This window comes from Phoca vitulina, unplaced genomic scaffold (genome assembly GCF_004348235.1).
Source record: "Phoca vitulina isolate PV1807 unplaced genomic scaffold, GSC_HSeal_1.0 scaffold12, whole genome shotgun sequence".
In the NCBI taxonomy this organism is placed as follows: domain Eukaryota; kingdom Metazoa; phylum Chordata; class Mammalia; order Carnivora; family Phocidae; genus Phoca; species Phoca vitulina.
In genome coordinates, this window is record NW_022589715.1 from 12,441,707 (window position 1) to 12,513,795 (window position 72,089).

The 72,089-nt window shown below is 45.6% G+C and overlaps 1 protein-coding gene across 1 annotated transcript; it reads right to left on the reverse strand.

Moving 5' to 3' along the window:
* Nucleotides 1–6,047: 6,047 nt before the first annotated feature.
* LOC116636420 (60S ribosomal protein L7a-like) lies at nt 6,048–50,831 on the reverse strand. The gene is given in 2 exon segments (XM_032411187.1): nt 6,048–6,652; nt 50,670–50,831. Coding segments are annotated over 2 exon segments (708 nt in total). The 3' UTR covers nt 6,048–6,106.
* Between the last annotated feature and the right edge of the window lie 21,258 nt (nt 50,832–72,089).

Sequence of the window (72,089 nt, forward strand, 5' to 3'; positions counted from 1 at the left end):
ATTTATTTGTCAGAGAGCACAAGCAGGAGGGAGAGGCGGAGAGAGAGAGCGGGAGAAGCAGGCTCCCTCTGAGCAGGGAGCCCCATGCGGGGCTCGATCCTAGGACCCTGGGATCATGACCTGAGCCGAAGGCAGATGCTTAACCGACTGAGCCACCCAGGTGTCCCTTCATGAGTGATTCTAATGCATGTCCTGGATAAGATGGGATGCTTTACAAGGCTTCCCAGGAGTGGTTTAAGCGTTCCTGCCCTCAAAGATGCCAAGTGGAACTTCAGCTAGAAGCAGAGACTTACACCTGCTGTCACATCTCATTTGAAGGTTGAGAAAAAGAGGCCCAGAGAAGTCAGCAGCATCATCCCCAGCTCACACAACATCCTAGTGTCAAAGCCAGGGCCTCAACTTAGGTCTCTGAATGAATGGGACAGAAGGAAAGCAGCATTTATCGTGGCACAATGATTCCCTCATCAGAGAGATCGAACTTCTAACAATAAGGAACGTTCCGAAGGGGAAAAGGGAGGAAACAAATATGGATATTTTGAAGGAAGAACAGGACTGGGGAAGGTCAGTGAGGGGCAAGGGCAACACCCATTCTCACCCTTTAGCCCCCACCATACCCCCTCCCCCACCTCTGCAACTATGATGGATTTTCCCAATGAAGGTAAACTCTATCTGGCAGGGTTGCTGGAAGAATGGGAAGGTAACATCTGGTGAGGGATAAAAATAGAAAGTATTATTGGGCTTTTGAGGCTGCTCACTTGAAAGAGGAGAATAAATCATTCCTTCGCCCAGAGCCCTTATCTGTTCTTTATGCCTCTAACTGTGGGTGTGTAGCAGGTGGGGATAGAGAAGGTGAGGAAATTTTTCCTCAGTGGAAATCCCCTCTTGGTCAGGCATCCATTTGAGGGAGATGGGCGTTGTACCCATAGTATCTGTATGGGGAGGAACATCTCCACAGAATAATGGAGAAACAGACATGAATGAGACACCGGGAGAGGGTAAAGACAAGAGGGACACTGACTGATACAATGATAGAAACAGGAAGGTCCTATAGGGACGGGGGAGGTAGGAAAAAGAAGAAAAGAATGGGATGGGGCCTATTATACTCCAAGTCCAATTTATATGCCTCTCTGATGTTTTTTGTGGCTCTCTGGTTTTCTAGACACATCTCTCGCACATTGCTTCCATATCTCCTGGGGCTTAGCTCTTTTTGGTGTCCAGTACTTATGATGAAGTTTCTCCCAGGGTTGAGAATTTGGTTAGGGATTGAAAGGTGGGGCCAGGGGACCTCTGGCAGTCCCTTGGTTGTCTACTCATAATCAGCGAGGACCCCAAAGATGCTCCTATGCCTTGACTTCTCCCCCAGGCTAGAAACCTGGCATTCTTATTCACCTTTGACTTCCAGCCCTATCCCCCTGCAAGCAGGCGGGCTGAGGAGATTTTCTTTTAATGTGCATCCCCTCTTAGTCAGCACAAAGGCCTCTATTCTGTTCAACCGATATCCTGCTCCTCTCCCTACAGTCAACATTTCTTTAGCCTTAATCCCTTAAAACCCCCTTAAACAACTCAAAAGCAATAAAGAGATAGTTCTTGGTTACATTTCTCCCTTTTGCTTTGTTCTTCCTAAACCTGTTCTCAGATTGCAGGCCAGAAGGTCTTTGTGTGAATGTTGACTCATCTCATTCTAATGAGATCACCGACAGCATAAACTGGGCGGCTGGCTGCTCCTGGGCTGGGTGTTGGGTAACAGAGCTGTCTGGCTATGGGACGAGCTTCCTGGAGCAGAAAAGGAGGGAAACCTTCTGTGCCTGGGACTTTGCAACATCAGTTACTCCCAGGGGCCTAAACTTGTGATCTTTGGATACTGCAGGACTGCGCATCTGCAAGTGACTGGATCTCTTCTGTCCAACCCTACAGTCCCTAAACACCTACAGCCTGTAATGAGGCTGGTAATCTGTCTTCCATCTTACTCCTGGGGTTTGTATTATAGCCACAAGTGGAAATACGCATTGTACTCATTAAACTGTTAACTTTAATTTGGTTTCTTAGCACGAAGGTGTTTGATTGAAATTAGCTAGGAAAGATAGATTTTTTTTAACATTTTATTTATTTATTTGAGAGAGAGAGAGACCACAAGTGGGGGGGGGGCAGAGAGCTAAGGAGACTCCCTGCTGAGCGGGGAGCCGGAGGCGGGGCTTGATCCCAGGACCTCAAGATCATGATCCGAGCTGAGGTCAGCCGCTTAACCAACTGAGCCATCCAGGTGCCCCAGAAAGATAGATTGTAATGAAGAAAATAAGTAAGTCTTTGGACTATAACTGAGGAGGACAAGCCTTGGCCAGGTGAAGAAATAGAAAATCCAGAATGCAGTCTATGGGAACCCGGGGAAGGTTCCCAGCAGACGGTAAATTTGGACAAAGGCCATCGCCTCTTGGAAGCTCATCTGTAAAACAAGGAAAATATAATATTGCTAATTATTTGATATGGGCAAGTATAGACAAACAACAAGTAAATAGAACGGATCAATATGTTGACTATTTTTTTTTTTTTTTAAAGATTTTATTTATTTATTTGACAGAGAGAGACACAGCGAGAGAGGGAACACAAGCAGGGGGAGTGGGAGAGGGAGAAGCAGGCTTCCCACCAAGCAGGGAGCCCGATGTGGGGCTCGATCCCAGGACCCTGAGATCATGACCTGAGCTGAAGGCAGACGCTTAATGGCTGAGCCACCCAGGCGCCCCCGGATCAATATGTTGACTATTAAGCAGTAATTGGTAGGCCAGATCAGGAAGCAAACTATGAAGGGAGTGGATGCTGTGTGTGTCCATGCATGAGTGCACACAATTAAACTAACTGTAATCATTCGGCATAGAGATAAGCAGTGTGGGGACAGGGCGGGAGGCAGGAGTGAGGTGGTGGTGAAGGGGAAAGGCAAAATTCTACCCAAACCAAGCAATTAAAGGTAATAAATGTTATTAATATATAATGTAATATAACACACATATTTACATACACATTTACAGGCACATACATATGTTCATATGTATGTGTGTATATATATATTTATATTTATCTATGGAAGGAGGTGAGTGGATAAAGGGATTAGGTGAAGGTGATGCATGAAAAGATGTGGGCTTGAAAAAAAATTCTCCAAAATAAGATGAGGCTTTGTGTATTAACCTGTGTCTCAGGTAGCATCAATCTGAACATTGATCTTCCAGTCTACAAACATAATACATCTCTCCACTGACTTAGGTCTTCTTTAATTTATTTTTGCAAGGTTCTATAGTCTTCAGTGTACAGAGCTTGCACATCGCCATTAAGTTTATTTCTTGAGTATTTTATTTTTTTGACTGCAATTTAGATGGTGTCATTTAATGGAGTTAAGTTCATTTTCTAAGTGTTCCTTGCTACAAGACAAAAATGCAAGGGATTTTTGTATATTCACGTAGTACTGTAAAGTCTTGCTAAGTTATTAGTTTTCCTAGCCTATATGTAGATGCCTTAGGAATTTTTAATTTATTTTTAAGTTTAATTCCCACCCCAGGGAATATTTGGCAATGTCTAGAGACATTTTAGTTGTTACAACTAGAGGGGTACAACTGGCATCTAGCAGGTAGATCCAAGGATGCTGCTAAGCACAGAATAGCCATGCACAACAAATTTTCCAGCCTAAGATAGAGAAGCCCTGATGTAAAAGTATGTTGTTTTTTTTTTTAAGTATGTTGTTTCATTTCCCCAAATAGGGTTTTTTTTTTTTTTCCCTAGTTATTTGATTGTTACTGATTTCTAAGTTAATTCCATTGTGGTCAGAGGAAGTACTTGATATGATTTAATTTTTAAAATTTGTTGAGAGGTGTTGTATGGCCCAACGTGTGGTCTATTCTGGTGAATATACCATATGCACTTGAGAAGAATGTATGTTCTGACTTGGTGGGTGTAATGTTTTATTGATATCAGTTAGGTTAAGGTGGTTGATAGTGTTGCTCATTTTGTCTGTGTGTTTGCTGATTTTATTTTATCTGATCTATCCATTGCTGAGAGAGAGGTCTTAACACCTCTAAATATGATAATGGGATTGTTTTATTCTCTCTTTAATTTTGGCAAATTTTACTTCATGTGTTTTGAAGCTCTGTAATTAGGTCTACACACATTTATGAGCATTAAGTCTTCCTAATGAATTGATCTTTTTGCTATTATGAAATGTTCCTCTTCATCTCCTGTAGTACTTTCTGTCTTCAAATATCTTTTATTTGATATGACTATAACCACTTCAGCTTTATTCTACTTACTGTTTGAATGGTATAAACTTCCTCATCCATTTATTTTCAGCCTCTGTGTGTCTTCTAAAGAAAGCATGTAGTTGTTGTCTTAGTCAGCTTGGGCTGTCTATATAACCAAACACCATACACTGGATGGCTTAAACAACAGACATTTACTTTCTCATTGTTCTGGAGGCCGAGGATCCCGAGATCAAGGTTCTGGCCAGTTAGTTGCTAGTGAGGACTCTTTTCCTGTCTTGTAGGTGGCCACCCTCTTGCTGTGTTCTCACACAATGGAGAAGAAAGAGAGCAAATTCTCGGGTCTTCTCTGATGAGAACACTAATCTTTTCAGATCAGGGTTCCACCCTTATGACCTATTTAACCTTGATTAATTTCTTATTCCAAGTATAACCACACACTCTATGTGGGGTTAGGGCTTCAATTTATGAATTTTGGGGGGACACAGCTTAGTCCACAGCAGTTGGGTCTTACTTTTTTTATCCATTTTGATAATTTCTGCCCTTTAAGAAGTTTCAGTTTATTAACCTTTAATGTAATTGTTGATATATTTGAGCTTGGGCTTATCATTTTATAATTTGTTTTCTATATCTCTCTATTTTTTATTTTTCTTTTCCTCCTTTCTTGTTCCTCTTTTTTTTTTTCATTACTTGAATATATTTTAGAATTCCAGTTTAATTTTTTTCTTTTTTTTTTTAAGATTTTATTTATTTATTTGACAGAGAGATAGAGAGAGCAAGAGAGCACAAGCAGGATGAATGGCAGAGGGAGAGGGAGAAGCAGCCTCCCTGCTCAGGAGCCCAGTGCGGGGCTCAATCCCAGGACCCTGGGATCATGACCTGAGCCAAAGGCAGACGCTTAATGGACTGAGCCACCCAGGTGTCCCTTTTTCTTGTTTTTTAAGTTATATTTCTCTGCACTGCTTTTAGTGGTTGTTCTGGGATTATAATATACATTTTTATCTTTTCACCATCCACTTATAGCTATTGATTTTTTTTACTTCCTGAAAAATATAGAAACCTTGTAACCATATATGTCTCTTACCTCCTTCCTTTATATTATAACTATATGTCTTATATCACACAGGTTATAAATCCCACAAAAAATGTTATCACTTTTGCTTTTGGCAGTCATGTGTATAAAGACATTAAGAGAAAGCCAAAAAAAAAAAAAAATCAGTCTTTTAATTTACCCAGATATGTACCTTTTCCAATGCTCTCTATTCGTTTGTTTATATCTGGTAATATTTTCATTCAGCATAAAGAAATTCCTTACTATTTTTGCAGTGAGGGTTTACTGGTGAAGAAGTCTGTATTTTACCTGCATTCTTGAAGGATATTTTTGCTGGATATAAAATTCTGGTTTGGTAGTTTTTCCTTTAAGTACTTTAAGATGTTTTTCACTCTCTTCTGGTCTTCATAGTTTCTGATGATGAGTCATCTTTAATCATTGTTCCACTATATATATAATTTGTCTTTTTTTTTACTTCTTTCAAAACTGGCTATGAACATATATTGCCTTACTTCATTAAGGATAGTAATAATAGCTGCTTTAAAATTCTTAACATGCCCCTATAAGGGAACAACTAGTAACAAATGAACAACGGAAGTCATGTATGATACTCTAGTTCCCTTGCCTCTTGAAGGCATGAGTGTGAGTGAGGCATATGTTTGACTTTGGCTCCCAAAGTTCTTACAGGGTCCTAAGTTTTAGCTGCCTTCAATGGTCGTTAGCCTTTACACCCCTTTATTTATTTATTTTTTATTTTATTTTTTTTGAAAGACAGCGTTTTATTACTTTTATGTACAGAAAATTCAACAGCATCCACTCAGCCCAGTTTGGTGGCCAGTTCTTTAGCCTTTGCCTTTTCCAGCTTGGCAATGCGAGCCACAGACTTCGGACCCAGGACGTTGCCTCCCCAGTGGCGGCGGATCTCATCGTATCTGTCATTGTAATTGGTCCTGATGGCTTCCACCAGCTTTGCCAGAGCTCCTTTGTCTTCCGAGTTGACCTGTGTGAAGGCGACAGTGGTGCAGGTCTTCCTGTGGACCAGACGCCCCAGCCTGGCCTTCCCCTTGATAATGCAGTAGGGAACCCCCATCTTACGACACAGGGCAGGCAGGAAAACCACCAGCTCAATGGGATCCACATCATGTGCAATCACTACCAGCTGAGCCTTCTTGTTTTACACCAAGGTGGTGACAGTGTTAACCCCAGTTCGAAAGACGGGTGGCCTTTTAGTGGGGACATCCCCTTTGCCCGCAGCTTTCTTCTCGGCCCGGGCCAACAATCTCTGCTTCTTCTCCTGCTTTGTCTCTGGTCTGTACTTGTGGGCCAGCTTAAACAGTTGAGTAGCTGTCTGGCGGTCCAAGGCCTGGGTTTACACCCCTTTATTAAACTGTCTTCTTGACCCTGTTTCATTGCCTCACTCCCCAACTGGTGTTTCCTTCACCAATAAAGCAAACTATTGGCTCTTGAATCTTTATCTTGGGGTCTACATCTAGGGGAACTCAAACTAAGACAGAAGTTGTAGTCGAAGAACATTGTCTATAATTCTTGCTACACAAAGTACAGTCTACAGACCAGCAGCATCAGACATCACTTAGGGACTTAATAAAAAAGCAGAATCTCAGGCATCATCACCAGAATTGTAATCTCCATTATAACAAGATCTTTGGGGATGCCTGGGTGGCTCAGTCGGTTAAGCATCTGCCTTCAGCTCAGGTCATGATCCCAGGGTCCTGGGATTGAGTCCTGTATTGGGTTCCTTGCTCAGCAGGGAGTCTGCTTCTCCCTCTGCCTGCCGCTCCCCCTGCTTGCTCGCTCGCTCTCTCTCTCTGACAAATAAATAAATAAATCTTAAAAAAAAAACCCAAAACACCAAGATTGTTGGGTGATTTGTGTACCTATTAGTTCGAAAAGCAGTGGTCTATATGATACCTATTCTTTGACATTTGCTGAGTCTTGCTTCATGACTACATAACACATTTTCCTTTTTAAGATTTTATTTATTTATTTCAGAGAGGGAGAGAGAGTACAAGCTAGTGCAAGCATGAGCAGGCACGAGCACAAGTGAGGGGAGAGGCAGAGGGAGAAGCCCACACTCTGCTGAGCAGGGAGCCCGTTGCAGGGCTCGATCCCAGGACTCTGGGAGCATGACCTGAGCTGAAGGCAGACATTTAGCCAACTGAGCCACCCAGGTGCTCCATTCCTTTCTTTTCTTTTAAAAAAAGATTTTATTGGGGCGCCTGGGTGGCTCAGTTGGTTAAGCGACTGCCTTCGGCTCAGGTCATAATCTCAGGGTCCTGGGATTGAGCCCCGCATCGGGTTCCCTGCTCAGCAGGAAGCCTGCTTCTCTCTTTCCCACTCCCCCTGCTTGTGTTCCCTCTCTTGCTGTCTCTCTCTCTGTCAAATAAATAAATAAAATCTTTAAAAAAATAAAAAAATAAAAACAAAAAAAGATTTTATTTATTTATTATTTGAGAGAGAGAGCATAAGCAGGGAGAGGAGCAGAGGGAGAGGGACAAGCAGACTCCATGCTGAGTGTGGAGCTCAATGTGGGGCTTGATCTCACGACCCTAAGATCATGACCTGAGCCAAAACCAACTCATGACGCTTAACCAACTGAGCCACCGAGGCGCCCCACATCCATTCCTCTCAAGATTGCTCGTCCTGTTTGTTCATCTTGATCTTTCTGTTTCATATTGTTGGCCACTAACAAGTCTCTGGTGATCCTTGGTTGTCTGTTCATATTTCTAAATGAAAGACTCTTGCCAAGTGTTTGTAGCTATGACAAATTCCTCTGCCATTATTCAGGTCTGTTTCCCCAGTAGACCTCACCCTTGAATGGGAGGCTGAGTAGACGGCACCTACAGGGCACGTGCGTGGGCAACAGCAGGCTGGCAGGCAGCTCGGAGCCCTCACAGCTGTCAAAGAGGAAGGCTTTACTTGGCAGGAGAAACACTTTGGTGTATTTCATTTTGGGGGAAGAACTGAATATCTCTCAGCTTCTGCTCATCCATCATGGATGTGCAGAGTTACTAGGCTTTGCTCTGCTTCTTCTGGCTCTAATACCATGTCCCAGAGCTTCCCTCAGCAGATCCTTCAGTTCATTCAAGAGCTGTTCTCAGGGGTTTACCTGAGGATGATGCCCTCATTGGCTGCTCTGAGCAGGAGAGGGGGCTGCACAGGTGATCTTTAACTGGTTATCCCAGTGATCACCCCTGGACAGCCCACCTGATCTCTGCACTTTGAGATGAAGAGTTGGAGTTTCCTTAGGGACCTTCTAAAGGAACATTCCTCACTGTATCTGCCTCAGATGTGCTTTCTCCATAAACCTAATCACATCTATTTTCCAGTTTCCACCAATCTCTTAAAATTTTTGTGCTATTGATGGCACCATGTCTTTCCAGACCTGTTCTAAATTTATTATTTGAAAATTATGCAACCCATTATTTCACTTAAATGCATATGCTTAACCCATCATGTTGAACTAGATGTTTTATTACTTTCTAAGTTTAGATTTGTAGATTTCAACTGAATTTACTCTTACAGGAAATTGTTCATTCCATTTCTCTGCCTCAACAAAATATAGCTCTTTATTTAAAGAACTATTTTGATAACCCTATCAAATTATTTTAATAACCCTAGTTAAAAAGAACTTTCCTTTAGAACAACAGAAGAAAAAATAAGCATCCAGGTTCCCATATTAACTAACTGGAATAATTATTCCTATTAACAGACTTGATTTTGAATATTCTGTTGTAATTCAATTAGTCATATGTCCTTTCTTATCTTCCAGTATTTTACTATATGAATTGTAACTATTCTTTTTTTTCTTTTCTCATTTAATAAGAATAAATACTTTAGTTGCCTGTTCCATCCCTTTCTCTACCTTATGACACCTGTGAAACCTTACAAATTTTCCTAAATTACAATGTCCCTGATAACTTAGCTTTGTAGAAGAGATACCAATCTGTCTTTTGTATTCCATTGTCAGAGTTAATGAAAATTGACATTTATATCTAATAACTATAAATTTTATCAGTTAATCAATACTTAGGAAATTTTCTTTAAAAACTTCAATTCGGGGGGCGCCTGGGTGACTCAGTCATTAAGTGTCTGCCTTCGGCTCTGGTCATGATCCCGGGGTCCCAGGATCAAGCCCCGCATCGGGCTCCCTGCTCGGCGGGAAGCCTGCTTCTCCTTCACCCTCTCCCCCTGCTTGTGTTCCCTCTCTCACTGTGTCTCTGTCAAATAAATAAATAAAATCTTTAAAAATAAATAAATAAAAACTTCAATCGGGGCACCTGGGTGGCTCAGTGGGTTAAGCGTCTGCCTTTGGCTTAGGCCATGATCCCGGGGTCCTCGGACTGAGCCTGTTTCTCCCTCTCCCTCTGCTGCTCCCCCTGCTTGTACTCTCTCGCGTGCTCTCTCTCTTTCAAATAAATAAATAAAATCTTTTTAAAAAACCTTCAATTCACCAGCTTATGTCTGCATTCTGTTAAAAGATCACATTCTTCTAGCTAGAACACAAACGTTGAGGGAAAAGAAATCTACCCGTTTTAATAGAAAACTTGAGTTTTGCAGAAAGACACTTCAGTGTAGACCGGTAGAAACATACAGGTTTCTCAAGGCACACATGGCACCCCGGGTTGCCCACGATGAGTCACCTTCAGAACCAGAACCTGGTGATTGTGGGCTCTAAGGCTGGGTTTCCTGGGGAGCTATTCATGTTAGTTCCTTCCTCCACACAGGAAACTCTGCTGTCTGTGCCACACAACACAGGACATTTATTATCTGGATTATTTCCATCAGATTCTTCGGTGTCCTTTCATAAGATGCTATAAGGCAGAGCAAGACCTATTCCACTTTTTCTCTTGGTCTGGGGTATGGATCTATGTGTTCAGGGAGGGAGAGAGAGAGAGAGAGGGAGAGAGAGATTATCTTCTCAGACTCTCAGGAGAGGGGAGGGGTAGTGTGGATGCCTGTCACAAGCCTCCTTTTCTTCTTACTGTAAAGTAATAAAAACAAACAGCATCCTAACCTCTCTCTGCCGGGGGAATGGGGCCGCTGTTTACAGATAAACAGAGACCTGCTGCCTGTTAGGATCCCAGGAACAAAATTCAGTCAGAAGACTGAAAACACAATTGTGTTTACAGATCAGCAGCGACATGCCAATGTCATGTTGGTGGCAGAAGGCAAAGGTCATGTTTACTGCAAGCAGAGGTGCCCGGAGCTGCCACGGGGGCTGCCGGCGGGGGATCTTGAGGAGGAGCGCGGCTGCAGCTGTGAATCCGGGCTTCTGTGAATCCGCGCTCGCCTGACGCAGACAGCCTCAAACCTCAAACCACCCGGTGAGGGATGGCAGAGGTGAGGTCCCCCGACGGTCGTGCGGCACAGCATCGAGGCCCCTCGGCGGCTGGAATGGCTACCTTGGCCCTGTGCGCGCGCTCTGCTTTTTCCAGTCCTCCGAAAATTTGCTTTCTCCTGGGGAAAGCCCTCTTCCAAAAAAAGGAAGCGAAGCCGCAGCAGCCTAGGGTCACAAATGCCATTAGAAAAGCGTCTGCCCTATGTGCATATTACTGTGTCGGCGGCAAGACAAGAGCACCCTCCCCTAAAGACAGGTGGTGACGGTCCGCTGGGTCAGTCCCTTTAAAGGCCAACGGCTCAATGGTTCCGAGTGCCTGTTCCGCGGTCAGAGACACCTGACACTCTTCTGGCTCTGCCACCAACTTTCAGTGTGACCTTGAGCAATTATTGAAGCTCTCATTGCCAGAGTTTCATCATCTATATAATAAAAATAAAATTGCTTGTCTCTCAGGATTAGGAAGAGGATTAACAAATAATAGAGGAGACTGTTTTCCACATTTCCTGGGGTAAGCACTCGATAAAGGGGAGCCGTTGTTGTAACAAGGAAATTTGGGGGAAGAGCCTTGCATCTAGGAGAATTAGGGATAAATCGCTGATTCATAAGGAGTTCTAATAGCTCAGGAAAATAGTCCAGCGGATCTGTGCTTTGTCTTCTCAGCTGGAGGGCTCCACAAAACCGCATCATCAAGGTAGGAAGGGAAGGTAACCAGCTCACCCCCATTTGCCTTGGTTCTGTGATCTCCTGTCCTGGGAAACTCCTTGATCCCAGGCAAACGTGGATGGTTGGTCACTCTAGAGGCCAACCAGAATCTGACTAGGGAATGATTAGAAGTAGAGTGCCTCGTGGAGTATTTGCTCCTAGGCTGACCCACTGTGTCTTAAAGCCCAGACTTTTGGCGAAAGGGGCCTAACAAGGGATAACGGTCCTTGGCTTCATTTCTCATTAATGGCTTTAATTGGAGCTGGGGTTATCTGGCAGGGTAACTTCCACCCAGCCTGCTGGGCAAATCCCCTCCCCACTGGGCCCAGTCATCAGGCAGATTTGTGTGGGGTGGCAGGGACACAGTTTTCCCTTGCTCTTCTCCAGGGAGAATCCACGCAGGATGTTTATGTGATGCTGCCGACCATCTGCATTCTGGGGCAGACCCGTAGGGTGAAGCAGGGTCTCCACCGACCCTGATCCTCCTGGATAGGGGGCAGCTGTTGCACTCCTCCCTGGCGCCCACATCTGTGGCCCCTTTGGAACTTGTCCTCAGCATCAGGAAGAAGCTAGAATCGAGACTTCCAGAAATCAGCTAGCCTAATGCATCCAGGCCAAGTGCTACAGCTTGTGATTTCCAACTTGCTGTCGGACATTTGGGGGTAGTACCACAGCCTGTCCTGATTTATAGGAGCCACAGATCAGCATCCCCAGGATCCTTCAGTCCTTCCAGCTTCCTCCCCTGAGCTCTAGGCAGGAGTAAAGAGTGCTGATTAGTATCAGTATTTGGGGAGCATTCAATATCCATGTTTTAATTGAAAGACGTGGTTTAGGAGTTATAATACTTAATTTCAGGCTATTGATTTACACGAACATACTATTTCTACAGTACACATTGCATAACAGTACACAAGCTTGCAGTTCAAAGAGGCAAATGTTGTCTGAGTGTGCAAATGTGTCAGTTTCCTATTGCTGCTGTAACAAATTACCACAAACTTAGTGCCTTTAAACAACACAGATTTATTAGCTCACAGTTCTGGAAGTTAGAAGTCCAAAATAGGTCACTCACCTTTTTCCTTCCCTCCAACCCTTGACAACCACTAATATGTTTTCTGCCCCTATGGATTTACCTCTTCTGGACATTGCATGTAAATGGAATCATACAATATGTGGCCTTTAGTAAATGGCTCCTTTCACCTAGCATAATGTTTCCATAGTTCACCCATGTTGTAGCATGAATGAGCCCTTCATTCCTTTTTGTAGCTGAATAATATTCCACTGTATGGCTATACCATATTTTGTTTATCCAGTCATCAGTTGATGAACATTTAGGTTGCTTCCACTTTTTGGCTGTTATGAACAATGCTACCATGAACATTTTGTGTGCAAATTGTGTGTGAACATAATTTTCCTTCCCCCTGGATATCTATCTAGGAGTGGAATTGCTGGTCATAAGGTAAGTCTATGTTTAACATTTTAGGAACTGCTAAAATGTTTTCCAAAGTGATTCTACCATTTTGAAATTTTACCAGGAAGGAATGAGAGTTCCTCTTTCTCTGCATCTTTGATAGAAATTTATATTTTCAGATCTATGGATTTTAGAGACTCTAAGAGATATATAGTAGCATCTTTTTTGCTTTAATTTGCATTTCCCTAATGACAATGATGTTGATATCTTTTCTTATGCTTATTTTCCATCTGCAAATCTTTTTCTTTTTTTTTTTAAGTAGGCTCCACACCCAGCATGGAGCCCAACGTGGGACCTGAACTCATGACCCAGAGATCAAGACCTGAGCTGAATCAAGCATCAAGAATCAGATGCTCGGGGCGCCTGGGTGGCTCAGTCATTAAGCGTCTGCCTTCGGCTCAGGTCATGATCCCAGGGTCCTGGGATCGAGCCCCGCATCGGGCTCCCTGCTCTGCAGGAAACCTGCTTCTCTCTCTCCCACTCCCCCTGCTTGTGTTCCATCTCTCGCTGTGTCTCTCTCTGTCAAATAAATAAATAAAATCTTAAAAAAAAAAAAGAATCAGATGCTCAACCAACTGAGCCACCCAGGTGCCCCTGCACATCTTTTTTAATGAAGTGTTTGTTCAGATCTCTTGCTCCTTTTTAATTGGGGTGTTCATTTTTTTTTATTGTTGAGTTTTAAGGGTTCTTTGTATATTGTGTATGCAAGTCTTTATCGGATATGTGATATCCCATATCCCATTTGGCCCAACCCCAAAATGTGATATCCCATGTCCCATTTGGCCCAACCCCAAAATGATAATTTAAATATTTTATTTTTAAGTACTCTCTATACCCAGTGCAGGGCTTGAACTCAACCCTGAGATCGAGAGTCACATGCTCCACCGTGTGAGCCAGCCAGGTGCCCCTAACCAAGTGATAATTTAAAAAAACAAAATTGAAAAAGCATGTAAGCCAAGAGAGGAAAGTAAAAAAGGTGGGGAGGGCATGGTCTCTGGAGCTGGTAATCCTGAATTCAGCTTCTGGTTCTGCTCTTTGTTAGTGGTATGACCTCCTGGAGTCTCAGTTTTTCCCTCTAAAGATTAAATAATATCTATCTCTGAGAGTGTTTAAATAAGATGATTACTGGAAATTGCTGGTGCTTAGTAAACGTTCACTAAATAGTAGTTTTAATTGACTTACCTTATCTAGGTTCACTTGGTCAGCAAGGTGTGGAACCAGAATGCAATATAGGGGTTTCTGGTTATAAAACCTGTGCCTTTCCCGTACTGCCCACGAGAGGGCAGCATTCGAAGCCCGGCAGCCCTGGGCACCAATTTTACCTGTGCTGCCCGCTAGCTGGGTGACATTGGAAAAGTGACTTCTCTCTGAGCCTCAGTTTTCTCATCTGTGAGGTTAGATGAACGAACGTATTTTTAAAAAGAGTCTAGTACTGTCTCAGGAACATAGTAGATGGTATAAATTTCATTTATATACATTGTGAAAAGATACACCATAGTGCATTGGGAAGACACCGAACTAAGGGTCAGAAGTCCTAGGCTCTTGTTCTATCTTGGCCTCACCTTGCTGTGTGACCTTGGGCAAGTCTTGACCTCTCGGGACTTTCAAGGCTTCATCTCAATTAAAGCATTAGAACGACAAGGGGGAAGAGGAGCTTTTAAAATGCCAATAAAAATTATGAAATAGATACGTGAATGATAGACACCAAAAATCCAGATAGCAGATGCTTCTGGAGAGGAAAAGAAGGGAATGAGAATGAAGAAGGACACACAGAGGTTCAATTGTGTTTATGACACTTTATTTCTTAAAGAAAATTTGACATAAATATGGCACAAAGTGTTTGACTTTCATAAATCTACCTGGTAGAATATGGTGGACATTATTCTCTATGCTTTTTAAAGGGAGAGAAGAGTTTGGTGAAAAGGAGATATGGTTAATCTTTTACTGAGCCTCATTTATACATTAAACTTTTTCATAGTATGTATGCACAGGAAAAAACATAGTATATATAGGGTTCAGTACTATCTGCGGTTTCAGGCATCAGGGTCTTGGAACATATCCTCTTAGCTCTAAGACTGTTGAACTGGGCAGCTGACCTCTTATTAACCGGAAGATAATACATGTGTATTGTTTAGGCCACCATGTTTGTGATAAATTGTTGTAGCAGCAATAGAAAGCGAACAACCCCTCCCACATGAAGGGGCGGGGAGGAGAAGAGGAAGCAGCTGAGGGGATGGAGAAGCAGCCAGGGGGTAAGAGGAAAACAAAGAACAGGGTGTCCTGGGAGCCAAGGAGGAGGCCGCAGTAGACTGGTTCGTATTGCTCACAGGTCACATAGGATGAGGACGGAGATTCCACCATTGGACTTAGGAATGTGGGGGGGTAATTCTCTGAAGAGTTTTTCTGCCAAGAGGGACAAAGAAATGGGATGGTCCTTAAGGGATGTTTGCAGTCATTGTGGCTGTTTTAAAACGGGAGAAGTAACAGTGTGTTTGTAAACTGATAGGAGTAATCTGGAGAAAGGGAGAAATGCAGAGGGCAGAGACCAGCTGCGGGAGCAGGACAGCAGTGAGTGCAGTTAGAATCAGCTTTCCAGGACAGGGAATGGCGACTGGCGGGAAAGCAGGGCACGTGGCTGGTAGCTGGGTGGCTATGGCAGCCCGAGTCTTTGACCTTCTCTTCTGCTTGTCCTGTTTTCTCGGTGAGGCAGAAAGATGGGGCAGGGGACGAGGAGGTTTGCAGAGAAAGATGTAGAATGATCTTCTAGGAGAGTGGGAACATGAATGGACCCGGGAAGCCCCGTATGATTGCCAGGCAGCGTTCAAGACCCACTTTGGCGTCTAGTATTTCCAAAGGGCAAGCAAGGAAATAGAAGTCGTAACCAAAAGTCGATTTGCCAAGTGCAGGTTTCTCATGATGCTAGCCATCTAATTCCCAGCCCACATTTGCCTGAAACAGAGGCTCTCAGCACTGGGTCTTGGACTCTCTATTAGCAATTTTTTGGCCTCTCATCTATGAGGCCTCTGGGCTCTGTGTTGTTGCCTGCCTCCCCGGAGCTAGTCTGATGAATATCCTGTTCTGTTCAAGGCCAGATGAAACGAATTTTTCTGTTTCCAGCTGCACCACACCCTTTAGCGACCTCCCACTGAGGTCTGGTTTCTGGTCTAGACAAGACACTTGGTTTTTTGGCTCATTTGCATAGCAGAGATTATTGACATCAGCCAGATCCCAATGAGTGCACAAACCTGTCTCAGCCCAGGTTCTCAGCCCCAGCCCTGCTCCAGTCTCCTCTCCCAGGTGGCATCTCTCCTTTCTCCTTCCTGTGGAGAAGTGTATCTGGCAAAAGTCCCATGCGTACGTAACAGTGATACACATCCTATAGAAATAAATGATAGTGATCCCTGTGAGCTGTTCTTTCACAGACCTTGAGCACTCAGGGGGAAAGTGAGCACCAGCAAGGAGGGAGAGGGAGGGGGGCACCAGCTGATTTAAAAGGTGAGGCCAAAGACAAAACTTCCTTATCCAATTTGGTCACATTCTGGCTATCAATAGGACTGAAGGGTTGAAGCTATTAAAGAAGGAAAAGACGTAGAACAGGTCACCATCTAATTAGGAAGAGATTTTTACATGCATATGAAATAGTCTGCATTTTCCATGAAGATTCCAGGATTCCCTGCTTTGAGCCCCTGCTCCACTGGGAGTCAACTATTTGCTGTTTTAACTGTAGGACAGCTCCTTTCCAACCTCCAGAATCCCATTTACCCATTCCCTCTACCTAGAATGCCTCCTCCCCTAATCTCCAACAACCAAAATCTTTTTGGTGTCAAGTCCTTCTTCAAAATTTACCTCCTATATCAAGACCTCCTCGATTTCTTCAGCCAAAAGTTGTCTAAGTTTCTCCTTGAACTCTTAAAGCAGTATCTCACAAGCTTCTTCTTCTTTTTCTTCTTTTTTTTTTTCATTATTACCCTACTAGGGAGACCTTTTTTAGATTCCACACACCCTCCCACCCCTGCCCTGAGTAACCTTCTGAAATTGTAATACTCCAGGGTAAGGGTGTCTAGAAGAAGGCTTGTCTGCAGGACTTTAAAGCCATGGTAATAAGAAGGAAGCAATACAAGTCACATGGCTAAAGAACGGGCACAGCTGATTTCCTCTACTGGTTTGAGTAAGGCTCTGCCCACAGGATTCCAGGTTCTTTGATTTCTTCTTTGACCAGAAGACCAGTCACTGACACAGACACCAAAAACCTGGCTCAGACATTCCATGTAAAGCACAATAGAACAAGAAGGAACACACAAAATGTAGAAGGGCTCCATTTCAGAAAATGATTATGAATATCTTAAATTTGAATCAGATAAACTATGGATAGATTACAAGATATTTGCACTACTGAGGTGCCTTAGAGCGTGCCTTTAGGTAGTAGTATTGTGTGGGGCAATGCAAATAGAATTGGACTTGCAAAAAAAAATACAGAAATTTGGGGGAACATATATATTGTACCAAGCATGGTGTACTAACATAGCATCTATCTGAATACAAAATATTGTATGAATAGGGAGGCCTCAGGGGAGGGAGAGAGACGGACAAGGGAATAGTCAGAACACACATGTGTATTGATTAAGTTCACCATCTTATATAAGTGTGGTTTGCGGTGCCCCAAAATAATTACAATAACAACATCAAAGATCACTGATCACAGGGGTGCCTGGGTGGCGCAGTAGGTTAAGTGCCCAACTCGGTTTCAGCTCAGGTCATGGTCTCAGGGTCGTGAGATCAAGCCCTGAGTTGGGTTCCATGCTGAGTGTGGAGTCTGCTTGAGACCCTCTCTCCCTCTCCCTCTGCCCCTCCCACTTGTGCTCTTTCTCGCCCTCTCTAAAATAAATAAATCTTTAAAAAAAGGTAAAAAAAAATCACTGATCACAGATCACCATAACAAATATGATAATAATGAAAAAGTTTGAAATATTGCTAAAATTACCAAAATGTGATCCAGGGACATGAAGTGAGCAAATGCTGTTGGAAAAATGGTGTCAACAGATTTGCTCAACACAGAGTTGCCACAAACTTCAATTTGTAAGGAAAAAACAAAACAAAACCACCATATCTGTGAAGCATAAGAAAGTGAAGAATAATACAATGAGGTACGCTTGTATAAAATTAATGCTTTAATCATTGAGGAAAAGTTGGAGGATACCGAAAAACATAAAAACCAAAATGAAGTAATCCCAACTATCTAGAGCAAGCCACTGGCAATATTTTGATGAGCATCCTTTCCGTCTTTTTGCTATCCACCCATTTATCTATTTATCTATCATACCCATCTCCCTTATCTTGTAGCACCACGGCTTTCTTGATTTTCCTTCCTCTTTTCTCTAGCCATTTTTCTTCATGGGTTTCTTTTTCTCTTTTCATTCTGACGACACTGTTTGTCTCTTACTGGTGGAGATTAACAGACACTGTAAAGTATCTCAGTGTCCTCAGTCCTCGAATATAAGCATTCAGTGAATGTGTGCAGAATGACTGAACTTTCTTAGGCAAGATCGAGATTTCCTTTCACCTAAAACTATGCGTTCTCTGGTAAACACAGTGACTATTCACATATGTTTGGTCCTCTTTTCCTTTAGAGTAGATTATACTTCTCTGCCTGTTGAATTCAAGTGGGTCAGCGTGACTTGCTTTGGGCAATAAAATGTGAGCAGAATAGATGCATCATGCGGGGGCAGAAGCTTTCAGAACCAATACACATTTTGCCCGTTTCTTTCCCTCTGCTTAGGTGATTAGTCATGTACCATTTAGAGGCTCCTCCATTGAGCTGGGTTGTAGATTAAGAATGATTGTCCTATGAAGCAGAGCCCCCACTTACCCACGACGGACACGGAACACAAGCATGAAATAAACCTTTGTTGTTTCACACCATGGGTTGGTAAACTATGCCTAAGGGCGGACTGTAAATAAAGTTTTATTGCAACACAGTCATGGCCACTGAGTCATGTAATGGCTGTTTTCATGCTAGAAAGGCAGAGTTGAGTAGTTGTTACGTAGACCTTAGGGCCTGCGGTCCTAACTGATACACATTCCAAATATCCACATGAGTATCAGGAACAGGCTGGAGGGAGAAGAAAACCACAGCAAAGCCAGATACACTGACCCTAGAAGACCACAGTAGCTATATCTGCTTTTCTTAACCTTTTAAAACCCATCACAGACCTTTTTCATATCTTCCTTAAAACTCAAACATTCTTAATGTTTAAAATATAAGTCATTTGTTCTTTAGTAAGAATAAGTCAAAACTGTGGTCATTTCTGAAGAAAGTTTTACTTTGATCTTGAAAGAGGCACTTTTTGTTTGTTTTGTTTTGTTTGGCGGGGTATCAGGGCAAACAGCAAGTCTGGAAGAAGAGTAGAACACAGCGGGGAACTTATTCTCTGCTTTGTCATCAGGGCTATGCCTCCTCCCAGAGTCTCAGAGCCACCACCCGGCCCCTCTGAAGGATGGTGACTATGGGACCGACAACATCCCCAGAGACGGGAAAAACTCGAGGGGAGATGCCAGGAGGGTTTTGTGCAGGCTTCCAGCAGACATGTAGTCCTCTCAGCCAGAGTCCACAGGGGAGGCCGCACGGGAACAGGAGGATGGAAGGATTGAGAGTCAGAAGGACAGAACCTGGGGCTGAGGGTTCTGAGACGTGAAGGATCTGCGGGCTAAAGGGGAGGGATGACAGGGAGTGCCTGGAAGGCTTTGCTCATACTTTATACCTGAGCCAAACTACCTGAACAAGGAGAGACTGTTCTTCTGAGGACCCTTGCTGATCTGTAGCTGCTGGGGACACACGTGGCTTCCGTGCCCTCTGGGGCCCAGCCCAGCTCCTTTGCTCTCTCCTCTCTTCTCCCAGGACTCCTCCTCTATTTCTAGCCACAGCCTACTCTACTTCCTAGGATTCCTGAGATTGACATTCCCACCCTCTGGCACTCCCCACTCTCTCCCCGCCCCGCCCCCCTCCCCCCTCCCCGGAAAGGAGCACAAGAGCTGTTTACATTTCCCTGGAGTGCAACTACCCCGGACCCACTGTGATGCCCCAACTCCAGGTTCTAGCTCCACCTTGACCAGTGCCTAATGGGGCCATCTTGGGTCACGAGTCCATTTGCCTCACCGAGTTCACCTGTAAAATTAGGAGTTTGATGATATAATCTGTAAAATCACTTTTAACTCTCAAGGTGTTTCTGCAAATCACTACAGGGAAATAGAGATCACCAAAAACAAACAAACAAATAAAGGAACGTTACAGGCTTCTAGGAAACCTCAACATAGCCTCATAAAAGTTTTGTCTGAGTTATGTGAAATGAAAATGGGGTCAATCCTTTCTCCAGTGCCCTTTCTTGACAGAGGGAAATCTCCTAGGATACAGGAAACTCATTTGTATGTCAAAAGGTGGGACTCACAGGAAGGTTTCCTGTTGTTTCCAGAAGTAAGAAGTCAGCCTGGCAATTTGGATCCCAGATAACAATTTGTCTGAGATATGTTCATTACTAAGTATACCAGCACAAACTCTTGGACATGAGGATGGGCCTGAAATCTTTGGAACATTTAGCCACTAAATAGTCTCTTATTCTATTCCCTGAGAAGAACTTATTGCTTCATTCAAAGCCAATGAAGCTCATCCAGCCCCCTCCTCCCTGGAAACCCTGGCTTCTAGATCTCACCTGCCCATGGAGGCTAAGCCAGTCTTTAAAGAGCCAGATAATAGAGGAGTTCAAGTGAGACTCCAGAGTCAGCCAGCTTGAGTTTGGATCTCCTCCCACCACTTACCTGAATGGCTAAGGGCAAATACATAACTCTTTCTAAGCCTCAGTTTCCTCATCTGTACAATGGGTACCTATTTTATAGAGCAACAGTTTAATTGAGAGAAAGCCAGTCATGACCTGAGTGAGTGCTAACAGATACCAGCAATTGCTATTATACTGAATCTTGGTAGACTAGATAAATCTTATGGCAGAAGACCCTCCCCTCCCCCCAGGCCCCTGTCTACCACCTGCTCTTCTCCCCACAGCCCGTTTTTATAGGATTCACCATTCCTTGATACCCTATAGCCAAGCTGGCCTCAGGACTTGTGTGTTGAGCCCCAGGCAGAGTGGTAGAGCAGCTTACCGGCATTTTGATCCAGAACTCCTCCCTTTTCACCCTTGGTTGGTGGGCAGGGGGCAAAGTGAAAACACCAGGTCCAATGGGAGCTTCCCTTCTGGGGCAAGGGATGAATGAAGAGCTTTCAAAGCCCTGCTCTGCCAGTGACTTGGGCCAGCACTTGGTACATGGTGAGACTCGAGATCTATTTGCTTCTTGATTCCATCCATGGCCCCCGAAGCCATGAGAAAAGGGGCCAAGTCCCGTGCCAACCCTCCTCTTCTCCCTCCCCTAAAGAAAGTTCCTTATTAGAGTTTACCTGGAGCTTCCCCCTGACCCAGACACCCCACCACCCCTGAGCCACCTGGGGAAGAGTCTCACCAAAGGCGCTTGGGGCCCTTTCCAGGTGCAAAGCTGGTACTGGGGCCGGCCTGGGGGCAGGTGCGGCTGCGGATTGGCAGGCAGGGTGGCGAGCAGCCCCGAGCCCAAACTTGGTGGGCGCCGCGGGCCGAGAGGGGAGCGGGGCGGGGGGGGCTCGATGCAACATCAAAGGCTGGTGGGGGTGGTGGCGCGGGGCCGGAGCCCACCTGCGAAAGCCCGGCCGACCCGCAGGTTTGGGCTTTTCTCAGGAGAAGAGAAAATTCCTGGGTTAAGGACGGCGATCGCTTTCGTCTTCCCCGACAGCCGCCGTCCTGCCTAACTCCGCCGCTCGGAGGAGGCCGCAGGGCATCTGGGGGCGACCTGGCCGCGCGGTCCGCACAGCGCAGCTCGGCGCCCGGCCCGATGGCTCAGATCTCTCCGAATACAGGAGGTTGAAGGGAAACAGGACGAGGCGGCGCGGGATGCGGATCTCCGGCCGGCGCAAAGGCTTCTTTCTCCAAGGAAGCCCGGGCTCCGAGGACCCGAGGTTCCGGGACTGGACAGAGGGGCGACATTTGCCCCTGGCAGGGTCAGCAGGCGGAGCGGCGGCTGGACTCCCCTCTGCCTCGGCTGGGCGTCGGAAAGGGGGCAGTTTAAGGGTGCCGGGCGGATGATGGGGAGAGGGCCGCGTGGCGCTGCCGCAGCGGACCTCCAGAAAATAGGTAACTGAGAAAAGTGAGGATGGGGGTTAAAAAAAAAAAAAATGGCTAAGAAAAAAAAAGATGAGAAAAACGCAAAGAGGGAAAGGACGGTGGGAAAAGAAGGGTGCAATCAACGGGAACAGTCAGTTGCTGGGTCGGTGCCAGGATGGTAAGTTCCCAAATAAAAAGTGGACGTGAAAAAGTAGTTCTCGAAGTGCTTCCCAAGACCGCATCAGCATCACCCGTGGAACTCGTTAGAAATACAAACCTACTGCTCAGAAACTTCCACCCAGCAATCTGCATTTCACCAGGTCCTCTGTCTGGGTGATTCTGCTGCCGGCTCAAGGTTCAAGAACCACTGGTACCAAGGAAGGGCACGGCCTGGGGGCTGGGAAACTGGGCCTCTCGATTTTGCCATCAGTAGAAAGGAGGGTTGGACTAGATGGGGGGAGGCTGGTGGATGGAGCCAGGCAGGTCACACAGAGTAAGGTGGGCCAGGTTGGGAATGTCACCACCCAGAGGGCCTGTGCCCTGTGCCAGCCGGTTTTTGCCTGGCTTGAATGAGGGACAGGTGTTGCGATATTACTGGGTTTTGCAAGAGTAGCTGGAAACCTGGATTTTTTAAATGTGAAATCTCTTGGGTTTCTTTTTTTTTTTTTTTTGACGTTGGCAACTAATTAAACATTTTTAAAAAAATACTTGTTTTTATTTATTTGACAGAGAAAGACACAGCGAGAGAGAGAGAGCACAAGCAGGGGGAGGGGGAGAGGGAGAAGCAGGCTTCCCGCCAAGCAGGGAGCCTGATGCAGGGCTCCATCCCAGGACCCTGGGATCATGACCTGAGCCAAAGGCAGATGCTTAACAACCAGGCCACCCAGGTGCCCCAGCTAATTAAACATTTTAAAAACATTGTTTGGGTCTTCGCTGACGGCCAAGCAAGACAAATCTGCAGCCTGGATTTGCCCTATGGGTCCCAGCTTATATTCTTTAGACTCCAAGATCTCACCTTATTCTGAAAGGGTCTGTGAGACTGATGGAAAGTGCGGCTGTTGCCCTGAAATGGAAAAGTCCGACCTCCTGAACTTCTAGAAACTATTATTAGGAGAAAGGTTTTTGAGCACCTCACAGTCACATGAAACTATGATTGTTCCTTGAACTCCCTCCTGGCTGTTACCGCTCATCCTCTTAACCAGGGAACATCACTGTTCTCATAATTTAGACCTAAAAACAGAAACAGTAAGCAACCTGCTCAGAGGCACCTGCCAGAGCCAGCCTGCAAAGTACCACCTCCTGGACGGCAGCTTCCTTGTTAAGACCCACTCTAAAAAACACCCAGTGTTTATCAAATGTTTTTCCTCCGTGCCAAAGATGGTTCTAAGTACCTTACACGAATTAATTCTTTTAATCCTACAACAACTCTATGAAATAGGTATGGTTATTGTCTCGTATTTTATAGATGAGGAGACAGAGGCCCAGAGAGGTTAAGTGACTTGCCCAAGGTCACCCAGCTTGTATGCAGCGAGTGGCAGAGTTGGGATTTGAACCCAGGCGCCCTGGCTGGCTCCAGAGCCCACTCCACTTTACTGCCTCCCGTGCTGTCAGTGATAAGCCTCATCCTGTCCCACCCCGATGGGACCCCTAGGAATGTGGCCGTTCAGAAGGACATAAAGGGCCTGTGCCGCTGGAGCTGGGCAGGCCCAGCACACATGGAGCTGTGACCCAAGCAGGTGGGCCCCTCAGCAGCATGCCCGCTAATGTAGCCAGTCGGGCTTAAGGTGTCACGGAGTTTGACAGCTTTAACAAAGGAGGTGTCATCCGGAGGAGATGAAAGAGCAGAGCTGTTTATTTGAGGATTAGAGCCTTAAGAAATGTCTATAACTCTGCAGGCTGCATTTCTGCATCTTATCCTCCTTGTTCTTGACAGAGTGTTCTCAGGGTTTTAGAGGTAAGAATGCTCCATAATCTAGTTTAATGTTACAAGGCTTTCTAGGCAGAGGAACCGTCTCCCTACCACACAGCATGTGTTCTGAAGGGCTCCAGGTGGAAAGAGCACCGAAAAAGGAGTCAGGAGACGTGGGTCCTAGCCCTCGCCTTAAACCTAATTGACTGTGAGGCCTGGGGAAACCATTTTACCTTTCTGGGTTCCAGATGCTTCCTTTCCTGTGTTGTCTGCTCAAGTAGCTGCTCACCACATGAGGCTAAATTAAAAATTCAGTTTCTGACCTGCACCAGCTGCGTTTTCTGTGCTCAAGAGCTCCATGTGGCTAGTGGCGGTCACACTGGCTGGTGCAGATGTAGAATATCTCTATTATGGCAGCAAGTTCTATTGTGTGGTGCTGCTTGTGATTGAATTAGATCATCCTAAAGCCCTCTGAACAATTAAATTCTATGTTTTGTTTGTTTCTGCTACACGAGCATCACTACTCACACCTGTGAGACATGCCCTGGGGTTGGCTAATCTCTGCCAGCAAGATGGGTACAGGGAACTGGTCCATTCTCAGCTTTGCGGCCAAGAGCAGCTACTAGAGAGACATCTGGTCAGAAATAGGGATGCAGCTTTTGACCACGAACATTCCTATCAGCTCACAAAGGAAGGGATCTTGGATCGGATCTAATCATTTGGGGTAAAAGTAAAAATATTGTTGTGACTTTACGAACTCTAATAGTCTGCCCCTGTCCTGGTTTGGGGATGAAAACAGTGGAAGGGCACCACCAAATACTAGTGAAAGCCAACATTTATCTAGCGCTTGGCATGTGCCAGGCATTGTCGTAAGCACTTAACAAATTTTAACCTATTTAATCCTAATAGCAGTACTAGGAGGTGAGTACTACTATTGCCCCATTTTGCAGAGGGGGAAACTGAGGTACAGGGAGGCTCAGCAGTGCCCACTGTCCGATGGCTAGTAAGTGCTGGAGCTGGGATTAGCATTGCCAGATAAAATACAGCACTGAAATTCAGTTTTTACTGGATGTCCTGTATTTTTGTTGGCTCAATCGGCAACCCTACCTGAGATCCAAGTTCAGGCTTTCTGGCTCCAGAGTCTGTACTCTTCATGCCTTTATTTACTGCCTCTTACAAGAGAAAGGTAATTCTGGATACTCTGTTGTAAAACACAAGGAAGCACCTCTTTGGAACTACGCAGCTCCCCTCCTCCGTGTACCCCCAAGGCCTCATACGCAAATGCGTGAACATCAGCCGGGAATCTTGGGAGTACACATGGTCTACACACTGACAAATTACAGATGCCCAGTCAGAGAATCCAGCTCTTCTTTCCTAAAGCGTAAGCCCAGCTTCACACCTAGACAAGTAGACACCATTATCCCCACAGTTCCATGAGCAAACCACCTCCCCCACCGGCCCAGGGAAGTCCTCTCAATACTGTAGCTTTAACACCAGACACAAAAGTCAGGTTGCTGCATGAGAATACCTGGGGCTTATATTTCAAAATGGCTACATAACTGACTGCAGATCTGCTGGAATTGAATCCCCAGGGGTAGGGCTAGGGACATCTACAGTGGGTTTTTTTTAAGATTTTATCTATCTATCTATTTATTTATTTAGAGAATGTGAGAGCAGGGGGAGGGGCAGAGGGAGACAGAGAATCTCAAGCAGACTCCCCGCTGAGCACAGAGCCCAACGTGGGGCTAGATCTCATACTCCTGAGATCATGACCTGAGCTGAAATCAAGTCTGTCCCTTAACTGACTGAGCCACCCAGGCTCCCCATGGGCACCTATAATTTTAATAAGCTCCCCAGGTAGTTATGTGGGATCCCTAGGTGCTGCCTGGAGCCCCTGCCCACTCTCAGGAACTTCCCCTTCCTCTGAAGGACCTAACCTACATCACATTCCACACACCCCAGCTCCTGGTGCCTACCGCCTGCCACGTTACCTTGCATCCTTTCTAGTCTCTTCCACCACTGCTTATTTCCTCCATTCATCTCTTGTTGATTCTTTCTACCCAGAGCTGGAGCTTCCCAGGCTTTCTCTCCTAGTGTTGTTTTGCACCCTATGTAGTCAAATTTCTGGCCTATCACTATATCCAGAGTCTCATGACTCAGTCTTGTACCACCTACACTGTCACGGAGTCTTAGTAGGTTGGATGTGTGGACAAGACCACAAAGAAAAAAAATCCTCATTTTACAGTTGGAAAAAAACAAAAAAAGCTTAAAGATATGAAGTAACCTTCCCAAGACGCAGAGAGAGCTTGAGGAGAATCTGTCTAGAGAATCTGGCCTCCGGAGACCTGGGCATGTGCACATAGGATATCTCATATTTACAGGGACAAATGTCTGTTATTTCCGAGCTAGATCGGATCTCAAACAAAAGATGTTTGCTACATTTTCACCCCTGCTGCAGGAATGGTTTTAACAACTGGAAGTCTACTGATGAGTGATCAGCCCAAATCAACTAGCCACAGCCTAGGAATTCTAGGAGTCTCCAAAATGTGAGATAAGCAGGCCTGTCAACCATTTAATTAACTATGTGTACTTTGCAGAAACTATGACTCCACTACCAACAATCTGAGCTGACAGGTGGGCAGGGGGGTGGGCAAGCTGGGTGTCCTCCGTAGCTTCCAGCTCAGAGACTAGACAAGCCCCCTTATTTTCCTTTAAAAAACTACCCTAGAGCTGCCATCTATTAGTAATTCAGTCTAATTTGGCAAGGACTTTTTGAGTATCCACTGTATCCCCAGAACTTGTTAGCTCCATAGTGTATGAGAAAACGAGCATGTGCCATCTTATTAGACAGACAAGACGGTGAGAGATGAAATGGTTAGTGTAAGCTTCCCACCGGTGCCCAAATCTGTGGGGAGCAACTCTAAGCACTAAGATACCTGCAAACAGAAGGCCCTCGGAACCCTTCAACACATTCACAAAAATGCATTGAGGGCCTCCTGTGTGTTGAACACAGGCCTGAGTGCTGAAGATGGGGATGGAGGCAGATTGGACGTGGGCCCTGCCCTTCCCTGCAGGCTCTTACTGGGAATGACAACTGCGGGGCCTCTGGCTGCCAGGGGACCTCACTATGGCTGGGAGGGTTAAGTGACAAGAAGACCTGCGGGCTTGGGGCGGGGAGGGGCATCTGTGGTCCACCTGCTTCCGGGGGTGACTTGAAACGAACAGGGGGTTCATTTTTCTGTGCATTACCATACATGTGAACATACAACCTTCATTATCACTCATGTTAGTGTGTGTTAGGCATGTATCACACATGGGCAAGCTCCTTAATCTCCTCTGCTTCCATTTCTTTTTTTTTTTTTTTTAAGATTTTATTTATTTATTTGACAGAGACAGAGATAGCGAGAGCAGGAACACAAGCAGCGGGAGTGGGAGAAGGAGAAGCAGGCTTCCCGCTGAGCAGGGAGCCCGATGTGGGGCTCGATCCCAGGACCCTGGGATCATGACCTGAGCCGAAGGCAGACGCTTAACGACTGAGCCACCCAGGCGCCCTGCTTCCATTTCTTAATTGCTGAAATACAGAGAGTTCTATCTACTTTGCTGGATGGTCATGACGGTTTAATTAAATTAGATATAACAAATTAAACTGCCTTCTTAAAGTGCCTGACTCCTGGACATGATATGAAGAGGGTCCCTCGCCACCAGTCAATTCTACCGTTTAAAATAAAAACCGGTCCTACTATTTATTTGGTTTGGAATTCGATAGAGCAAACGCTGAGGGTTGATGTTATCACCAAATCACCAGAATGACAGGGTCATATGGCCCTGTGGCAAAGCATAGCCAAAGAAGGAGAGAAGGAAAGAGAAACAAGAGCAGAGAAAAGGCAGAAAGAGAAAGAAACGGTGAGGGAACTGGGAGAGAGAATGCAGAGACATAATAAGAGCCAGGTGGAGAGATATTTTATGTTCGCTTTGGATGAACCATTCATAGCCCACACAAAAGAAAGCAATGCGATAGTAGATAATTATTTAGATAGTATCTACTTAATCAGTCCCAAATAGTACTCAATTACTACAGAATTAGAAATCCTTAATTATTGGTGTGGAATTTCAAAAGAAGAGCCTAGGAAGGATGCAAATGCTCCCGCCGGGTGCCCAGGTGGGACCCAGGCGTGCCAGGCTGGTGCCATCACTCACCTGGGAGAGGGGCTGGGCTGATGTTTTCAGAAAGCAGCTGGGACAATTACAGGTCTGTGGAGAATAGCTGGAGAGCCAGGAGAAGCAAGTGGAAGCTAAGCTGTGCCTGAAGCTATATTTGAATAATTGTGTTTTATCTGTGGCTTTTTTACTTAAAAAGAAAAGAAAAAGCACAGCTACGATGCACCCTGAATGAATGAATGACTGAATGAGCTTGAGAAGCTTTTATTACTTTAATACATATTCTCTCTCTCATGCTGGCTCCATTCACAAAACAGAAAAAATTACTTTTGTCTAAAAGAGGGAACGCTGATTATAATAAAGTGACACATGGTGCTATATTATTTTAAGTACTTTGCATAATTAATATAATCCCCAATCACTACGCTCTAAGGTAGGTACTATTATTATTCTCATTTTAGAGATAAGGGGCCTGAGGAATAAAGGTCAAGTAACTCGCTCAAGATCAGGCAGCTGAGTGGTGGGGCTGAGACTCGCACGGAGCTGTCTGGCTGCAGAGTTTGTGTGTTTCTAGCCACTAGGCCCACGTCCTCTCCATTCAGGGCCTGAACGGCAGCCTCAGACACCGGGGCAGCGAGGCTGAAGGGACTGGTAAGGAAGGCGGAGTGCATTTTCCTGCAGAGCCCACGCAGAGGACACACCCTCCGACGCCGCCCGTGGGGCCTGTCTCCATTGGCTGACTGTGGTGTGGGCGTTGGACCTCTCCTTTTTGTCCCAGCCTGCCCTTGGGCCTCTCCTGCTCAACTCCTTCAAGGGGGGTGATACTCAACACATCGCTTCTCTGGAGTCGTGAAAGGACTCTGTGTGTCCATTTTGATGATGCCTACCTAGTGAGCAGCACTCTCCCTGCTTCGCCCCAAAAGAATTCCAGGAAGACCTCGCTCCAAGTCCAAGGGGTCCTATTAGCACTTTGGATGTGTCAGAGATCTCTGTGTGGTCATATGAAAGCTATGTCAGTGGGTTACCTCTTGACTGACCAGATGGAACCTTCCCTAGAAATCAGAAGTTCTCCTGTGATAGGAGATTAAGGATCTATTGCTGGAAGAAGGCCCTATGTAGGCTCAGAGGGAAGCAGGAGAGGCTGAGGAGGCTTGTGGGGCATTCCCTGGGGCCCTCTCGCCACCTTGCAGAAGCTCGCCCACCCCGAGTTAGGCTCTGCTCTCCTGTCTGATTTTCCAGCTGTGTGTACGTGCACGTGTGTGTGGGCACATGACTTCGCCCTGACAGACAGCTTGGTGGACAGTGGCTTGGACTGTGAGCCGGGAGAACGGAGCAGTGCTGACTCTGCCCCCATGAGATGTGCGACTCGGGTTGGCCGGCTCCCTTCTCTGGGCCTCACGGAGCTGACTTAAAAGGCAGAAGAGCCAGAGATGTCCTAACCTGGGCGCTAAGGTCTCCCCCTCTGCAGTCCCTAGGAAGCAGCTCCTCCCAGACCCCAGGTCCCAGTCCTCCCTTCCTGCCCTCGTGGCCACCCCGACGCAGCCACCCATGAGAACCGCCTCAGCCTCCCTGTTGATATTTCAACACTTCCCCCCCCTCCGCCCCCTCCCCCCGCGTCTTGCTGTGGGGGCCAAAGCCACAAGCAAGTAGGCATGTCCAAACCTCGGTTCTCACAGCACCGCCAAGCAGGCTGTTCTCAGAGGTGAGCCCCATCCTGACCCAGACTTCCAGCCCAGCTCGCTTATCTGCAGACGCTCTGTTCCTCCAGGCCCAGCACGAGACTCAGTTTCAACACAGCCCAGCAGATCCCAATCTTCCCAGCCCACCCCATCCTCAGGCGCTGCCTCCAGCCCCGTGCTCACCGCTTTCGGAGACTTGGCTCTTTGTCTCCAGGGATGCAGGCACCCACGCGCTCCCTCCCCAGTCTCCCTGGGTCCCAGGCAGGAGTGGTGACAGTAACAAGGGGCGGGGGGAATTGCATAAACCTCCCCTGGACGGGCAGTGAGAGCATCTATTTATTATTTTTCTGCTGATTTATTGGGCTAGCGGAGTCCTGCCTTTGGTGAGAAAGCCTTGGGAGCTCGCTGATGGCTGTGTTCCGGAAATCCGAAAGATGGTGGCAGTCACGGCGGCAGCAATAGGAGAGCGCCAAGTCTTAAGAGACGACCCCACATCACGTGGGACCGGGTGAACTCCAAGCACTCAGCTCCTCCTCGGGACACTCTACCTCTGGTCCTCAGAGGAGAAGCCACTAGGCGGGGGGTGGGAGAGAGGCTGTCCCAGGCAAGCTCCACAGATTCTCCTGTTCCGAGGACCATGTCCGGGCACTTCCCCTCTTCTGTAGGGAACAGGTGGAAGTCGGTCCTACATCGAAGCCACTGGAGTTTGCGCTTTGCCAATGGTTGACTTTCACTGATGGCCTGAGTTCAGTTAATTATGGGCTTTAATAGAAACCAAAATAAACTAGAAGTAGCAAATGTACCGGTCGGGGCTCCCTGGACATTTAACACCTTGATCCTTCTAGAAGATTCATGCTCAATCATTCCTATTCCTTCTCGCTAAGTTGTTACCATCTTCCAAGTCCCTGAGCAAGTCTCCCCTGACCATCCCAGGCCTCATAATCACACCCTTTCTGAGCAGCGACTGCATGCAGAGCCGCCCACATAATTTGGCCCCCGATTGTGCAATATTGTCTATTGTTCACTAACTCCTTCTTATCTGCGTTATCTCCCTAAAGAATCTCAACAACTAGGAGGCCTATTTTTTATTTCTTTTGGAGCCTGTCTTCCATTATTTTCTGGCACAGTCCTGATCGCAGAGTTGGGGCTTAATAAAGGCTTGCTTGATTGAGAAAGAGAACACGTCGTCGATAGATGAAAGAAGCCAGAGATAAGGCACAATTGTTCCAATCCCAAGGAAGAGACAGTTGCACTTACCAACTGTTGTCCAAGCCCCCCTTCATTCTCTAATCACCCTCTTGGGGGTCATGGGACTAGTTCTGGCCAATGGATTGTGAGTAGCAATGCCAAGGTCACTTTCCATCCGAGGGACGTCAAGGCATTGTGAGCTCTCTGCAGTGTTCTCTGTCCTCTGCCCCTCACCGGTTGATACGGCTGTGTTATCAGGGAGTGGCGTCTCCATCGGCTTGGGTCTCCAAGGGACCATATGGAACAGACCTCCCAATGTGCAAGTCATGTGGTCTAACCAGAAATAAACTTTCTGTAAAACCCCTCAGGTGTGAGAATGTGTTTGTTACTGCAGCAGAACTTCACCTGGAGAATATGACATCTAGCCCACTTATTTTCAGAAATAGGATGATCTTCACATTGGAAAGGGAAACACCTTGGAAAGGGAAGACCAAGAGAAATCATTTTTAGCCCAGGCTAGGCCAAAAGAGGGCATCACGCCCTCGTTGTTTGTTTTGCTTCTTCGCCATCTTGTTGTTTTTTAAAATGTGGTCAAGGGGCATGTGCATTAAAAGTACCTGAGACACTGGTTAAAAATGCAGATTCCTTGAAGGCCCCACTCTAGAGCGACTGAGTCAGACTCTCTAGTGGCAACAGTTGTGTGTCTGCATTTTCAACGAGCTCCTAGGTAGGTTTTACCCACAGTCAAGTTTGAGAGACTCTGATCTCACCCCTTTAGATGGGATATTCTTCAGTCTGTGGCTCAAAACCTTGGCTGCACATTAGAATCATCCAGGAAGCTTTTAAAAATGCTGATTCTCTGCCTCACTCCTACCGACGACCCTTTTTAATTAGTCTGGAGAATGGCTTAGATATAACTTTATAGTTGTTGTTGTATAAAGTTCTCTCTGTTGGTTTTAATATGAACCGTTGACCTAGATTAATTGTTTAAAAGCATTTTCAGTTCATATTTCAGAGGGCCAACTAAGAAAGAATTGTTTCAAGATTAAGACATGAGCTGAGATGAATGTAACCGGCATGGGGTCCTGACTTAAACATCCATGACCTTCAACAGCAACAGCAAGATTCTCACTCCTCCGTGGCTCATCCCCATTCCGGTGGCACCACCGACACACGCTATCTTTGGAACCCGTGTGCGTGGCTGGCCTTATCCAGACGAAAGGACATTCTCTGGCACCAGAGACTTCATTTTCCAAAAAGAGGGCTCCCTTTAAAATGTCCAGCTTTCATGACAAAGTATTTCTTGTCACCCAGTTTTGCTTCAACTATTTTCCTTATCTGTAAAGTAGGTGTAACAGTTCCTACCTTATAGGGTTTTTGTGGTTTTTTTTTAACTTTTAGTCTGATAAGCTTGCTGCCTGCCAACACAACATTTCAGAATCAGTCTTTCAACAGTGATCATCAGGAATTGATGTAGGTTCACTGAAAATAAGCCCTGCCAATTAAAAGCCTCTTCCTAATAAGATTGGTTATTGACCTGGCAAATTGGTAGATGTAATGTATCTTGACATAAATGTCAAGCAAGGCATTTGGCAAGTTTTTTTTTTAACTGTTATGAATAATTTAAAAGCATGTGTTTTTAGTTGAATTCTTTGAGTTTATCTAAAAAATATTCAGTTGATGGCTTTGTGAGCTTTCTGTAATATTATGTACTCTCAACTATACCTTAATTTGGAGTCATTCAGAAAGCCCAGGGAAGCATCTCACTCACTGTGAAAACACCATAAATATTCATTAAAGGCGTGCTTGAAAGGGATCGAATTCTAGTTAACTTCCCCTCATGGCTCTTTGTGGCTCCCTTGTGTTTGATATATTGACTTACAGCTTAGATAACAATGATCAGCCATGAGGTCAAGGCTCCCAATGTTCTCTGCATGAAATCAATGGGGAATAAGATGACCTCTGTTTTGCTTAATGAACAAGGACATGAATGCAGTTGGGGAGATCTGGCTTAGCAGCGTTCATGTAAAATCAGTGTTCACGTGACAACAAAGTTCATTTGAGCCAGTAATGTTCTTGGCAACTGAAATATTTAAAAATCTTAGCATTTATTAAGTCATGAGGTCATCGAAGCGATGGTCTCATTGGGGTCGGCACCAGTGAGACCTCATTGGTTCTCACTGTAATGGGCTAAATGGTACCCCCACCCCCACCCCCAAAAGACTCAGAATCTGGAAAAGGTTCTTTGCAGATATTATCAAGTTAAGGTGAATTAAGTTAAGGGAGATCATCTGGATTTAGGGTGGGTCTTAGGCCCAGGGACAGATGTCCTTATAAAAAGAGGGGAAGGCAGTGTGAGGAGGGAAGCAGGGCCCGGCGTGGTGCAGCGACAAGGCAAGGACTCTGAGGATTGCCAGGAGCCCCCAGAGCCCGTAAGAGACAACAAAGGCTTGGATTGGTCCCTTGGAACCTTTGGAGGACGTGCAGCTCTGCCAACACCTTGATTTTGCACTTCCGGCCTCCAGAACTGTGAGAGAGTCCATTTCTGTTGTGTTCAGCCCCCCAGTTCGTGGCAGTTTGCTGTGGCAGCCGCGGGCAACGGTTCTGCCGCTGTCACAGTTAAGCAGCGCTGTGGTGAATGGCTGGGGAAGTAGGATTGATGTCTCACGATTTAAGGGGCTGCCCGGGAAGGGAGGGAAAGAAAACGAGCTGGATTTGAGTACTGCTGCGCGTGTTTTGTCCCTTCCGTGCCTCACAGCACTTCCGTCCAGGCGCTGCCTGCTTCACTGCTGCCTCAGGGAGACTCTCCTGAGCACAGAGCGTGAGCCAGGCCCTCCTGCAGAACCAGGATAAACCAGTGAGCAACACAGGCGAAATCCCTGCCTTCAAGGAGCTTGTGTTCCCCTGGGGAGGAGTTCACCGGAGCAGGTAACTGGAAAATGGAACAAAAGCCAGAGTTTTGTTTGCTTGTAATTGTTTTTAATGCCTGGCTTAAATCACCACCAGTAGCCCCACGAACGGCTTTGAGTTGAGGAAGTGTTAACATTCAGGGTGAGTTAAAAGACCCCCATTCCACGTTGGAGGAAAACCGAAGTCCAAATTCTCTCTCTCTCTTTAAGAGAATTCTTTCTTTCTTTCTTTCTTTCTTTCTTTCTTTCTTTCTTTCTTTCTTTCTTTCTTCTTTCTTCTTTCTTTCTTTCTTTTCTTTCTTTCTTTCTTTTCTTTCTTTCTTTCTTTCTTTCTTTCTTTCTTTCTTTCTTTCTTTCTTTCTTTCTTTCTTTCTTCTTCCTTCCTTCCTTCCTACCTTCCTTTCTCTCTTTCTTTCTTTTTAAAGATTTTACTTATCTATTTGAGAGAGAGCGAGCATGAGGTGAGGAGGGGCAGAGGGAGAGGGAGAAAATCTCAGGCAGACTCTGCACCTAGCGCCGAGCCTGGGGCCTCAATCTCACGACCCTGAGATCATGACCTGGGCCGAAACCAAGAGTCAGACGCTCATCCGACTGAGCCACCCAGGCACCCCGAAAGTCTGAATTCTCTTATGCAAAAGGAATTTGGAGGAAAGTTCCAAATTTTATCTGGACTGACTTTTCTTTTTGTCTTCTTCTCTGTCAGTGTTACTTAGTGGTCACAACCGATGTTACAGTTTTTACTTTAAAGGGCATATTTAAAGGGAAAGTATGTGACTTTTTCTCTAGGCCCAGGACCCCATGAGAAGCTTGGGTGGTTGAATCATGAAGCATTACTATCCAACTAGTGGTAATTTACTCTAATTGAGGACAAAATACCTAGGAGGAATTGAAAATGTCTTTTGATTGCTACTTTGTAAACCCAGACCTTAAAGAGACTGTGAGAAGCAGAGAAAGCATTTTCAATTTTATGAAGGGAATTAACAGGAAACCAATAGGCTTCTCTTGAAACAGAACCCATATTAGAATCCAACCCGTGTTAGTTTTGCTAGAATCCAGCTCTTTCACAAAGTAAAGGATACCACCAATGACAAATGTGCCAATATGTATATTGAAGCCGATAACCTCCAAGGACACAGCTGTCTCAGAAACAGAGACATTTCGGTTGCATAGCTGCAGGCCCAGGCTGCTCTGCAGTCCCTGATTATGAAAATTTCATTTGTTATTGTTGACTTTGCTTTTGATACAATGAACTTTGTTATAAAGCCCTGTTCCCAAGAGATTTGTTATTCTAAGCAGTGCTGTGTTCCAGAAGGAAGGGGCAGGGGTACAGAAAAGCAAACCCCATCTTTCCTCCTGGCAGACTCTGTTTAGGAGCAAGGTAAATAAACGGAACAGATGCAAAAGCACTGGAGGCCGGAGGATTTCTTCCTCTTTCTGTAATGGCCAGTGAAGAGGAACAATCCAGAAGCCACTGTGCAAAAACCTCCTTTGCCTTCATGGCCTGAGATCTTGCGAGGAAACCACATCCAGGGCCGTGGATTTACCCGAACAAATAGACGGAGGCCTTCCAAAGCTGCAGCCTAAATGCTGTTTACAGTGTAAATAAGAAAGACACAAACAGCTCTCTGAGGAGCTACTGTCACATCGGGGCTGCCTCGTGGGAACGGGCATGTTAGGGAAGCCGGGCCGGCAGCAGGTGCATTCCCTAAGAGCTGCCCTCCTGGTGAAACCTGGGAGATGCAGCCGATAAGAGATCTGGAAATGATCGTTCTTGGCGCTTTCCATTTTATTCTTGAAAACAACACGGGCTGAGTCTCACCTATTCCTCCCCGCACACTCGCCTTACGGGAATGGGCCGCAGGGATCCGACGGAGCTCAGCAGCCCCGCCTGGTGCTGGAATCCTGGCCACGCCTTCATCTCCGGGGCTGTGCCTGGGTCTGCAAAGGCCCCCAGTGAAGTTGGCTTGCCGGCAAGGGTGGGTGTGTCCCGACGGTCACTACCGGTTGAAAGAACACTCTGCATAAAGCTCTGTGCTCCTTGATGGGGAAGATAGAAAGATTGTATAGACAGTCGCTGCCCTCAGAGCTGTCAGTCTTGCTGAGACCAACTGGGAAGAATTCAGTAACGGAGAGGCAGTGCAGGATGGCCCATAGGAAGGCTGAGCCAGCTCAGCCCTCATACTGACGGCTAGGACCCTCTAGGACCCTTGGCTCTCTGCGGCAGCCTGCTTTCTACTCTGTCTTCCTCCAGCTCGCCCAGGAGAGTTTTGCACGGAAACCACGGCCAGTGGACCTCTGCTGACTTCCCTTGCACTTTGCACATGACCTTCTCTGCAGACACCCCTTTCTAGGCTGGCATGCTCCCATCCCCTTCCTTCTCACCCGGCCACGCCAGCAAGCCAGCCCCCATTTCTCCTCCTCCATGAAATCTGTGAACCATTTTTGTGGGAACACTCCTGGCATTTATTATATGGAACTGTGGTTCTCAAACTATGTGCTGGGGCACCCAGGCCACTGCAGCAAGTTCATAGGGTGCTGGGGAATATTTTAGATTTTCTGAAAGAAACATCTGTCAGACGCCCTGCAAACTACTAGCTTAGGGTCTCCACTTTATTGGGCCACAGTCCTTCTGACAACGTAGTTTTGCACTTGCTATGATTTAAAAAAAAATAATAAAGTTTCATGTGAAAATCAATGTGCAATAAGAAATGAGGGTGGCGATGTTGTATCGCCCTTGATCCCGTGGTCTGAAAAGCTGTGCTGTGCCCCATAAATGATCGTAATTATTTAATAATGAAACATAAATATTTTTTCTTTCGATCTTTTGAATATTAATTTTTCAAGTGGCTACTAAGTTGTTAAGCCATAAATACTTATTAAGTTGTTTGGACCTAATTACTTAATTACTTAATAAAGGGAACTGTTGGTATTTCTTTTGGCCTGGGGGCACCATGAAAATGTTACTGAGGCCCTAAGGGTTCTGTCTTAGAGAAAGTTTGGGCCTAGAACCTTCATTTGATACAGAGCATTGACTGGTGTTTTATCTCCTCACGTGTGTCCTTGCGAAGCAAGCTGGCTTTTGTTGGTTTGTTTATTTGGCTTCCCCTGGGGCCGGGCTTGAGAAGGAAGAGGGCGTTTTCTTCAGAAGACCCAAAGGGGCTGCAAGAAAGGAGAAAAACTGCCCAGCAGATGGACTGGAGAGAACGGGGTGAGTTTGGATGGGAAGAGAACCCAAACAAGGGAAAGGCCAGGAGGAATCCATAAATAAAATTAAGTTCAATTAACTAAGTGGTTAGAGGATTGTATCACTTCTATGCAAAGGCATGTCACCACTCCTCTGCACTAGACTTTTGAACAGCACATGTTTTTCCTTATTTCATAATGAGGGGTATATGTTAAGTACTCTTGTTTTATTACTATTAATAGATGTTTTCAAAGTTTGTACTAATGAGGGAATGAAAACTTATTTCCACTTGTTTGTTTGTTTGTTATGTTTTGTTTTGTTTTCAGTGCTTTATATCTAGAGTCTTCCATGCTGAAAACACTCTGCTTTGCTATTCAAACAAAACGCCGGTTCACCCGCTGTTGGTAGCGAGATGTAAAGATGAACTTGAGTGGAGTCTTTCCCCAATGAATTTGCCAGCTCCTGGTGGACAGGAATGGTGCATGTGCTATGCTCTTTTGACTCCCTGCAGAGAGCCTTGAATGCTAAATACCTATGGATTTTTCACTGACTGGACCCATGGGAGCCATGAGCGGTGGAAACCTTGGGAAATTATAATGATAGTTTAGAATTTAGATCATTTTATGTCAACAGCCAGAAAGTCTTTGCTAACACTATAACAGGACTAGTGGGTGGTAACTCAGACCCTCAGAACTCAGTTTCTATGAAAAATCTGACCTGAGGTCTAGATAAGATTGCACCTGGCAGGATAGGACACACAATCAACACCCGAGACTTCCTGGCCGTGTGGGACCGGCCATGTGGGCTCTACACATCCTTCCTTGCTTTGCCCTCCCACCACTGCATTTCTTTGATTTCCATTTGTGAACCTGCCCTCCGACTGTTGTCACACTGGCTGTTGCATTTGGGTGCTTGGTGCCTTCCGCTTGGGGTCTTGTAGGGCCTTCAACCTTTCATGGCTGCCTTGGTGAGGATCCGATGAGGATCGGGAAGGTGCAACTGTGACGTCTTCCAAGTTAAAACATGGGAACCACCCCCAAACCCTGGGTGAGATGTTGCTCTGAGCTTGGAAATTTACAATCAAGTAGTGGTTATATAATTGACTCCGGAGTCAGGCTGCCTCTGCTTGAAAACCGCATTCTGGCTCCACTATTAATGGTTATATGGTGTTTAGCAATTTACTGAATGTTTCTGAGCTTCTGTTTCCTCAACCGTAAAATGGGAATAAAAATGGCATCTGTTTTATAGGGTAGCTGTGAGGATTAAGGGTCTAACGTGTGAAAGTGCGCAGCGTGCGGAGGCCAGAGGAAGCGTTCAGTCAGTCACCAGTCAAGGGCCTTCCATCAGGGTCCCGGTTTTAAGCCTGCACCACCATCTGCTGGCTGTGTGGCCATGACCAAGTCCTGTAACATCTCTTGGCCCAGATTTCTTTACCGCAGAGCGTTGGTGGCACCTGCATAACTCTTTAGTATGTTGTTGTGGGAGCAAACTGGAAAATTCTGCACAAACCTAAGAATTCAATTTGTTATTAGTGGCCCCCCTTCTCCCCCCCTCACAGTCAACAGAGCCATGGTAAAGCCTTCCCCTTTTCCTGACGGAGGCTGCCGAGCGCTGGACACGAGTGCGGAGGCCCAGCCCGGGCATCCACGGGGCGCCTACCAGCCGCCATGTTGGGTGGACTCTGAATAGCTGTTTCACCAGGATGCCCAGGGAGATGTGTTTCTTGGATCCTGCCTAGGCTCATAAACAAGTCCAGAGTCTGGTTTTCTGTCTCCCCTTTTCTCAATTAGGGAAACAGTCAGGCACTGTCAGTTCCCTTTCAGGTCTCAACAAGCCCGGGTTGCCCTGGAGGGAGGAGGAGACAGGAGGAAACTCTCCCTGTAAAACTTGGCTTTGACTGAATAGCTTCCAGTTGCCTTGAAATCCAATCTTCTTTTGAACTCAAATTTGCCGTCAGTCACATTCTTGGAAGGCGATGTGCTCCAGTCCCGTCCTGACAGCCAGGCGTGAGAATACCTTTCCAAGAACCCCACTCTCGGGGTGGCGGGAGCTGGTTGTAGGGTAACGCTCCCTTTCACCTGTTCAGCGAGACGGGAGTGTTAGGGGCTTCAGCCCTGAAGGACCCTACAGACATCTGATTACTGGGTTTAGGAGAAAAAGTGATCCTCTCTCTACCTGTTGCTCCTAGAACTGAGGCTCTTTTGATATCTCTTTTATATCATTGTTTGGAATTCCCAAATGCCTGGCTTCTCCATTCCAACCAACGAAACTTTACCTCATGCAGATGTTCACTAACTCATGAATTAATTCAACGAACATGTATTGAGTGTCTACCATAGGTTCGAGGCACTGGAAGAACAGTGGACAAAATGAGAGACATGCCTGGTCTCCACGAACCCCACCCCCAACACTTAGCCAACAGGCAAGGTCGGGACTGACATCTGTCGGAGGTCCAGGTTTGAGAGAGAACTCTGCCACATAAAAGACATGTGACACTGGGTAAACCACTAAGGTTTCCCAAACCTCACTTTTCTCATCTGTACAATAAATGAAATCATTTTGCATGCTGTAACACTCCATTTGAGTTGGTCCAGTACAGATCCAAACTTTGTACAAATATGTCCAGGCTTTTAGTTTCATTACATAAGGAGGATTTACTGCGCACCCGCGGTATACCATGCATTTGGAACACAAAGATGAGTAAGATCCGGCCCCTGTCTTCCAGTAGAGGAGATGCCCACAGAAGCTGTGTGGTGAAGGCAGAAGTAGGGCCTTACAAGAGAATGATGGGAGAACTGAGGAGGGGACCTGACCCAGTCCAGGGGGAGAAGGAGGAGGAGACACTTGGGCTGAGTCTTAACTGTGTTGGAGATAGCCAGGTGAAGAGAGTAGCCAGGGAGGGGGGACACCCTGGAAAAAGGACGTAAGCAGAAGAAATGGAAACCAACCACACTACAGTTCATGGTTCTAAAGCATTCAGTACTGACAGGGAATGAGGAGAGAACAGAGGTCTGCGGGGACCAGCTGCTAGAAGACCTTGTCTGCTGCGGCCATATGCTGGAGTCTATTCTCTAGGCAAGGGGGTAACATTGAAAGGCTTTGAGCAAGGACGTCATAGCATCAGCTCTATGTTTTAGTTCATGGCAGTTGTATGGAGGACTGACTGAAGGGCCCCCTGCAGGGGCTGTGAGACGAGACTCTAGCTGTGTACCCACAAGCAAGAGGGGGCCTGAGCAGGAGTGCTGGAGAGGTTAGAACAGATGTGTGAAATATTGTAGGGCTGGATCACTGCTGGGAGGTAGGGTGAGTAGGGTCAGGAGATGAAATGATCCCCAGGTTCCTCAAATAAAAAGTGTGTCCAAATTCACACAACACAGAAATTGGGAGTAAAGCCCCAAGTCAGGCTAACACGTATCTGTGCCCCACTCCACCCTCCCGCCTCCACCCCTCACCTGGACCAGGTTTCCTGGAAGAAATGGGACTTTGAGCCAAGCCCTCAAACACCGTGCTGGAGCATTGTCACATCTTCCAGTGTCTTCAGAGCAGAAGCTCGAAATCTGCCAGGCTCACCTGGCAGAGGATCTCCTGTTTTGTGCAAGTGAAGCAATTCTTGTCATACTCGACCTGGAAACCCCACCCAGCATCCCAGGATCACAGAAGAAAACAGAAAGGATGGAGACAAATATCGCTGTTCCTCTTCTCTGTACCCCAACAAGTTTTCGAGGACCCTTCTTAGGCTGTGGAAATAGGCTGGTTAGGGTTAGGGGTGTGGAGAGGAAGGGAGAGAAAGAAGGAGTGGGGGAGAGGGAGGGAGGGAGGCAGGGACAGGGAGAGCCCAGGGAAGGAAAGACAGCTGAAGGTAGCGAGGAGGGGGGGAGAAGGAGAAAAAGTGGAAGAGCTGAGGCTTTTCACCCCAGAAGCATTATCTTTGTAATTGGCCACAACAAGCCTTAGAAACTCAAAGGACTGGGGTTTTTGCTTCGGGGCAACGTGCGTGCATGGATCCTCCTTTAAGGTGTCCTGCCATCTGTTCTGCAGGAAAACAAGAGGAGACAAAACCTGTCAGAAGCAGCAGAAAGGGACGGAGTGGACGTCGGGGAGGTCTGGAACTGGCTGGGCGTGTGGGTTGAAGGAGCAAAGGAAGATGGCGGCGGCGTCTGTGGAGGAGGTCTGGGCAGGTCTCTGCCCTCAGAAGCCCGGGGTCCGCAGCTCCTCACCAGCACTCCCCCTAGCGCTAGCCTTGCAGGAGGCCCGACAGAGTCTCTGCCAGGGGCTGCAGGCCCCTGGCAATGCTTGGTGGGTGAGCCAGGTCGGTGGTCAACCCCAGACACATCCATGGCCTGCCCACTTGAGGCAGAGGGGGCCCTGCCAGCACCGTGCCGAAGACCCCCACACGGGCACCAAAGGGCACGGAGTCTCCCATGAGGAAAGGGAAGAACTGCCAAACTCATTTGTGCTCTGAAGTCAAAGAAAACCTAGTATAAACATAGTGGGCTCTGTGAATTATCCACATGAAATGTTTAACGCATTTAGCCTGGAGCAGATGAGATTTAATAAGGGGATGTCCCCATAGTGATTTTATTAGAAACTTTAATAGTAATCAGCTACCATTTATTGAGCACCTGGTATCAAGTCAGCGACCAGGCTCCAGGTACCTTGCCACGCACTCACCTGCCCCAAGTCCCTGTCAGGACCCCTGCCCACACACATGCACGTGCGCCCAAACACACACACACACACACACACATGCACACGCCGCCACCACCAGTGTTTTAGTGAGGAAACCTCTCTGAGGTTCAGTGACGTTAAGTAACTTACTTAAAGTCACGCAGTGTGTAACTGTTGAGCATCAGAATTGGAAACCAGGACTGGCTAATCCAGACCCACAGCCTCCATGACTGAACTGTCCTGCTTCTTGTTCCACTCCAAGAATTAACCAGGCAAGCAGAGTCAGTCCTTTCTCTCTCTCTCTCTCTCAGCTCCCTTGCACTGGGGGAAGCAGGTTCTGTGCCATGAGTGCCCCTGTGGAAAGGACCACGTGGTGAAGAACGGAGGTTCTCAGCCTCACCCTGTGAGGAACTGAACCCCATCAGCACCCACTCGACCAATCTTGGAAGCAGATCCTTCAGCCCCAGGCAAGTGTTGGTGATGACCAGAGCCCCGGTCAGTAGCTTGGCTGCAACCGCCTGACAGATCTGGAGCCAGAGGCCCCCAGCTAAGCTGTTCTTAGATTCTTGACCCAGAGAAAGTGTGAGATGATAATGTTTTCAGCTTCTAAGTTTTGGAGTAATTTGTTACGCAGCAGTTGTTAACTAACACAGAGTCATGAGGTTGTCAATTCTCAAGGCTGCTTGTGGTGAGGTCTTTCAATTATATAAAACGATACATTTTCTTATTTCTGAAACCAGTGGAAGCGAGGTTAGGCTGCTCTTACTTGCAGCCAGAAGCACGCTAACTGATAAAAAGACCGCACGTGATCTGTCTGTAGCCCTCCTGTAGGAGCATTTGAAAACTCTCTCCTTGTTCTTCTTCTTTTTTTTTTTTAAGATTTCATTTATTTATTTGTCAGAGAGAGAGAGAGCACAAGCAGGGGGAGTAGCAGGCAGAGGGAGGAGCAGGCTCCCTGCCAAGCAGGGAGCCCAATGCGGGGCTCGATCCCAGGACCCTGGGATCATGACCTGAGCCGAAGGCAGACGCTTAACCGACTGAGCCACCCAGGCGTCCCCGCTCTCCCCTTGCTCTAAAACGACTCTACCATGGCCATCTTCCATCCCCTGAGCATACCAGGCTCCTTCCCACCTCTGGATTTTCACCCATTTTGTTCCTGCTAGCCAGAGCTCTGTCTACTTTATCTTGTTAACTCTTTTGAGTTTTTCAGATTTTAGCTTGAAATCCCATTCCTTGGTAAAGTTCCAGACCTCCCTCTGAATTATTATTATATCAAGTCCCCTTGTTATGCACTTCATAGCACGATGTACTGTGATACTTTGTATAAAATCATTATACTTTGTGCAACCACTTGCTTACTCTGTCTCCCTTCTCCCCGAGGACAGGGTTCATATCTGCTGGGGAACCATTGTACCAGGGTGCTCAGCACAGTGCCGGAACTGGGCAAGCTCTCAATGAATAGTAATCGAGTGAATGAACAAATGCATTAGAGATATACATTGCTTGCTCTAGACTAATTATATAGATTTTGGAGTCGTCAGTATGGAAGGAACATGGGAATTCCTGGGAGAATGTGGTCTCCCAGGAAAAATGTACAAGTGAAATGAAACTTGAAATCACCAACCCCTGGTGGCTGGGGGAGAAAGAGGACCCAGGAGAAGTGGTCCACAGGTGGTGCGTGACAAAGCCTGAAATGCCAAGGTCATTTCACCATCAGGAGGAACTCTGAGCTCTTGAGAGGTGGCAAGAGGTAGGACTCTCAGAGCCGACCAAGCCAAGGGGGACATGGTGGCACCCGTGCCGGGGTACGGAAAGCAGCCCAGAGTGTGGAGCCCTGAGAAGGACATGTGAGTGACTCTTCCTCTTGGCGCTAATGGACCAGGATGGGCTGTCCCCTCCTCACCCTGGTCTCCCAGTGCCCTGCCCATGGGCGTGGGGTAAGACAGACAATGGAAGTGTAGCCCTTTGAAGGCAGTGCCAACCACAGCATTTCACACATGGAAAGGGGTTTCCTCCCAACAGATTCGGATTGCAGCATCTATCATGGTCCCCCAGAGAAGGCTTGCCAGCCGCAGGAGGGTCCTGAGTCGATCGTGCAATCACCCAGCGTGTGACATCTCTCTGGATAATGCCGTCCCTCCTCCTCTTTTCTTTTCAAGAGCTGAGGTAGGGGCTCAAATTATCCTGACAATTATTTCATGTCTCCTTTTTGTTCAGACCCCCGCTCATATGTCTAGGTGAGCCTGAAGTCCTCTGGGTCCATTACAACTTCATCCGTCGGGCATTACCCGCGGAGGAATGAATGTGGACCCGATTAACCCAATGTCTATCTCAGTGTCTATGTCAGAGGATGGAATTTCCAGATGACTGAAATTTGCTCCTTGAGCAACAAAAAGCAAAAAAGAAATAAAGCCTTATCAAATTCAACACACACACACACATACACACTCCTCGATCACCTTGAAGGCAACCTGCATCTCTATACACAGCCACTGTCTTTCTTCCCCTCTGTGACCACAAAGGGGACGGTAGGGAGATGGAGAGGGAAACAACAAGAGAGGGAGGGAGAATGGGAATATGGTTGAGAATGGAAATTAGCAAACGCGGGGGCGCCAAATGTTTCTGTAAAAGCCCCGTGGCACACAGTTTAGGCTTCAGGGCCACATACACTCCGTCACAACCACTCAACTCTGCTGTTGTAGCATAAAAGCAGGCAAGACAATATACAAATGAGCATGGCTGTGTTCCAATCAAACCCTTACTTATGGACACTGAAATTCACATTTCGTATCATTTTCATGTGTCACAAACTATTCTTCTTCTTTTGATTTTTTTAAAAAGACTTATTTGTTTAGAGCAGTTTGGGGTTCACAGCAAAACTGAAGGAAAGGTACAGGGATTTCCCATAGACCTCCTGCCCCCACACGTGCACAGCGCCCCCTATGATCAACAGACCCACCAGCGGGTACATTTGTTACAACCGATGAACCTCCATTGACCCACCATTATTACCCGGGGTTCCATAGTTTACATTAGGGTTCTCTCTTGGTGGTATACATCTTTTTTTAACTATAAAAAAATTAAAAACTATTCTTAGCTCATATGCTATACAAAAACAGGTGGTGGGTCAGATGTCATCACATGGCTTGGTTTGCTGACCACTGGTCTTAAGTAAGAAGTGCTGCAAGAAGCAAAGTCTCTAAGCCTCCCTTCCCTCTTCTCCTCCCACCCCTCACCCCACAATGTGCTAACTTTATCCTGTAGCGAACATTCATATTTTCCCTCTTTGCTCCTGCTTGCCTGTCCTCTAACAAATACTTACACCTGCATTAGCATTCAAGAAATCGGTCCTTAACCACACATTCTCATTTCTGTAGCAGAAGGATTAGGGAACATCCAGAGCTTTCTATAGAGTAAGATTCTTTAGAAATTGAGTAGGTGGGAGTAGTCAGGCCTGTCGGGGAGAACGTGACTTTTAAAATTCAGTTCAAGTATAGGCCCACCCAGTTTTTTTCTCTGTTGCCATATTATGAAGTAAAAATCATTTCCTGCTAACCATAATGCCTGTGTTTTATTTAAAATTTTTCTTACCTACTCAAAATGTTAAGTGATTTTCTCCAAGGTCTAAAAATGTTCAGTAGTCCCTACTTTGGGATGAAACAAATGATCAGGTACTAAGGCTTGCAATAGGGAAAGGACTTAAACATACATACTTATGGAGGGCTAATGTTCTTGCAGTTATATTTGGGGAAGCTTCAGCCTGAGTGAATAAAGGTCATGGGCATCACAGAAGAACACAGTGTTTGCAGTGAGACAGGCCTGGCTCCAAATCCCATTCTGCCATGTGTTGTAGGACTTACCTTCTTGAAGCTTCGGTCCCTTCACTTGCAAGCTGGAAGTAATAAAGGTCAATCATTCTGATGTTTAAATGAGTGCACAAATATGAAGTACCCAGTTAATGTTAGTGTTCTTCATCCTTTCCATCTCTGGAGTCTCTCCTTATTGCCCTCAATCTAGCAAGACTTATTTTGAGCACCACTGTTTGGTCTCAGTAGCAACTTTCTATTTTTTGCCATAAAAGTAAAAATTTAAGGCAGAGTATGCAAGAAAAAGGCATTCAGAGTAAACTTCCTGGATTGAAATTTTTTTTTTGTTTTTTTTTTCATGGCTGTCTCATGATATTCAACTGAGATTCAATTACTTGCAGCAATAATTAATAGCACATTAGTAAATGAAGCTGACTTTCTAGAAGTAATAAAGCCGGACCAGAACATGAGCTCATGGCTGCTCTTGGCTCTTAAGTCTCTGCTGAAGAGGAGAAGGAGAGCCTGCCAAGGAATGCCAGGGGGAATTATCAGGCTTGTGGGTTTGCCAAAGCAGAATTAGCAGGGCTGTAATGCCTGAGGTGGGCGGCATGCAGATGGAGAGACTGCTGGAAGCAAGGCAGGAGCCTGGGGAGGGGGTGGGGGCTCCAGGAGAGGGCTGGAGGGACAGTGGCAAATATGGGCTGGGGTCGTGATGGGGAGTGGAGGGACACTGCAGCCAGCATGCTGCTGACTTACAGACAGGCCTTGCTATAAGGTCCGGATTCAGAATGTCAGAGCTAGAAAAGTCCTCAACATCAGGTGGCTCTACTCTCTCGTACAGATGACAAAACGGACGCCCCGCCGTGTTCTGACCTGCCCAAGGACATGCGTGTTTCGTGAGGGGAGACCCTCGTTGTATATGGCTGGCTTGCTGGGGGTCATTCAGAGAAGGGAAGTTGGTGTCCTGTTTTGGCCAAAATAGAAATAGATGTCCAGAAAGTGCTAAGCTCATCTCATAAAAGTCTTGAGGCAATGCCAACTGCTTGTCCGTCACCCATGGGCAGAGAGGGTACCACATAACACAGCTCACGCTGCTCTTTTCTTTCTTTTGGAATATGGGGGTTTATGGGAGTGGAAGCCAGCTTTTATAGCTTTTTAAAAATTTTTGGTTGCTACTGCAACAAATATTTATAATAATATTGTACTATAATAAATACAGTATAACATTCTACTATATAATATTTATTATAACATAATATTTATCATATTATAATTTCATCATAGTGCTTATTATTATTATTTTTTAAAGATTTTATTTATTTGTCAGAGAGAGAGAGAGAGCATGCATGAGAGAGCAAGCACAAGTAGGGGGAGCGGCAGGCAGAGGGAGAAGCAGGCTTCCGGCTGAGCAAGGAGCCCGATGTGGGACTCGATCCCAGGACCCTGGGATCATGACCTGAGCCAAAGGCAGACGCTTAACCGACTGAGCCACCCAGGTGTCCCCATAGTGCTTATTATAATGAAATATTAATACTAATAATGTACCAGAAAACAATTTGTAGAAATGACTCATCTTCCCTGTTCTCTGTCCTAAGAGAGGAGCACGGAATGGAATGCCTGTGACCGGCCTGGGGAGGTCCCTGAAAACACCTCCTGACCCCTGATGGTTAGTCTCCCAGGAAGAAACACCCCACCACCACCCCACCACCCCCGCTGTCCTTACATTTGGAGCCCTGGCCCATCAGCTGAAGACTCCCCTTCCCACACCAGGCTCCTCCCCTGGGCTGAGCTCCCCCCTTGACCCCCCTCCCCAGAAGGAGAGAGCCTGGCAATGGGAGAAGGTGGTCGCTGGGTTTTGTGGGAAAAGAGGTGCCAATTATAGCCTTTATTAGCCTCACACCCGCCGTCTCACTGCCTTTCGACTATAGCAGGACCACACACACACTCAGTTCTCCTGCACTGGGACGGGAGACCTGTGTGGTCCTGCAGACTCACTTATAATAAATCTGCGAGCTTAATAAAAGGCATCACTTCTATCTTTTGATCTCTCTTGAGTTACTCATTAGCTCTGGGTAACACACTTCTTGACTGACAGGCCCTTCCCAGGGAAAACCCGAGCTTTGTGGTTCTTCAAACAAAAAGCAGCACGGAAAGGTAGGGGTGTGTGTTTGTGTGTGTGTTGGGGGTGGTGCACTGTGTGATTTGGAGGATGGAGGAAGGGGAAGGAGGAGCTTGGCCATCTCAGGAGATGTCTGGGACAAGGTCACCAGAGGAGAATGAGCATCACCTAGGAACTGCTGCTGCTGGTGGAAGGTTCTCGAGCCGTTAGGGCTATTGAGCCCTGTAGCCTCACCTGTTCCAGTCTTCCTTCCTACCTTCCTTCAACATCTTTCTCAGGATTCCATTTCTCTGTGGAACCTCCAAGTCTTAGCTTTGATTGAATCTGAATTTCCTTTAAATGTACTACAAACACTTTCTCGTGCAACCTCTTGCCTGGTAAATTTTCTGAAGGGATCAATACTCCGTTTTCTTTCCCACTTTCTGGCACACCCAAAACTTGCCTTTCCTCCTACCATGTGTAGGCATTTGCGGCATCTCCTCTGTGCCAGGTTCTGGGCTAAGCTCTGGGCCTATTATTCCTGTGTGTGTTTACAGCCCCATGAGGTAGGGACGGTTGTGTTCTGCGTTTAATAGCTGAAGAAACTTGGACTCGGAGAATTGAGGTAAGTTGCCCAAGGTCACACAGCTAATAGGTGAAGGATCAAGGACCTCATCCCAGCTCTGCCTGAGTCCACAGGCATACCCACTCTGCCCCAAACCGCCCGCGTTGGGCCTCGCTTGGGCTGCTCAGCTGTGCTGCATTTTGCACTCCCTCCAGCCCCAAGCCCAACACTCAGGCGAAGTTCCCAGTGTTCCTGCCTCCCGAGGGCTCACGTCATGCGCACTCACTGGGGGTGACTTCACCCTGGGCCGAGGCTGCTCTGGGAAACCACAGCCACTCAGAGAATCGTGGGGAAAGCACCAGACTCAATATCGACTCACTGTGTGTTGGCGTTTCAGCTGAGCAAACACACTCGGCAGCCATGTTTGGTCCTCTTTACCACCCAGACACGGCCTTCCTCACAGCCACCCCCACGGGAAACCACACCGCAGCCCCCACAGGGCCACACAGAACAGAGAGGCTGTGTTGCCCGTGGCTAAGGGTGCAGCCTCTGCAGTCAGCTGAGGCAGGGTTGGGCCCCACTTATGTCCTTTCCTGCCTACTTGACCTTGAGCAAGTCACTTGGCTTTTCTGCTAGGTCTCCCAATGCCTTCCTTAAAGGGAGCTAATGGGAACTCTTACATCATGTGTGCGTTAAAGGAGATAATCCACGTGAAAGAGCCCGTCATAAAGCAAAGTCTTTTTATAAAGGTTAGGTATTATTAATGTTATGGGTTGAACTGAGTCTCCCAAACATGTTAAAGTCCTAACACCTGGTACCTATGAATGTGACCTGATGTGGAAATAGGATCTTTGCAGATGTCATCCAGCTAAGATGAGGTCACCAGGGGCAGCCGTAATCCAGTTTGACTGGGGTCCTTATACGTAGAGGGAAATCGAGACCCAGATGTATGCAGAGAGGAGAACGCCACGTGACGACACAGGCATAGAGGGAAGATGGCCATATGAAGATGGCGACAGAGATTGGAGTTAGCTGCCGCAAACCCAGGAATGGGAGCTACCAGAAGCTGGAAGAGACAAAGAAGGATCTTACCCTAGAGGTTGCAGAGGGACCGCGGTCCTGCTAACACCTTGATTTCTGACTTCTAGCCTCCAGAACTGTAAGATAACACGTTTCTCTTGTTTTAAGCCATCTAGGTTGTGGCAGCCTTAGGAAACAGATGCAATTAGCATTAGAAACATCACTGATACAGGAGCCCCAAGACTTCCGTCCTAGTTTTGAGTTTGCTTCTAAATAGTTGTGTCCACTTGGACAAACTACAGAGTCATCAACTATTAGAATGGAAAAAGACTGGATGCCAGGTGAGGGAACCAAGGCCCACAGAGGGGAGTAACTGGCAGGTAACCCCAGCGAACCTGTTACTTCATCTGTCAACAAGAGATAATTATCCCTGCCCCGCCTGCTTCCCTGAGCTGTGGTTGAGGTGTCAATAAGATCACCTAGGTAGACCAGTTGCCATTACAACCTCGGCAGCACACACACACACACACACACACACGCGCGCGCGCACACACACACACACACACACACACCCCACTGTCTGTCTTCACAGGAGCACCCTTGTCAGCGTGCCAGGATTCTGGTTGATTTAGGCCAATGATGAGCTATTTGAAGCAGGTGAAATTAATAACAGCCTCTGGGCACCCATGTGACTGTAAGCCCACTGGTTGGGTAAATATGGAAGAGTTGGTTAGATGTGCCACTCGAGAAGCAGTGTAGACAGCATATATGGGCATCCACAAAGGAGGGCTTGGTCTCTTAAGGAAGAATATGATGACTCAGGACGCCTGGTTTCTGCACCTGGTGCTGCTGCCTGACTCAGTATGCATTCTTGGGCAAGTCCCTGACCCTCTCTGGGCCTTCCCATGCCTATCTATAAAATGTGAGCTGGGACCTGCAGCCAGCTCTGTGTGACTCCAGAATCTCTGATCTTAACCACCATTTTCTACTGCCAAAAGAGATGAAACCAACTGGTCATTCCAGAGAGTACAAAATGTCAGTAGGGCACGAATGTATGTATGTTCTGAAATCACAGAGCTGACAGGGTCAGGAGGTCACCTGGCTTGACCCACCAGATGATAACCCTCATAAACAGATGTTTGGATAGCTTCTGGACATTCCAGTAATGTTTTCCTCACTTGTCTTGAGGATGCTCATTCTGTTGGCATGGAAACAGTCTTCCTTAATGTGGGGAAATGATGACTACAAACATTGGGTTTATAAAACCATAATACCTCAGTTTGGGTTCTGCCTCCTTTTTTTTAGCCCACGTAACTTTACACAAGTCACTTTGCCTACTAAGATTGATGTGGCGACTTTGGGGGGTTGGGAGGAGAGCAAGACAAGACCATGAAAGCCCCTTGCCTCTCTGGAACATGGCAGGTGCTCAAGAAATGTGGGTTTCCCTCCCTTGGGTTAATCTGGAGCTAGAAAGATTATATCTACTCTTTGTACCTCTGTCAGCTCTTCAATTGTCTGAAGACAACTGTCCAGTGGTCCCCCAACTGTTAGCATTCTCAGGCATTCCTCCTCGTCATCATCTTCATCGTCACCATCATCACCATCACCAACATCCTCACCAGCATTCTCTTTCTCAACAGCATCATCTTTTACCATTATCACCTTTGTGTTCATCACCACCACCACGTCATACATTTGAATTGACCCTAGAATTTATCCTGTATTCTCAGAAGTGTAGCCAGTGGATCCATCAAAGATTCATTGAACCAAATATTTTTTTCTTTTTAAAAAGAATTGAAGTATAGTTGACACACAATGTCACATCCTTTGCAGGTGTACAGCATAGTGATTAGACAAATCTATACACTATGCTCTGCTCACCACAAGGAGAGTACCATGTGTCACCACACAACACTATTACCACCATCAACTATATTCCCTGTACTGTACCTTTCATCCCTGGGACATATTCATTCCATAACTGGAAGCCCGTACCTCCCACCCCCTTTCACGCATTTTGCCTATCCCCCCACCCCTTGTCCTCTAAATATTATCCTTATTTTACAGATGGTGAAACTGAATCTCAGAGAATTGCTTTTAGCCTGCATAACACCTAGCCAGCTCAGGTTACACACAGGATGAGGTAGGAAGCTTCAGATGTTTTTCAGTGACGTTTGATCTTCTCCATCATATTCTTGTGCAACTGACTTCTCAAACTTAAAGGGAAGATTTTACATTTGAGTGTGTGTATGTGTGTGTGTGAAAGAGAGGGAGAGACAATGTACATATCATATCCCTGGAAAACTCTGGACCCCTTCTGCCAAGCAGATTTGGGTTTCATCCCACACCTGCAAGATTTGATGTCTTTTGTCCCCTAATAGTCTCACTTCGCCTGGCTAATCCAGGCGGAGCTTCCTGCTGCCTCCTTACAGGACACGGTTCAGACTAGAATATTAGTGGAGATTACAGGAAGGAGAACAGATTTGGGGGAGGGATGGAGCTGCCAGGCAGGGAAGTTTGGCATCCAGGTGGGAGCCTTCCATGGATGATCTCAAAGCATTTGGTTAGAAGCAGGATGGGATGGAGTAGGCCCTTCCCAGGGGTGCCTAGAACTAAGTCTATATCCTATACTTAGTCCCTAGGTTCTTCCTAGAACAAATCTGCCCATACCTTTGTTTTTATATGTAAATGACATGCATACATCTTTTTTCTCTTCTTCATATCAAACTCTGCTCACTATAAATAGGGTGACCTATAGCCCAGTTTGACTAGGACAGTCAAGCTTGCATCTGTTGCCCTGTCCAGTTTACCATTTGTCACCAAACAGCATCCCTGTTTGGACACTCACTGTAGAACATTCTTCCAAGGATGAGTATCAAAGAAGACAGAGGACAAGGGCCACCAAATGAAGGGTTTGCCCTGTGGCTCAGTGGGAAGAGCATTAGACTTGGAAGCAGAGAGCTTAGTTTAAGATCTCAGCTGTTCCTCTTTCTATCTAGGTAGGACTCAGTTATCTCATCTGTAAAATGGGTATGATTATACCTACTTTACAGGGTTATCAAAGGTGAATGGCCTTAGTAGGCTCTGTTCCCTGCAACGTCACCTCTAATGATCTGTTGTACCTTTATATTTCAGTTACAACTGTGCCAGTTTTTCTCCAACTTTGTCAAATATCTGGTCACATGAAATCATTGGGGGCCTTGCACCAGGGTCCAGGGCTCACCAGCTTTGGAGTTTGCTCAGAGAGCTGTAAAAGTCTAGTTATGCCTAAGAAAACCCAACCCACCTCTCAGGGCTGCACCGGCTGGAGCAGCCACACCCTAGGAAGTGCTAATTTGGTAGAAGGATTTGGAAAATCTGGAAGATTATAAAAAGCATTTACTTGTTGGAAGCTTAGGAAATTAGAGCCAAAAAGCAGAAAGCAGTTTTGGGAGGTGGATTTGTTATAATAAAGGACTGAATCTGTGAAGGGGAGGAAGAGACTGGAGGCAGCTCTGCAATGCCATGGCCCAGAATGTTCTCTCCAGCCCAGTTACTGAGCCCAGCACCGCTCACCAAGCCCCATGCTGGTGAGCTCTAAGAGGCTTCCAGGTGCTATTCTACTGCTCCCTTCCACAGCCTGTGGCCAATAGGCACACCCGTAAGTCCCACCTGCGCTGTTGACCACGCTAGCCCCTCTTCCAGCCACACACCAGTGGAGTGCCTGAGGCCCTAGCTACTCACGGCCATGCGGCACGTACAAATGCAGAAGGTCCTGCCGGGCCTTCTTCAGCCCGTTTCCTCCTCTCAGCAAGCGCAAGTTCTCCCCACCATGGGAATGCAGCCACCTTTGAACACCCAAATAAAGATTGTTGGCTTTTCAAACCTTTTCTTTTTTTTTATTTTACGATTTTGTTTATTTATTTGAGAGAGAGAGGAAGTACGAGCACAAGCAGGGGGAGGGGCAGAGGCAGAGGGACAAGCAGACTCCCCCCTGAGCTGGGAGCCTGAACACGGGGCTCCATCCTGGGACCCTAGGATCATGACCTGAGCTGTAAGGCAGACGTTTAACCAACAGCCACCCAGGTGCCCCTCAAACCTTTTCTTGACTCTTGCTGTTCCTGGCAATGTGAGTTGCTCCTTCCTCACCACGGCACTCTGATCTTGCAAAGGCAGCCCTGCTTTACAAGATACTCTGTATCTGTCTCCCTCTAGTCACAGTGAGCTCTGAGAGGGCAGGCACAGCATCACCCAGCTCTGTATCCCCCCTGACTCACACTGTGACCTTAGTCAGGTTAACCTCTGTACCACTTACCTACACACAAGGTGTTGTGACCCCTGTATTAGTCAGGGTTCTCCAGAGAAACAGAACAAGTAGGATATTCATTATATATATATATATACTATTATATATTTATATATACTATTATATATAATAATAAATACTAATGTATAATAAAAATATTTATAGAGAGAATATATACTTATATATACACATAAAGAGATTTATGATAAGGAATTGGTACACATGATGATGGAGGCTGACAAGTCCAAAATCTGCAGAGCTGATGTCCCAGTTCATGTCCGAAGGCTGAAAGCTGCTGCGGAATCAGGTCTTCCGATGTACCCCCTGGAAGACTGTCAGGCAAGAAAATGTTCTCTTATTTGGGGGAAGGTCAGTGTTTTGTTCTATTCAGTACTTCCACTGGATGAAGCGATTTGCTTTACTCAGCCTACCAATTCAAATGTTAATCTCTTGTAAAAGCAGAAACACCCAGAATAACGTATCACAATATTTGGGCACCCCACGGCTCGGACTAAGTTGAACCGTAAAATGAGCCATCATATCCCTCTGCTGTTGGATATTGTTTACAGGTGATCAACATTCATTCCTTCCCCATTCTGTATTCTCCAATGTATCGAGAACTACATTTCCCAGACTCCCTTGCCAGCAAGGTTAAGGTTCTGCCCATGGACCAACTCCCAAGAGATTCAGAAACAGGGCAGAGGCATCCTCTCTCCAGCACTGGGCACTAGAGCATACGTAAGCCTCTGCAGATGGGACAGCTCGCCTTCCCATCCTCCGCCTGGCCTCTGCGCTGGCAGAAGCAGGTTCCTGCAGGTCTGACCTCTGGATTAAAACTGGCAGGGGCAACCTGACCAAAATCTAGTGGTGGTCCCTGATGGCTTCTTCACTCTAAGCAACCTGTTCCCCACAGTAAACCCTCCTTCTTGAAATACCGAAGGTGTTTTTTCTTTCTTTTTTCTTAAATTTTATTTTATTTTTTCTAAGATTTTGTTCATTTATTTGAGAGAGAGAGAGAGCACAAGCAAGGGGAGCAGCAGGCAGAGGGAGAGGGAGAAGCAGGCTCCCCGCTGAGCAGGGAGCCCAATGTGGGACTCGATCCCAAGACCCTGAGATCATGACCTGAGCCGAAGGCAGATGCTTAACCGACTGAGCCACTCAGGCGCCCCTACTTTTTCTTTTTTTGCACTGAAACTCCAGATGATAGATACATCATCATATTGACCTGAAGGTGTTTGGACTCTGGGTTTGTAAATACAAAATTTAAGAAGTAGAACTATACCAAGATACATTTTTTCACCAAGAGAGAATTTTCAGGAGCAAGTCTCATTAAGCTGATATGATTTCTAGATCAATTTTCTATACAACACAGTTATAGTTTCCCCCTTATTTCCATTTTTATTTTACTGAAAAATTTTCATCACTATCATGTTTTTTCTCTTTTTGCTCTAAAAATAAGAAAGATGACTCACTTATCAATCAAGGCTTTATTTTTGTCAAATTAAATGATACCCTATCTCCTAACATTTTAATTTTTGTTCTGTGGTTTTATTTCTACCAAACCTAATTTTCCTAGGAAGGCCTAAAGCTTTCAATTTTACCGAGAAAATGTAATTCTGTCAATTTTTAATCCATAACCAATTTTACCATGTATAGCTTTAGCCGTTGACAATTTAATTATATGTTGAATATTTTTACACAGACCAATTTTTCTTGGAGCAATTTTTGCAGTTTTGATGTTAACTCAAAAGATCTGACATTGTGAATATAATAAGAAATATGTATTTGAGTCTTTGTCCGTGGTTCCTAAAACCTTGTAATTTCCTAAGTTATTAGAGCGGTAAGAGCATCTTTTGTTATAGTACTTGTTTTTTGTCCTCAGTTCCTGAAATAGCTCCAGAGAGATAAAGGTAAATGAATGTCTCTTATTATTTATAACGAAAGTCTTTCAACAATACCTGAGTTGGTTACTGAGGTGATTTTTAGAAAGCCCCTAGATAACCACAGGATTGGGAGTGGTTGCCAGGGAACCAACCACATGATTAGAGGGTTGGAACTTTTAGGCCCCCACTCCATCTTCGGGGAAGGAAAAGGAGCTGGAATCTGAACGAATCACCAATGGCCAGTGATTTAATCAACCGTGCCTATGTAATGAAGCCTTCATAAAAACCCCAAAAGGATGGAGTTTGGAAAGCTTTGGGTTGGTGAACAGGAACACATCCACTTGCACCATGACAGATGTTCCTGTGGTCCAGAGCCTTCTGGACCTCACGCTATGTGTCTCTTCATCTAGCTGTTCATTCCTATTCTTCAATATCCTTTGTAATATCCCGGTAATCTAGTAAGTAAACTGTTTTTGCTGAGTTCACTGTGAGCCATTCTAGCAAATGATCAAACCCAAACCTCCAATTCATAGCTAACTTGGACAAGTTGTAGGTAACTTGGGGACCCACCACTTGCAATTAGTGTTTGAAGTTGAAGAGGACAGTCTTGTGGGACTGAGCCCTTCCCCTGTGGGGTCTGCACTAATTCCAGTTAGTATCAGAATCAAATTGTAAGACATCTAGCTGGAGCTGCAGAATTGCTTGGTGTGGAAAACCCTCACATCTGGGGACCAGAAGTGAAGTAGTCTAGGACTGGAGTATTGTAGTAGAGATAAATAGAGGTGTTTTTCCCTTCCATTGTGATTCTTCAGTTTTCAGATTTCACTGTGCTCTATTTTAGTTGATGTCAGATTTCTTCCTTCCTTTTTTTTTTTATTTCTACAGCTAAATTCTACAAGTAATTATCACTGTAAATTAATTGTACAAAGATTGATTCTTTACATTTTTTTTAATTGAAGCTAAGGGCATCAGAAAACAGAGGATGTATGTGCACAGTAAGCCCATAACATTCTTATTTCCATATGGCAGGGTTTCCTTAACTATAAAACAGACTTGTTTTGAGGATTAAATGATACGTCAAATGCTCAGCATGATGTCTGGAGCATAAATCACTCAATAGCCATTAGTCGCTATTAATTCTAAATGTTTGTGAGTTAAATTGAACTCTGAACCCTGTGAGATGGGTATTATTATTACCTCTGAGGAAGCAGAGTGGACTGGTGGCTGGCCCACATTCATCTCGGACATGGGCCCAGGCTTTCTGACACTGGGTGCAAAATCCTTTTTCCAACCCTACACAGCTTTGCAGGGGGTAAAAAAACGGTTCTGTCCCAGGAGGAGACAGTCAGCTTAGCTCTGTGCCATGCCAAGTGGATACAGGTGTGATATACCACCTGAACACCTGCTAAAGGCAAGCCAAGATAGGACCCATCCATAGGAAAACATAGGGCAAATAGGACCAAAATGCCAGACAGTCCCCAGAAAGTTGGAGCACAAGGCAAGACTCACCACAAAGGACATAACTGGCCTGATGCAGACCAATGATACCTCAGAAACCCCCATAAGTAACCTGAAAGAGACCAATGACATTGGCCTACCAGGGTTCAAGAGAAGCAGGGCAGCAAATGGGAATGGCAGCTCATTCTGGATGTTGAGGTGGGGCTATGTTCCTAGGCTCTAGAGGCTCTAGAGGAGGCTCTAGAGGAGAACCCATTTCCTTGCCTTTTCCTGCTTCTGCAGGCCACCCGCCCTCCTTGGCTCTTTCAGCACCACCAGGCTGAGTCTTTCTCATGCTGCTGCTCTGGTTCTCCCTTCCAACTGGCTCTTCCACTTTTAAGGACCCTTATGATTATATTGGGCCCACTTGGGCCATCCAGGAAAATCTCCCTATTTTAATGTCAGCTGATTAGCAACCTTCATTTCGACTGCAGTCTTATTTCTGCTTTGCCATCTAACCAAACACAGTCATAGACATCTTTGGGGCCCCTCATTTTATCCACCACACGCTGAGAAAAGCAAAATTGAGGGGGGCAAGAGAGGGCCAATTATCATGGCCAGTTGGTCAGTCCCTGCACTCCCTTCCAGGTATTGGGCAAATTCCAGGGAGATGGTGTGATGGAGTTTTGGTCAGGCAGATCTGGATGAGAAGCCTGGCTTTCACACTGAATGATTGGTGACTTAGACACTCCGAGTTATTTCCTCATCTGCTTGGGGGGTGGTAATAATACTTCCAGCACATTTATTTCGCAAGGGTTCCATAAGATCTCTCATGTGGGAAAACGCCTAACACATTCCAAGTGTTCGATTTTCTTCCACTGTCACAATATGTAGGAGCTCTTGTCTCCTTCTTAACATTCGTTTACTTAGTCAATGTACATGAAATGTGAATTATGTGCTGTGTACGTAGTAGGTGCTGAGGGAGAGATAATACCTGCCTGACTTTCAAAAAAGCAGGAGAGCTGGATGCTGGATTACGTGATGGACAGCAACAGAGAAACGACGAGAGGGTGATGAGGTGTATACATCTCCCCATACCTGTGTGTGTCACTCTGCTAAGCAGTGTTGAAGAGAGTCCTAAATGACGGAGAAAGCTTGCAGGAGTGAAAGAAAATAGGAGTTAAGGGTGCCTGGGTGGCTCAGTCAGTGAAGCATCTGCCTTCTGCTCAGGTCATGATCTCCGGGTCCTGGGATCGAACCCCACATTGGGCTTCCTGCTCAGTAGGGAGTCTGCTTCTCTCTCCCTCTCTCTCTCTCTGCAACCCCCCCCCCACTGCTCATTCTCTCTCTCTATATCAAATACATAAATAAAATCTTTATAAAAAAATAGGAGTTAAGAGCATAGGGTTTGAATTCAGATCTAGATTTTTATTTTAGTATGAAAAGTTCCAAACGTTAACAAAAGAAGAGAATACAAAACCATGTTGTCTAATTCAGTAACCACTATCCACATGTGGCTATTAAACACTTGAAATATGACTAGTCTGAATTGAAATTGCTATAAGTGTAAAATACCTTTTTATTTCAAAGCCGATTTCAAAGCCTTAGTATAAAAAATGTAAAATATCTCATTAGTAATTTTTACATTATTTTGGGTTTGGTGAGGTAAATAAACTGTATTATTATAATTAATAATACCTTTCATTCCTCTTTAAATGTGGCTAGAAATTTTTTAATATGTATATAGGTCACATTAAATTTCTTCTGAATCAAGCTGATATAGAATACTGAATCCCCACTTTAAATGACTCACTCAGCTTCAACAATTACCAACTTCTGAACATTCTTATTTCTTCTTTATCCCTTCCAACCTCCACCCACACTGAATTATTTTGTAATAAAGTCCAGCTACCATATTATTTTGTATGGAAATATTTCAGTATGTACCTCAAAAAGAACTATCTAAAAAAACACAGTCTCATTATTACACTTCAGAAAAATGAATGTATATCACTTGTATTTCAATAAAACTTGGAAAAAACTAATAATGATTAATATTATCGAATAGAGATTATTGATTCCAGACAAAATGAAATAGACACATTTCTCCCTCTTCCTCCAGGTACAACCAAACACCCTAGACAAAATAAATAAGACAAATATAAGAAGATTCTGAGAGTTGAAAAGGAAAACTGGGTAGGAACCTCAGGATTTCAGGAATAACATGGTGATGAGTTCCTAGATTTTCTTATTCTCTCTTCTTCTTCTTCTCCTTCTTTTTTTTTTTTTTAAGATTTTATTTATTTGACAGAGAGAGACACAGCGAGAGAGGGAACACAAGCAGGGGGAGTGGGAGAGGGAGAAGCAGGCTTCCCGCCCAGCAGGGAGCCCGATGTGGGGCTCGATCCCAGGACCCTGGGACCATGACCTGAGCCAAAGGCAGACGCTTAACGACTGAGCCACCCAGGCGCCCCTTATTCTCTCTTCTTATATGTATTTTGGCTTCCCTCAATCTGGAAACACTAAGAGGTGTAAAACAAAAACAAAACCAAAAACTAATCTCCAAGAAAATCTCTAGCCAAAGGATCAGAAGAGAAGTGGCTTAGCAGATCAAAAACTTTTTTGAAAATACTCACTTTACTCTAGCCAAACACCATGGGAAAAACAAGGCACCTGTCAACAACTGAGGTCAAGTGGGAGCCTAGGCTTTAATCCATGCCCAGTGGTAATAAGGTTCCTCTTCTATCTCCCCCCATCCCACTATTTGCAGTGTCAGCAGAGACCTAGTGGGAAGCCTGGACTTCTGCATTACGTGGCAGTAATGAGGTGGTACCCTCCTTTCTTCTGTTGGTGTAGGGTCAGTGAGACCTGCTAGAATAGAATATTTAAATAATATCCAGGGTCTCATAAAAGAATACCTAACATACCTAGTTTACATTAGAAAAACACTTCTTATACCAAAAAGCAAGAATATCTCAACTTGAATGAAAAAAAAAAAAAAAGACAATCAAAAAGCACCAACACAGAGATGACACAGAAGTTGGAATAATCTGACAAGGATTTTAAAGCAGCTATCATGAAAGTGCTCTAATAAGCAATTATAAGCCCATTTGAAGGAAATGAAAAAGTAGAAAGCTTCAGGAAAGAAATAGAAGATATAAAGAAGAACCAAATGGAAATTTTAGAGTTGAAATTATAATTGAAAGAAAAACTCACTACATGGACTCAACAGCATAACAGCAGTGACAGAGGAAAGAATCAGTAAACTTGAAAATAAATCAAAATAAATTATCCAGTCTAGGGGCACGTGGGTGGCTCAGTCGGGTTATGCATCTGCCTTTGGCTCCGGTCATGATTCCAGGATCCTGGGATCAAGCCCCGCATTGGGCTCTCTGCTCAATGGGGAGTCTGCTTCTTCCTCTCCCTTAGCCCATCCGCACCCCGCTTGTGCTCTCTCTCTCTCTCTCTCACTCTCTCTCAAATAAATAAATAAAATCTTTAAAAAAATTATCCAATCTAAAAAAAAATAAAAATAAAAATAAAAAAATAAAATAAATAAAATTTAAAAATTATCCAATCTAAACAACACAAAGAAAGTAGACAACAAAAGAACAGAATCTCAGAGATCTGTGGAACAATAACAAAAGATCTAACATTTATGTCACTGGAGTCCCATAAAGAGAAAGGAAAGAGTGTGGGGCTGAAAACTATTCTATGAAATAATGGCTGAAATTGTCCCAAATTTAGCAAAAGACATAAACAGACTGAAGAAACTGCTTAAACCTCAAACAGAATAAACCCAAGGAAACCCATGCCAACCCACATCATAATCAAACTTCTTAAAACTAAACAAAGAAAAATCTTGAAAGTAACAAGAGAGAAATGATACCTTACCTATAAGGGGAAAAATTGAATAACAGCAGATTTTTCATCCAAATCATGAAGTCCAGAAGGAAGTAACACATTTTTCTCCTCCTCTTCCTCCTCCTCCTCCTTCTTCTTCTTTTTCTCCTTCTTCTTCTCCTTCTTCTTCTTCTTCTTCTTTCTTCTTCTTCTTTCTTCTTCTTTCAGTAATCTCTACACCCAACATGGGGCTCAAACTCATGACCCCACACATTTTTCAAGTGCTGAAAGAACTGTCAACCCAGAATTCTATGTCCATAAAAATATTCTTCAGGGGTAAAAAGGAAATCAAGACATTCTCAGATAAAGGAAAATTAAGAAAATTTGTTACCAGCAGACCTGCCCTATGAGAACAGCTGAAGAAAATTCCCTAAACAGAAAGGAAATAATAGAAGGACTTGTAGAATATCAAGAAAGAAGGAAGGACATGGGAAAAGTAAAATGTGAGTAAATACAATACAATAGACTTCCCTTCTCCTCTTGAGTTTTCTAAATTATGTTCGGTGTTTGAAGCAAAATTATAACATTATATGATGTGTTTTTCAAAGTACGTACACTAAATATTTAAGATAATTATAAATGAGGGAAGGTAAAGGGACTTAAATGGAGGTAAGATTTCTACACTAGTAGACTGCTATGTTACATATGTATATATAATACTTAGAGCAACTATAAAAAAAACTATACATAAATATGCATCCCAAAACACTATTAGTATATCAAAATGAAATTATTAAAAATATTCAGGTAATCCATAAAAAGGCAGGAAAGGGATACAGAAGAATGGGAAAAAGAGGGAGTAAACAAAAAACAAATTAAAAATGACATACTTAAGTCCTAATATATCAACAATTACATTTGATGTAAATGGTCTAAATACACCAGTTAAAAGACAGATTGGGCCAATGGCTACAATAATATGCTCCAACTATATATAACTACAAGAACTTCACTTCAAATATAATGATACAGGTAAGTTAAATGTAAAAAGATAGCAAAAATACAATGCAAATTAATGCAAACATTAATCACAAGAAAGTAAGAATGTCTATGTTAATATCAGATAAAGTGGACTTTGGAGCAAATAAAATTACCACAAAGAAGAACAAAGCATAATGATTAAAGGATCAATCCACCAAAAAGACATAGCAATCCTAAATATGTATGTACCAAATAATAGTGCTTCAAAAGATATAAAGCAAAAACCAATAGAATTGAAAGGAGAAATAGATAAACCCATAATTATAGTTGGGACTTCAGCACTCCTTTCTCAACAATTGATAGAACTGGTAGACAGAAAATCAGCAACCAATAAGATCTAATTGACATTTATAGAACACTCTACCAAGATGAAATCTATAGTCCTAGGTTTCAGTGAATACTATTCTTTCTAAGCTTGGCACCCTTGGCATAATAGAAGTCTCTAAATAAAGAGTATACAAAAAGACAAACATTTTGGTAGCTGCTGATTTTTTAATGATTATTTTACTTTTAAATGATTATTTATATGGTTATAAGAAAACTGGAGAAGCCTCTGCCCCAACCAATAGGTTGGGAACATTGGCACTGAAGCATGGGATCTCTGGGTGGGATGAAGGAGTTATTTTAAAAAAGAGTAGAGCTCAGGAGTCACCCTGGCCGTCCATGACTAGTGCCAAGTGTGTTAAAGGGGAACTAAAGCAGACCTGAAGCTAAGCTTTTCGTAGAGCCACCTGTCAAATTCCCAAGATCACACCAGCAACACAGAGGACCAGAAAGAGAATCTGAGAACCATCAATACTAGCGCTAAATGTGGCTCTAGCACACAGCAGGTGCTCAATAAACATTAGTAGAACAAATGAATGAATGGTTCCAGCTCTGCTGCTCTAACCATCTATCGTGCCTTGTCCCCTTTCTGAGTTTTCTCACATGTAGATGGAGTGAGAACTTGGGTCCAATCATCTCTCCAGCCCCTTCTAGCTCTCACAATCTATAACACTGCCTCATGTTGCAAAACATTTTCACACACATGAGATCACTCATAACGTGATCTTAATCTTCACAACAGCTTAAAGAGGAAGTCATACCCATTTTTTTTAAAAGATTTTATTTATTTGTTTGACAGAGAGAGACACAGCGAGAGAGGGAACACAAGCAGGGGGATTGGGAGAGGGAAAAGCAGGCTTCCCGCAGAGCAGGGAGCCTGATGCGGGGCTCGATCCCAGAACCCTGGGATCATGACCTGAGCCGAAGGCAGACGCTTAACAACTGAGCCACCCAGGAGCCCCAGTCATACCCATTTTAAAGATGAGCACACTTACTGCCTAACAGAGTGCCTTGCACATACATAGTAACTGTCAGTTATGATTTGTCCTTCTCAGAAATCCTATTAATGTAGCAGGAAAAAAGATATTATTACTACTATTTTCCAGATGTGGGGAAAGAGAGAGATGTTGCAATGTTCCTCATTTACCTCCACATCTATCATTTTGCAAATCAACATGTTTTCACAGACTCCTCCTTGTAAATTTTGGAGTGACCAAGGAAATGGCCAAGGTGCTGATGTCCCTTCTTTCAGGCAAGAATGATTTGACTGCATGTTCCAGTTTGTCTCCTAAGCCCTTCATGGTTGTCTTCTCATAAAGGCATAAAGTTTTAGCTTGACTATCTCTTTTTTTTTATCTAAAACAGTTCCCAAATCAGTAGTAAGCTGCAGCTGCAGAATTAGAAACTCAAAAGCAGGTCAATATAAATTTCCCAAACTGAAGCACAAAGGGGAAAAAAAATGATGCATGGGAAAGAAAAAACTCAAAATTTGTCCCAAATCATGTACTAAATTGGATGCTCTTATGATCCCCACTTTACAGAAGAAGAAGCCAAGGTACGGAAAATCTATGGAACTTGCCCAGTCACACAGCTCATGAGCAGAGGAATCAGGATCTGAATCCAGGCTCTGGGTCTAGACTTTTCTTCATTTCTAACCACCTTTCTACAGTTGCTTCCTAGAAGAGGAACCTGAGGCTCTGGTCATTTGCCCACAGTCACACACAGCTTAACTGCACTCGGAGCTCAGATTCAAACACAGTCTGACACTGTAACACAGGCTTGAGTGGTTCAAAGGGGTAAAGGGAGGGATTTGGCATTTACTGAGGAAGTTTCCACTAGCTCAGGCTCTGCACCTAGTGTTGTTGCAACATTATTCAATGTAATCTCCCACCATGGGAATTAAGTAACAGGACCCACATTTTCTGAGATAAAGAGACGGAGGTTCTGAAAGGCCCAGAAAAACTCGGTACAAAGAGGCTGAGTCTTCTCTCTTCCAAGCTGCAGTTTGTGTCACTGCTTCTCAGTTGCCTTCTCAGGCTTGGGGGAGCCGGGGGACAGGATTCAGACCATAGAGTCCTTCCTCATCTCGATCTCTGAGCTGCCTTTGGTTGAAATGCCCCGGTCTTAGCCCAGATGGGGCTGGAGTGTGAGTTAGGGGGACTGGTGGTGGGAGAAGCGAAACAAAGAGGCGGCTCTAGACCTGTGGTCCAACAGGGACAGCTGCAGCAACAGCTGCAACCTTGTTAGAAATGCAGATTCTCAGGCCCACCCCAGACTGAGTCAGAAACTCTGGGACTGAGACCCAGGCACCCCTGCATTACACCTCGGCTGTTTTACCCTCAGGCCACCTGCAAGGGGGATGCACACCTTGTCCTCTTTTGTCTGATGACATTTTCTGATGAGCACTGGATTCAAATCCTCGCTGTGTGACCTTGGCCAGGCGACAGCTCCGGTCTGAGCCTTACACTCCTTCTCTGTGCCTCCCTTCCAGGGGTGCAGTGCCACGAGCTCAGTGCCGTGCCGGGTGCGTAGGGAGGGCGAGCCAGCTGACAGATGGTATTGCTGTGGTTGGTCAGGGCTCTGAGTAGAGAATGAAGAGGCCTCAAAGGTCATTAATGTAAGCTGTCTGTCTGTCTGTCTGAGGCCTGACCCCCTGGGGACTGCCCCCCCGCTGCCCAGGAGGGGCAGTGTCCTGCAGCCCTTTCTCTGCTCGCAGTGGGTGGGGCGCCTCAGCCTCCGGAATTTGGAATTTTAGAGAGCACACAGGGGCTCCGAGGCCCTGCTCATGCCTACTCTAGCTCCCTGACTCTGGACTTGTCATTCACCTTCTCTGGGCCTCAGTTTCCTGTAAAGAGAAGGGGTGAGATGTGCCCAGAATGTACTCGATCAGAGGACTCCCTGGGCCCTCTGTGGGGCAGGGCTTCGAGGACTGTCCAGGCACTGATAGAAACAGATCATTCCAGGGCGCCTGGGTGGTTCAGTCAGTTAAGCGTCTGCCTTCAGCTCAGGTCATGATCCTGGAGTGCTGGGATCGAGTCCCGAGTGGGGCTCCCTGCTCAGCGGGGAGTCTGCTTCTCCTTCTCCCTCTGCCCCTCCCCGCCTTGTGCTTTCTCTCTCTCTCTCTTTCTCAAATAAATAAATAAACTCTTTTAAAAATAATATAAAAATTTAAAAAAGAAAAGAAAATCTTAAAAAAAGAAAGAAAGACCATTCCAGGGACTGCCACCGTGAAAGAAAAACTGTACACCAAAGGCCCTCATCTATCATAACAGTTCAGAGACATTAAAATATGAATTTCCAAATGAAGGAAGCCCAGCGCCCTTGGCCTTAGATCCCTTGGCTCTCCCCACAGGGCCAACTTTGCTCCTGAGGCCCCTCAAAGAGGCCGCAGGGAGTATCAAACCCCTCATCACTTCCTCCTGGACAGATCTGGCTCCAGGTAGGGAACCTGGTCTCCTGCCTGCAGAGGCCGACGCCCCCACTTAGCAGTTTCTGGCTCCAGCAAAAGGCAGTCGTCCTAGTGCTGAACGCATGTGCACGTTCTACCCCCTCACATTCCACCCCTTTCCTTTCATATTCAGTCACAGGATAAAAGCCTCCCTTTATGTAATGATAGAGCATTTTTGGTCTCATCTGCTCCTCAGAGCCACGCTAACAGCACAGCGTCGTTGCTCCCATTTCCCAGAAGCTCGCACAGCTGGAGAGCAGCGAGGTTGGGATTTGAACCCGGCCTTCTCACTACAAGTGCAGGGCACGTTAGAACTGGAGTTCCCAAAGCCGGGTCTGTTGAGCACACACGTCCGAGAGGTGTCCAGCAATCTGCTTCAGGAGGGAGGCTGCAGGGTCAGATGGCCTAGCTTTCAGTCCTGGCTCGGCAGCTTTCCAGCTGTGTGTCCTTTAACAAGTCAATCAACCTCTCTGAATTAAGTGTCGTTGTTCAGGGCTATAACCATATACGTTGAGAGTGGCAACCCCGTTTATTTTATAGGAAGAAAACACTCTGCTCTGATTTGATAAGTAATGAGTGGTGCTTCATTGTTTCATAGTAACAGTGGTTTATCTGGTGGTAAGCAAAATCTTTGAGGAACACAGCCCACAGAGTGGTGGAGCAATAACAAAGGGACCTCGAACAATGGCCAGGTCGGGGACACTACCTGTGCACAGGTGCCAGTCAGAGCCCTCAGCCCGCCTTTAGACTGAGTCTGATGGTCTCTCAGAAAAGAAGGTCCAACCAAGTAGTCCTGGAGGGAATTTTCCTGCAGGAAACCTCTCTGTGTGATCCCTACAGGGGTTCATCTGTTCTCTTTCAATGCTTCCGGGGATGGGAGTTTCTCTCTTAGGGTAAACTCTTGTGGGTTGGATGGCTCTAATTGTATTAGACTCTTCCGCAGAGCATGTCGGAACCAGCCTCCCTCGACCTCGAGCCTTCGGTCTCACTCCGGCCTCTGAGGCCCCAGGGTAAGTCTAGGCAAAGGCCCTGTGGGTAGCTGCAGACAGGTTCTGGAGTCTCTGCCAGCAAAGTCTCATGTTTGTTTTGAGTCCACGGCCCTGGCACCTGTAACTACCCACCACTGTACTCCCAGAATATTCTGGCAGAGTTTAAAAATTAAAGTTAATTAAATTCATGTATGGAATTTCATTCCCCCTCCCATGCTTACACACCTAAGGGATAATAGTAATCACACTACCACCATTTCCCCATCTGTTGAGCACTTCATTTCCTTCAAGGTGCCCTTGTATTTTTTATTTCAAATTGATCTCAGCATCCCCCATGAAATGGGTCAATGGGGGATTAGTATCCTCATCTTGTGGATGAGGAACTTGAGTTTCAGAGGTCCAGTGAGTTGTCCAAGAGTGAGAGCAGGAATTTGCTGGGGCTTCCGAATCCATGGCTAGTGCTTTTTCTACTATGGCTAATTATCAGAACTAATGCCAGGCTATAAAAATAGTCCACTTCTAAGAATTTACCCTATGGGAATATTTATTTTAAAATGCACATATTTGTGTACAAGAATGATTACCACAGCACTGTTGGCAAATGATTGTTTGCCATCTGATTGTCCATCAGTGGAGAACTGGTTACAAACTGTGGAACAGCCTGTAATGGAACCCTACACCACTTTCAAAACAGTGTAGGTGACTTCATGCAGTCGCGGGAGTAATGTGCCCGCAGTTCGGCTGAGCCATGCAGGGTTGAGTGGGGGGGGAAATGCATTTTTAAAAAGTGGGTGTAATGGCCCATTTTTATTTCAGAAATCTGTACGTTTGCACGCACAGAAAAGCTTAAAGGACCCACAGCTGTTATCAACAGTGGTTATCTTTTATTTGTGCGTGGGCAGGTCAGGAGGGTCAAGGGTAAAGCAAGATTGACTCTACATTGCTCTAAGTTTTCATTTTTTAAACAATAAAGGCAGAAAGTTTAAAAAGACTCATAGGGGTCTTTCATTCTTTACATTACAGAGTTTTGTTTTATAATAGATACATTTTTATTTGAAAAATATATATCTATAGCCCAAAGCATTGCCACAAAACAGTTTTCTTTGATTTCAAAGCGAGCAAATTGCAGAGTTGCAGTCAAGTGTATGCTAAGTTGGTCTTCACTGAAATATCCATCTCATCCTCAATGACAACACTTCACAGAGAAGACTCTCTTATACCCAGGAATAATCTTGGGACATGGCGGGTGGCAGCTCACGAAGTTCAACGGTAATGGGGCTCATGGTGGACTCCTTGTAACAAGTGTTTGAAAATTTTAACAGCAAGCACAGAAAAGGTTGTTATGGAGGACCTATGCTATAAATTATAATAACAGTAGCAGTCGTAATAACAAAAGCTGTTATTGCCACTGTGAATTTGAAACTCCCTGAGGCTGCCCTATGCTAGAAGCAAGCCCATCCTGTCTGCTTTTGTGTCTCCAGCATTTAAGACAGTGCCTGGAGTACAGTAGACGCTCAACGAACATTGCTTAACTGACTGAGCCACCCAGGTGCCCTGCCTCGGGAGTTTTAAAACAAAAGGGCACTTAGTTGTCCAAAAATTAATATTCATGATTTCTTCTAGTTGTTAGAAACCCTGGCAGATCAGTCCTCCTGATTCTGCCTCAGGCTGGCAGGTGGATGGCAGGGCCTTGAGGCTGGTCTAAAAGGGGGAGCCCGTTTGCAGTTGCAGCTGAGTGGTGAGCCTAGCCACCCACCGGACATGCCACACACACACTGGCCCCATGACAACTCTCTCCTGAAACCCCATGGCGATGTTTCCTAACTTGGGGATTGACAGAGGGTTTGAACTTTCTCTTTAAAAATAGCTAACTGCGGGGTGCCTGGGTGGCTCACTCGGTTAAGCGTCTGCCTTCGGCTCAGGTCATGATCCCGGAGTCCCGGGATCAAGTCCCACATCGGGGTCCGTGCTCAGTAAGGAGCCTTCTTCTCCCTTTCCCCCTACTTGTGCTCTCTCACTGTCAAATAAATAAATAAAACCTTAAAAAAAATAGCTAACTGCTTCTTTAGTTTATTGTCCTAAATTTCATAATCAAATCGTTCTTTGTATCCACATCTATCCACATTCTTTAACGTCTAGGTAGGGCCCGGAGCTCCCCCGTTCTTGCCCTCTTCAGTTTTTTTGGGCTTTACTTTCTCGCCATAGATGGTTCTGAGGCGGTGGGACTGTCTGATCAAGGGGGCGATGGGGAGGGGTTCTTCATGATTAAGGGACGGCCACTGGGGAATAGCTGAGAGCGGCCACAGGGTAGACTGCATAATCCTGACTCCGGGCTAAGACTTAATGTCTTGGGCTGCAGGAGGTCCTCAGATTTCAGTGGTCTGCCCAGCTCACCAGGGCCATGACCTTGCAGCAATTCCGAGCCAAGCAGCCAGTGTGCCTCTGGGCCACAGGACCCCAGGACCCTAAGCACATCTAGGGAATTCACACCGTTCCAGTCCTGCCCACTTGGTAACACCCTTAATGACAGGCTTTTCAGTGATTCATTTAAATAGGATTGTCCTTAGGAATCTCTTCTAACTATCCCAGAGTCTGATGAACGTGGTCCTCCTGCCACACCCCAGGCTGCCACAGCCTCGCCTCACTTCTCTGCTTTGCTCCAGAGGAGCTGGGTAGAAATCCTGTCTGTGTGGAGGGAATGCCACGGAATGTTCCATATTTGAGGGAATCTGAATTCTGATCCCCTAGTTACCTATTGCTGTGAAACAATATTAGCAACTTAAAACAATGCACATTTAAGGTGAAGGGGATTAAGATGTACAAACCTCCAGTTACAAAATAAATAAGTCACAGAGATGAAAAGTGCAACACAGGGAATATAGTCAATAATAACGTAATAACGCTGTATGGTGGACAGATTATCGTGGTGAGCACTGCATGATGTATAGAATTATCAAATCACATTGTTGTACAGCTGAAACATTCTATGTTAGCTCTACTTCAATAATAAAAAAATTTAAAAACCCACGCATTTATTATCTCACAGTTTCTGTTGGTCACGAGTTTGGGCTCAGCTAAGATCTACTTTGGGATCTCTTACAAGGCCTTAAGCAAAGTGTCACCCAGGGCTGGGGTCTCTGAAGCTCGACTGGGGAAAGATCTACTTCCAAGCTCCTGTGGCAATCGGCTGGATTTCACTCCTTGCAGGTTGTTGGACTGAGGGCTTCAGTCTCTTGCCTGCTGTTGTCTGGTGCCAATCCCCAGTTTCTTGTCACAGGAGTCTCCCCGTAAGGCGGCTCATAACACAGCAGGTGGCTTTGCCAAAGCGGCAAAGGGAGAGCGTTCCCCAGCAAGGCGGAAGCTACGGAGCTGTGTGACGTAACCAAGGGGCGTGGCAGCCTCTGCTGCATTCTACTGGTTAGAAGTAGGTCATAGGTTCTGCCCACACACCAGGGGAGGGATTCCACAGAGGTGTGAACACCTGGAAGCAGGACTCATGGGGCCCTTTAGAGTCTGTCCACCACAGGGATCAGCAAACTTTTGTAAAAGCCTGGAGAGGACACATTTTAGGCTAGCAGGTCAGATAGTTTCTGTCAGAACTATTCATCTCTGCCCTTGTAGCGTGAAATCAACCATCGACAGGCATAAACAAATGAATGTGTTCTAATGGAACTTTATGGACGCTGAAATGTGAGTTTCATATAATTTTTGCAGTCACAAAATGTCATTCGTCTTTTGATTTTTTCCTCCCAACTATTTAAAAATATAAAACCATTTTTAGATTGTCCATACAAAAATAGGCAGTGGGCCAGATTTGGTACTAGGTCATGGTCTGCCCACCCTGCCCTAGTTTATCAGGAAAATTAAATTTTTGCATATCAAATTTTCTTAAGGCGAGTTACTCCAGAATTGGAGGCCTTAGGGCAACCTCTCTGCAGGTGGTCAACTTCCACCGTTGGGTTTTAGAGTTCGTTCAGTTTCTAGACTCTACCCATTATGTTGAAGAAGGGAGATAGTCCCCCATTTGCCTAACCTCAATACCCCCTCACTTTCACTCAGGCAAGTCAGCCACGGAGAAATGCGTATTTGTCCTGAACTGATTAGTCCTGCAGATAGAAAGCATCCTCCGACCAGAACATACAGGCCATTGATGAGGACACACAAGTCCAGAGGGGCAAAGTGACTGCTCCCCACTACCAGGGCTGGGATTGGACCTCAATGTCACTTCCTGTCTCCCATGTCAGCCCACATTGCTCTTTTCTTGTTCTACTCTCTCTCATTCTCTCTCTTTCTCTCCTAACCCAGCCACCAATCCCTCAAGCAGACTGAGAGCTCTCTGAGGCCCCTGATAGAGGATCTCCCCTTCTTCTACCTGCTCATCCCCTTCTCCTCTCACTTCTGCCATTGACTGGGGACTGGCGGGGGGAGGGGGGCAGGTGCACAGTGGGACGGGTAGGGGGAGGGCAGCAAGTTCTCATGGCGTCCAAGTGAAATACAACAGGTGTCTATTAAAAAAAAAAAACATTTGCAGATTCTTCTGGGTGAATCCATACTTGTTGGGCCATTGGCTTTGGAGCTGCAGAAAATGTTTGACCCTGCCTGTCCTCCAGGGACTCCCCTTAGACCGGGAGGGGGTGAGTTAGTCCCACGTGACTAGTGGCTACAAAGGCTGTTAGCATTCAGTTCTAGTTGGAGGGTTTGTGAATAATCAATGAGTAGTTACTCAGTGAAATTACACCCAGGGGCTTAAAATAGAGTTTGTCTCTGGACTCTAGAGTGATCTTTTAAAACATTAATGGCATCATCCTTCCCCCTGCATGATACCCTTAGAATAAGATCCAAACTCCTCTCTACAGTTTACAGGCCCTGCCTGGCCTTGCCTGCTTCTTGGACCGTTCTTAACCTTGCCTCCCTTCCTTTCCCGAACAGCTGGGCACAGGCCCACCTCAGGGGATTTGCACTTGCTCTTTCTTCTGCCCAGAACGCTCTTACCTAGGGCTTTTTGAAGGGTTAATTCTTACTCGTCAGGTCTTGATTTAAATGAAGCCTCCTCCGAGGGCCCCCCCCCGCCCCCCGCCACACACACACACACAACCTCCCTTTTGAAGGAATCCTGCACACTCTGCTCTGCCGGTCTATTAGCTCCTCCTAGCCTTTATTAGCCCCTGCAGTCATTCTCTTCGCAGGTTTATCGTCTTTCTCTCATTTACTGCTGCATCACCAATACTTGCGGTCGAATCTGACACATGGGCAACTCCATAAATATCTCTTGCAAGAACCAAAAAAGGCTTCCCTTCTTTTATAAGGAATAATTGCAACCCAAATGTCCTTCAGTGGTTAAACAAACCAAGGTACCTCCACATCATCAATCCTACTCAGCAAAGAAAAGGTACAAACTATTGACGCACGCAACAACTTGCACGGGACCTCAAAAGAGATTATGCTGAGTGAAAAAAGCCAATTTCAAAGGGCCACATACTGTATGATTCCACTTATGTAACATTCTTGGACTATCAAAATAATGGTGATAGAGAAGAGATCAGTGGCTGCCAGGGGTGGGGGCCTGGAGTCCAGGGACAGGATGAGAATCCATGTGGGGCTGGCATGAGGGGGCCCTTTGGTGATGGAACAACAGATCTGAATCTTGATGGTGGAGGTGGTTCA